A 72,089-nucleotide genomic window follows, 5' to 3' on the forward strand; every position below is an offset into this window, starting at 1 on the left:
TATTGCTCTTTAGAATTCCTATAATTTTAATTCAATTCAACATTTATTGAGCACCTATTATGTATAGTCACTGTGCTAAGTGGGAGGCAGCATGATATATTAAGCAATCAACCAAAAAGCATTTTGTTAAGTGTCAAGTATGGTATGAGGTGCTGAGAACACAAAAACAACTCCTGCTCTCAAGGAGCTTACATTCCATTTTGTTTATATATACACACACACACACACATATGTATATATGTATGTATACACACACACATACATATATACATATATAGTGTGTATATGTATATATACGCACACATATATACACATATATGTATATATACATATATACACATTAAAATATATACACACATCTATGTGTGTATGTACGTATATATACACACATCTGAGTAAATATAAATTAAAAACAGGATAAAAATAATGGAGAGAGAGTACTAGCTTTGGGGTATCAGAAAAGGCTTCTTTCAGAAGGTGGTATCTGAGCTAAATCTTGATGGAAGTGAGTGAGGCTGAGGTGGAAATGAATGCATTCTAGGTATGGCAAATGGTCAGTACAAAATTGTGGAGAAGGGAGTTGGAGTACCACATAGAGGAACAGAGAGAAGGATAACTGAGATAGACTGAAAAGTGAGAGAGCAACATACAGTGAGGCAGGAGAGATGGGTTCAGGCCAGGTTATGAAGGGCTCTAAAATCCAAATAAAAGAGTTTATATATTTTACAGGCAAGAGGGAGCCATCGGAGTTTTTTGAGTAGGACAGTAAAATGATCAAACCTGTGCTTTAGGAAAACCACTAGCAGCTGGGTGGAGGATGGATTAGACTAGAGGAGAGACAAGGAGAGCAACTGGTAAGCCTTTGCAATAGTTGGATGAAGGGTTATGAGGGCCTGAACTAAGGTGGCAGTTGTGTGACTAGAAAGAAATTGGATGCAAGAAATGTTATGGAAGTAGACGTAGCAAGTCTTAGCAAGTAACTGGATATGAAGGGTGAGGAAGAATGAAGAGTTGATAATGCTGGTATTATAGACCTGGGAGAGAGAAAGTTCAGTAGTGGGTGGGTTTGGGAAGAAATATAATGACTTTTGTTTGGAACACGCTGAATTCCATGTCTAGGGGACATCCATTTGTGTAAAATTGTGCAATAGGAAGGAAGCTTAGAGATCTTCTAATTCAGACCTTTCATTTTAGAGATGAGGAAACCATGGCCCCAAAAGCTTAAGTGACTGGTCCAAGACCACCCAAGTTGTAAATGGCAAAGATGGGTTAAAGATCCATTCAAATTCAGGTCCTCTGATTTCAGATTCAACACATGAGAAGCTCATTACCAGTAGGTGGGCCACAAGATAATGAATTATTTTACCATAGTAACCTATAAAACAAAGAAAAAAATTAATATGTCATTCAGTCCTATGTGTCCCCCTTCTGTTTTCGCATGTAAAATGTCAAAATAGAGAAAAGAATCAGTTTTGAGAACATCTATAAATACTAATTTAATTGCTGTTACTATAAATGTGAGATTAAATGAGTTTATATATATATATATTGCTTTGGAAACCTTAAAGTACTATATAAATGCTAGCTATTATTATTGTTATTGCTATCCTTACTCAATGACCATTGAGTTCACATAATATTGGAAAAACTGAAACATTAATATTAACATTCTTTCTGTAAGTGAAACCAGAAAATATCAGGAAGTTATAGCTAAATGGAAGGATGACTCACAGGTTTGCTTTGGAGAAAACAAAGGAATTGAAGGAATTGGTTCATTTGCACACAAAGAAACCTCATTTCATAGGACACTTTATCATCTCATCTTTCAGGGCTTTCAGAGCAAAAAGACTCCCACCAAAGTGACTGCAGATTATACATCGACATCTGTAGCAGAGGATACAAAAATAGAGAAAGTCTATGAGAAGTTAAATAAGATCTAAACAAAGTCAACAAATACCTTAGTACTCGGAGACTTCAATGCACAGATGGACATAGGGAAAGATGGTTGAAAAATATGTCAGGATTAATAAATGAAATAGGCCAAAGGCTTATTAGACTGTCACTCAGAAGCCTCACACCTATATATTATAAATATCGTCTTCAAGGAGAGAGGCAGATAGTTAAGGATATGATGAATACTGAGTATCAAAACAAATGAAATTGACTACATCTTTACAGACAGGAAATGACTAGTTGTTGATGTGGAACTTATTTCTTTTTTAAAAAATAAAATTTTATTTATATCTTTTGTTTTCACATTACTTAAAATCCCCCTATGTTCCTCCCCTTCACTCTCAGAGAGCTATCCCATATAATAAAAAATTTTTTAAACAAAAAAATCTAAAAATAAGTAAAACTAATTAATGTGTCCAAAAATTTGACAATAGATGCAATATCCTATGTCTATAGACTCCTACCTCTGCAAGAGTTAAGGGAAGTGTCTTCTCATACCTTTTCTTGGGGGGGGCAATCTTGTTCTTTGTAATTCTGTATCATTAATTATTGATTTATTTATATTTTTATATTGGCTTCATTTCTAAATCAGAAGTCTGTGTCCAATCAGATAATTGACTTGTTAGAAGGGATATTTGAGATATGCTAAACAATTACAACAGCTTCAAGCTGACCTTTCAAACAAATAATCTTTTTTAGATTTTTTTATTTTCAGTTTATAACACTCAGTTCCACAAGTTTTTGAGTTCCAAATTTTCTTCCCCTCCCTCCCCTCCCTTCTCCACTCCCCCCCAAGATGGCATGGAATCTGATATATGTTCTACATATACCTTCACATTAAACTTATTTACACAATAGTCAAGTTGTAAAGAAGAATTATGACCAAGGGAATGAATCATGAGAAAGAAGAAACAAAACCAAAAAAGAAGAGGAAAAAAAAAGAGAGAGCAAATAGTTTGCCTTAATCTGCATTCAGACTTTGTAATTCTTTCTCTGGATGGAGATAGCTCTTTCCATCATGACTCCTTTGGAGCTATCTTCGAACCTTGTATTGCTGAGACGAGACAAGTCTATCAAAGTTAGTCATCACAGAAGCGATATGTCTGTGGTTGTGTACAATGTTCTCCTGGTTCTGCTCCCTTTACTCAGCATCATATCATGTAGGTTTTTCCAGGCTGTTAGGAAGTCTGTATGTTCCCCATTTCTTATAGCACAATAGTATTTTTCAAACAAGTTATTGATGTCAAAAGATGAAAAGTAGAACAAGAAACAGACATCGAGATGAGCTGTAATCATTTCCTAAAGAAGTTTAACTGATATAAAAATAATTGTTATAATGAGGAGGCCATGAAAGTCTAGAAATGAGCACAGTCAGCAAACATTTCACCACCTTGCCAAGTAGAGACACAAAGGGTTCAGGGCAACACCATTTTAAAAATATAAACTCATTTACAAAACTTTTACAGAATAGGATGATGGAATATTACAAAAAAAGTTATCTCATAAAAATTCAAGAAACACTTGAGAACAATAAGCTTACTGAGAACTTGGTCTGGCACCTAGTTAAGCCAGATCCTCTTAAAAGAATACAAAGCCTTTGACCCAGTGATATCACCACTAGGTGATTCCAAAGAGGCCAAAGACAGAGCGAAAGGACCCGTATGTACAAAAACAATTATAGCAACATGTTTTGTCATAGCAAAGAACTGAAAATAAAGTTAGTGCCCATCAACTGAAAGATGGCTAAACCAAATTATGATTAAAAATGTAACGGGATATGATTATGCCGTAAGAAATGATGAATAGAATGGATTCAGAGGAACCTGAGAAGACTTGGATGAAGTGATACAGAGAGAAGTATACAGAACCAAAAGAACTCAAAATGTTGTAAAGAAAGAGAACTTTGAAAAACTTTAGAACTCTGATCAATACAGTGACCAATCATGACTCCAGGAAATTAATGGTGAATCATGTCTCTCACATCTTGGAAGAGTAATGATAGAGTAGGAATGCAGAGTGAGGCATACATTTTTAAGATAAGCCTATGAGTTGATTTATTTTTCCTGACTTTGTTATGGGAGAAGGATTCTATATAGGGGTAGGAGGAAGTTGGTTGACAGTCATAGAGATGAAAATAAGACAATAAAGAAAGAAATGCCAGTGAAACATTAAAACATATACAGAGAAGAGCAAAAAGCAATTTCAGAAGGCAATAAGGCCTAGTACGACGGTTTTGTTACTACTGTGTTAAATTTAATATGCAGTTTAAAAATGAAGTGCTAAAAGTATTTTACTTATATGATCTCTTTGGAGCCTCAGAACAACCTTGTGAGTTAGGTACTATCATTATTATAAACCATGTTACAGATGAGAATACTGAGGGTCAGAAAAGATAAATGACTTGCTCAAGGTAACATCAGAGATCTTTAAATCCAGGTCTCTCTGACTCTACATCTAGTATCCAAACCACTGCCTTTCCTCCAAGCATAATTTATGAGAGGAAGTAAAAGAGTCACACAGGACAAGAAGTGGATGGGTTTCAAACTACACTGTTGGAAGGAATACCTACAGATCCATTAAAAGTTGAAAGTAAAAAGGTAACAATATAAAGTAATAATTGAAGAGTTTTGCCTTCTCTAGCTACATCATCTATTATATAAGCGGTAGTTTTATCCTTTTCCTGTTATTCTTGCTCCCAACATAGCTTTAAAAGGTCCCTCTGTGTTAGTTGTTGTTTTGTCTTGCTTTGTATTTAGCATTCACGACAAGCCTCAGCTTGTTCTGTGCTTTTACATTCCGTTATTCTTACAGGACCCATCAATTCTTATGTATTCATTTTTGGGTATCTACCCCTGCCTCCATCTTTTGGATATGACTTTTAAAAATCTGAATTGATCATTGAGTTTCCTTTGCAGTCTCATCAATCTCTCTATTTCCCTTATCAAAATCATAGGATCATAGGATTTAGAACTAGAAAGCACCTTAGGAACTGCCTCCTCCAACTTCTTCCTTTACTGAAGCCCAGAGAGGGTGAATTGATTTGCCTAAGGTAATGCTGGTAGTTATCAGAGACCAGATTAAAACCCAGGTCCTCAAATTTAAAATCTAGTGTTCTGTCTTACATTATCCATCTACTTGGGGCTCGATTTAATCCACTCTGATTTATCCATGAAATAGAGCATTGGCATTTTAACAGCCTGATGAACACCAGTATATTGAGTCTCCCTACCCTCTCTCTTTTAGTTGTTGCTTCCTGAGGTCAGAGATTTTGTTGATTTGAGAGATTTTCATTGTGTTGTGCTGCCAAGCAGTAGTAGTTCAGTTGGATTTGTTATTTATAGAGCAGAATGATACCAACAAGAAATATTTACTGCCAAAATGTAACTGATTTGTGAGAGACTGAGGGTATTAGGTCAGTCTAGATTGTTTAGGGAAATGAGAAGGCTAGGATGTTTATCAAGCTGGGGAAAACAGTGGGTAGGCTCAGGGGCCTCATGGCAGAATATTAAAAGTTGGACCCATTACCTATTTCCATTTTATTCTGAATATAGCTTTTACATGTATAGTTATTTGCATGTTGTCTCTCTCCTTAGATTATGAACTCCTCCAGGACAAGAACGGTCTTTATCCTTTTTTTGTTTGTTTGTATCCCCAGTACTTAACACAGTACCTGGCATATAGCTGGCACTTAATAAACACTTATTGACTGACTGTGTTTGCAGAATTACATTCATGAGACTGTCTCAGTTTTGTATACACAATTGGTTTTTAAATAAAAAAATTGGTTTTTAATTTTTAAGAATTTTACAGAGATAGTACCTAGACAAAGAGGAGTGACAAGTTAGAGGGATTTTGTGCATAGTGGATTTTATTTTTGAATAAGTAAATCTGAAATCATACTATTTCAGTACTATCTCTTACTAGTTAGGCAAAGGTTTATTTCTTATGTCCTTTACCTAATATGTACTAGAAGACTACTCTTTCAAAGCAGGTGAATTCATAAGAAGTATATTAACTCAACTCTGACTAGAAATTGTCCTAGATTCTAACTAGAAAAATTTTTTTTCATTGTAGCTTGACCCAGAAATGGTATATAACTGTATGTGTGTCTTGGGCATCCTCATTAAATAAGTTTCTGAGGGGAACGAAACATCTTTTACATAATTTGTAATGAAGTAGTGATCTCATTTTAGCTTCTGCATGAGATTATTATTAATGTTAGAACTAAAGTAATGCGACCATAACACTAAAGCAACTGACATAGGTATAAATTGGGGAGATCCTATGCCTAAAAATCATAAACTTCTTTGCTCAGAAAATTCCTGTTTTGGAATCTTACCAACCAACAAACCATTTAAAAAAAAAAAACAGAGAGAATGTGCATATGCTAATTAAGCCACTCTCTGACTGTAGACATTGCAGATACTCTAACAACAAAAGCCATTTATAAGTGCAGTTAATGTTTGCCAAGATGTATTTCTACATTATCTCAGGTGACATGTACAACAACCCTGACACAAAATTAACGTGTGAAGAAACTGTAACTGAAAGAGGTTAAATGACGTGTCTCTGGTCACTCAACTAATAAGGATGAGTGATGGGATTTGAACCTAGATCTCCCCTGACTTTCAGCTTAGAACTCATTATTTATAACATCAAGAATACTGGTTAGGATGAGAATTATACATACTTTTTAATTGAAAATTTCTCAGGGATTTCTGGAACTACCTTTAGCTTTCAGTTTATATAACATTTAGTTTGATGGAAATAATTGATTTTTCCCCAATTCCAAATAAATTCTGTATAGAGATTCAGAGGTAGTCACATTTACATTATTAGTACTACCTCTTTAAACTTGGTTATTTAACACATGCTGTTCAACTTCTCCATTCAGGACGACTTTTTACATTTTAGAAATTATCTTTAATATGATATTCTTAAAGTTTTTTGTTTTCTAAGTGGATGAAACTTTGGGTAAAGATCTTACTTTTTCTAGGTTAATCCTGTTTAGCTAAACTCATCTAAGAGGAGTTTAACTTTATTTACAAGTCGTCTTTAAAAGTGTACTGACACTGATTGATGGTCTAATTATTTGAAACTTGAAAGCAAGATTTGTTAGGAATAAATTCCATTTATCCTTGGATAGTTAATTATATGTATAATTCCAGCCTATGTAATTTCACATACTTGATAAAGAATTTCAAGAATACAAGTACCTACTTCTCACTACTTCACCTATGTTCAGCTATGTTGTTGTTACTGTTTTTAAAGTGAAAATAGAAGGAGTTCTTTAGTGGGGGTAGGGCTGGGGAGAGGGTTCTCCATTGTTTTGTTTCACCTTCTGAAGGAGTTAGGTGAAGGAGATTGGGTGTAGGAATTTGGATGGGGAGAAGTGGTAGGAAGGAATAAAAGGGAATCATGAGATAACAGTATCTTACATTGGGAAGAGATTTTATAGCCTATTTTATCCAACATTCTGCCTAATATAAGAAGCAAGCTCTTTTACCCAATCTCTGACAGATAAATATCTTATTTGCACAAACATTTCCATAAATATTAGGACCTTACTCCTTCTTGAGGCAACCACTCCATTTTGAGGAGAGCTGTAATTACTTCAAAGTTTTTTCTTATGTTGACCCAAAACTAGCTCCCCTCTAAGTTCCACTCGTTGGTACTAAAGTTTTGCTCACTAGAGTAACACAGAATACAAATCTGCTCTTTCTTTAATAGTTCCTATATTGGAAGGCAATGATTGTGTTGGCTCTAAATCTTTCCTTCTCCACAATAACTAGCTTTGTTTCCCTCACACTTGCTTTTGTATATTGATTATATGTACAATTCTTAAAAAAAAAACTACCATACTATTTAAAATACAAATTAGAAGTTAATTGTTAATCAGTGTAGGAAAAATGGATTTTATGAAAAAATTTTAAAATATTGATCTTTGGTTTCACTACATTTCATTAGGTAAGCAATAGTCTTTTAATGAACCATTATAATACATATAAAAGCAATCATTTACTATAAGAATGAAACAAATCAAGATTAGTTCACATTTACAAAATATGTTCTACCTTTTTGAACAGTAGGTTTGGAAGTGAAAATAGTAGTGGTTAGCAGGTATGCAGCACTTTAAGGTTTGCAAAACTATTTACCTACATTATCTAATTCGATCCTTACCACAACTATTGGAAGTAGTTACCACCATTTTACCTATGAGGAAACTGAGACTGAGGGATGCTAAATAACATACTTAGGGTGGAAAAGCTAGTCAGAAGCTGAGGCAGAATTTGAATTCAGGTCTTTTTAATTCCAAGTCCAGTACTCTAAGAATTAGAAGAGCATTAGCAAAATTATAATAAGTTAAAATATTATGAACACAACATAAAAGGCAAGAGTATATTCAATTCAACAAGCACTTATTAATTGTCTACTGCATGCTAGGAAACTGAGGAAGGTCCCCAGCACTTTGAGTGTTCCCATAATGAATTTGTGGAAGTAGTGGGACAAGAGTTGCACAGCACAAATCAGTTATGGTGTGCACTGTTGGAGGGAACCGTACAAATAGATATGATAGTAGATCTATTTGATTATGTCCTAGGAACTGTTGTCAGCCTCTGGAGATACAAACAGGAAAATTAAATAGCTTTTGCCACCAAGAAGCTTACATTTTACTACAAAAGAGGAGTTATAGAGGGAGGGAGCCCCATCGTGTACGCCAGTGAGTAAATATAAAGTATATGTAAGATAATCTTACTAAGGTTTAATGGCTTGGGAAGGGGAGAAATGGGAAAGACTTCCTATAGAAGGCAGCTTCTGAGGTGTATCTTGGGGAAAGCTAGGAATTCCAAGAGGTGGAGGTGAGGAAGGAGAACATTCCAGGCATGGAGGCCAGGCCTAAGGTACAGAGAAAGATTTCGATGCCTAATTTGGGGAATAGTAACTAGGCCAATTTGGCTAGAAAGTATAGCACATAAAGGAAATGATGTGTAATAAGTCTGTAAAAGTAAACTGGACTCAGATTGTGAAGGATTTCAAATGCCAAGACGAGTTTGTAGATTATCCTAAAACCCAGTGAAGCTTCTTGAGAAGGGGTGTGTCATTGGCAGACTTTAGGAACAATACCAATTTGGCAGCTGTGTAGGGGTTAAATGACAGGTCCTGAAATACTATATAAATGTCAGCTATTATTATTGTTGCTACTGTACTTGCAGGGCTGGACTGGATTGAAGAAAAAATGGGATCCTTACTTCTGGTTTATGGCCTTTAATGGCTTTAATTTGCATATATGTAACCCATCTTAAAGTGATTTGTTTTTTCTTTTGCTATAGGTTTTCAAACAGGCAGCTTCAGAATGAAGGTCCTTAGGTTTTCTAGGTACCGGCTCTCTCTTAGTTTTCACTTACGTTGCTTGAACATTCTGTATTCCTAACATTAAATATTAGGCTTTGAAGATACTCTTATCTGCCCCCAAAGACAGCCCTCCTAGACTGTACAATTAAATCAGTCTTGTGCCCTGTTTCAACGTTTAGCATTAGTGGCACTGTGGCTGTTGCTCTATGACCAGTACACCTGCCTGTAGCCCTACCCTCTCACTCTACCCTGAGATATTCTTAGATATGACCGCATTCCCTAGGCAATGCACAAGTGTTTTATCACACCCAATATGACTCCATTTGTGGAGAAATAGGATACAGCTTCTCCCTACCCCCATCCTTGCAATGGTAAAACAGACTTTTAGACCTGTGTCTTCACCTTGGATGTCCCATTGGTTCTTCAAACTCAACAGTTCCAAATTATAGCTTTTCCTCTTTCCTCTTAAAACTGCTCTTCTGGCTTTAATACTCTACCCTCCACCCCCAATCTTCCCAGAGGAATCACTACCCAGAGTACCAAATCCAATCCTTCTTGTCAATGTTCCCTTCCTTCCTGTCTCTTTCCTTTCCTACCCAATCAGTGACACTAAATCTTGTTGATTCAACCTCTGTGTCTCTTGTGTTCCTTTGTTCCTTTCCAGTCTCATTATTGTGACACAAAAATAGGCCCTTACTGGCATCTACAATAGTTTATTACAACAAGTCTTACTATTTCCACTATTTCATCCTTCCTATCTGGTCATAGCCCTCCATTGGTTACAAATCACCACTGGCTCCCTATTACTGCTTCCTAAGCAAAACTGAAACTCCTCTTCATTCAGGGCCCTCCATTCTCTAGGGCCACCTTATTACCTTTCCAGTTTTGTGCCATATTAAGTCCTTTCTAGGGGGTCTATGCTGTAGTACAATCTGTCCCTCAAAAATGCCCTGTGCTTTTCTGCTCATATCTTTGTTCATGTTTCCTACAGACTAATCATTATTCTTCTCCCGCTTTATCTGTTGAAAACCCACTCATGTTTTAGCCACCTTTTAAATGGAGCCTTTTCTAATCTCCATAGAGATGATTTTCTCCTTGCCCTCAGAACTCATATAGTATGTGGTTTATACTTCTTCAGTACCCTTTTCATGTATTATTTTATGATAATCACGCTTAATATTTATCTTCTTTTAATATAGTCTCTTGGAACACAGCCTATGGAATGTTTGTCTCCTCTGATAGCCAGGACACTGTTCTGTATACAGTAGGTATGAAGTCAACCAAGAAGTACCTACTATGTACTAGGAACTGTGCTATAAGATACAAAGCCAAATATTTGCTTAATGTTTGTTTAACTCAATTTAACATTAACAGTTGCTCAATAAATGTTGATTTAGTGGTTAAATGAATGAATGGTACACACACACACACACACACACACACACACACGTGCATGCATTGTTTGAAGAAGTTTCCTTACTGGTAGTTCCTTACACATGGGCAGCTAGGTAGCAAAGTGCATAGAGTGCCCCTGGCCTGGAGTTAGCAACACTTACCTTCCTGGGTTCAAATCTGGCCTTAGATACTTATTAAGTGTGACCCTGGGCCAGTCACTTAAATCTGTTCAGTTTAATTCATCTGTAAAACATGCTGGAGAAGGAGATGGCAAATCATTCTAGTATCTTTGCCAGGAAAACTCCAAAAGGCATCACAAAGACCTGGACAGGACTGAAAATGACTAACCAACAACAACAGTTCCTTACATCACCAATTTCATATGTCTGTCCCCATAAAATATATGCATGTGTAGCTATAAACATACATATAAAAATGCAAGTGGAAGAGGCCTGGATTGAGGGTCAGATCTGGATTTATATCCTACTTCTGTTACTTATTACGACTTGTATAGCCTTGTATTAAGTCACAATATCTCTTTGGTCTCAGTTTCCTCTCTTTTAAAAGGAGGGAGTCAGACTAGAGGATCTTTAAGGTTGCTTCCAGCTCTTAACCCAATAATCTATAATTCTTTTATTAAAAATATATCTACTTTAAGGATTCTTGCATTGTGGTTCTCATATAAGAATTTGTTTGAATTATATAATATTCAGGGGTTGTGTAGTCAACAGAACTTGGAGCATTTTGCTTAATTATGTTTGCAGGCAGAGATTTGGAAGAAGTATAAAATGGTGGACCTAAGACATTCCATTCCTTTCAGCTGTCAGAGCATGCATATTTTTTTGGCATATAGGAAAAAAATTGGGCAAACTGAATGGCCATTGAGGATGCCCATGGAAGATAATGTGTCTCTGGAAACATGCTCTGTTCATCCCTCCAAGAGATAGTCTAAGCAGTACTATTAATAAAAACATGCTTTGAATGCACATAAAATATCATTTCCACAACAAATATGAATACCATGAATACAATAAAATGACAGAAACATGTAAATTTTCAAGATTACCTGAGAAATAATTTCTCTTAGAAATTCAGGTTTTGGGAGAAGATCAAAAGGCAGGATGGGGAAAGAGGACCTTTGAAGGTGAGCCTACTACGTTCATAGAGTTCCATCCTTAGACTCAACATAATCCTGTTATCTTTTTCCCCTCTCCTTCCTTCTAGCCATGGGGGGGAAGTTTCAGAAAGAAAATTAGAAACTGTGGACCTATTCAATTAGAACTTGGATTTAAAATCATGAGTTACATAAGTAATTAAATGTACAGAAAAAGCATAGTTTCAGGGAAATAAAACCTTCTGCTTGTTGGTAGTATTGTTTTGGATGCTATTTTGCCATGCTGATGAAATCTCTTTCATATCTTATTTAACATTTTTTTTCATTTATTATATCCTTCTCTTACCAAACCTTCACTTAACCAAATTCTATTTCCATGTTTATGTTTATTCTTCCATTTTGTTAAGCACCCTTCCTCATGTTTACTCTTTTTATCTGAAATGGTCAATATTAGCACAATATGATATCAATAAATGATATATAATTAGGGTTAAAATCCTAGACTTGGGGTCAGGAAGACCTGAGTTCAAATCATGCATCTGATACTCTCTGTGACACTGAACCTATCTGGGTCTCAGTATCCTTAACTATAAAATAAGGGAAGGCAGGGTTAGACTTGATGGTCACAAACTGTTTTTTCAATTGTAAATTGAAAATTGCTTTTGCAAATAAATATGCCTCTATTATATAGTACAGGTTTTATTATTAATTGATGGAATTTATAGGGTAAAGGAAACCACATAGAAGTAAATCTGTTAAGCCTCACATGTGTATACACAATAAGAATAATAATTCTGGAAATGTTAAAATTTGATTTAAAAAAAACTTTAAAATTTCCTAGAGTATGTCTTTCCTTTAATTTTTCTTTAGGACTAGTAAAATACAGAAATGTGCTATTAATCTCTGATAACCAGCTTAGATTGGTAAGATTGTACAAGATGGACAGCTGCTTCTCAAAGGTATTAGAAAGCATATCTGTGAAATGAAGAAATTTGTGCAGTACAGCGTAAATACTAATGGGCACTTTGACATGCAGCCATCTGCTATAATGTTGGGCAAACATCGCTTCACCAAGAAGGCAGAAATAATAGACACAGGAGGTGTTTTATAAAGATCAAGGGGGAAAAAGGCATTGACTTCAGTTTTCTAGGAGGAACCAGCTAGTACAGGGGTGTATTAGGAAACCCTCTGTGTGTCTACATCCCTTTAAGTAGAGGAGATGGAAAATTAAGACTTTCTCTACTTCTCGTGTTACTGTGCACCATGATGCTAGAGCACTTATTCCTACACTAGTCCTGGATTCCATCAATGTTAACCTGATTCAGGGCCAGTGAGCCTGTCTTGGCTCATATTATTCTTCTTTCTTCCTGTATGTATGTGTCTTCTCCCAAACTAGACTGTAATCTCTCTGAGAGAAGGTACAGTGTGTGTTCTATTTGCATGGTTCCCCATAGACCTTAGAACATAGTACCTTCTACGGGCTAAAAACCAGATTACAACTTCAATAAATATTTATTGAGCCTCAAAATTAACTTTTGTTTGACCATTCACAAAACTAGTTTTTCTCTTGTTCTGGAAAAAAACTGCGTTCAAATCGTAGTACTGTCACTTACTACTTACTACCTTTGTCACTTCTCTGAGCATCACTTTCCTTATATGTACAAGGAGGAAAGTACACTAGTGACCTCTGAGCTCTAACTATATAGTCCCATGGTCCTAAGACCCTTGCCAAGTTCACTTTAATGTACTGGCTGCTATAGGCCAGGGTGGGGGGGGTGGTTTTTATGACCTTTTTTATAGCCCCCTAGCCTAATCCTTGGGATAAGCCAGGAAGAGAATAAAAGAGGCAAAATAATTTTTTTTCTGCCTTTTTGCCTAATAAAGCTGCCCTGCTAAGATCCTCCTAGACTGAAAGAAATGAGTTAAGCTAATCTATTGAGCTTTGTTTTTTGAGCCAAGTCTTGATAGTAAAATATCCATGCTTTCTCAGTTTAACTATTTGTTTCTGATGTAGAAAGAAATGAATAGACCCACACTTCATTCCCAAAACATTGATTAGGGCTCAAGGGAGAAATATATAGGTAGAGATATGCATATGTATGCTTATGTATATATGTGTGTATATATGTATACATGTGTATAAAATAAATGTGTGTATTTGTGACTTGTAACTGATGGCTATCAATATAAAAAGAATGAGCTTATATTAAATTAGAATCCTGCCCAGATGGTATTAAAAGCTTGGTACCACTACAGTCATGAGGTTTATAGTAAACCAATAGTAATACCTGCCACATAGTGCACTCATGTGCGGACTACTCATTTTTCTCTTTTTCTGGCAAATTCTCAGCTGAGGATTTTTGCATGCCATGCCAGACTCCAGTTAAGTGAAGCAGCATGAAAAGAGGCAATAGAAAATAATCTAGATTTACAGTCAGAAGACCTGAGTTTGAATCCTGGCTATGTCATGAATTATCTGTGTGATCTTAGGCAAGGGACTTACCCACTATGGGCCTCACTTTATTTATATAATATTAGGGGGTTGGATTAGATGATCTCTCAAGTCCCTTTTTAGCTCTAAATCTATAATTGAAGGAGTAACTCTGTAATTCACTTGTGTCTGGAAATGCAGTCAGCTTTGGCACTATCAGCTTTCAAAGACAGGTACATTCAATGTAGGCTTGTGACCACTGGCTGAACAACTTTTCTGGGTTGTTGAGAAGCTGAGTCCTTAAAATTATCCTAGTGGCCCTGGCAACACACAATTGCTACTTTAAAAAAAATTGTGCTTTATTCCTTTGTTAATACAGTTCATGCCACATTTGTGAAATTTCCTTATTAGAGTAACAGTAAGTCAGTCAGTTAAAGGAACTGGTGAAAGTCCGTGGCCAACGAAAGGATGGAGGGTGGGTAGATCAGGAAAAGTCTAAGTGGGATTCTCCCATTGATCAAACTGAATATTTGAATGTTACAACCACAGTAGGATATATGATCAACACCCGCCATATTGAAAACTCCTGGTGTTTACCATTCTAATATAATACACATAAATATCTAACATCTGTCTTTACTATCTTAGGCCTTTAACATATTATTCTCTTGATTTCTATTGCAGCATACTTAAACATACTTAAACTTAGGGTTACCTAAGTGAGGATGGTGTAGTCAGAGAAGCTTACAGAGAAAATCTGGTTTCCTAGGTCTCTTGATGTTGCCTTCATAATATCTCTCACCTCCACCACCACTACAACCCCTATAGTTCAGGCCTATTGGTTACAATACAAACTTGTTAACTTTTTTTGAGACTCAATTTACTCATCTATAAAATGGAGATAGTAACACAACAATTTTTTGACATAAGTAACAATGTAAATAATCATTCCTATTACTATTCATATTTTCATAATATATTTGGACTTTTATTTGAACTCTGTGAAACAATCATATCTTTGAGACCTTGGAAGAAAAGAATGGATCCTTTAGACTATATTATACATTCAACTCTAGGCTTTCTAAACTTGTTAAGTAAAGAAATAATTTGCCCTTTATGTCCTTGGAGGGCATTGTTTTATAGTGAAAAGAGCGCCAAACTTGAAATCAGAAGAAATGAGATGACGTTCTGCCCACCCTTACTCTGCTGTGAGACCTCAGTTTACTTATCTGTAAATATAATAATAACTGTCCAACTCATATGGTTAACTCACATAAAATCACTTTCAGCTCTAACTCTTCAACATTATGAAATGATGATGAAATGAAATGCCAATTAAAAAAAGTCATCAAATTTGTCCTATAACCTACGGCCTAAACTGGAGGGGATGTAGCAGCTATGGGCAAGATGGGATGGATACGAGAGATAATGTGGAGGCAAAAAAAAAAGGAGATCCTGGGAACTAACTGAATATAGATAGAGTGAGGGAGCAAGGGTATTGGGAAGATGGTCCAGTGAAGAGTGAGAATCACAAGTAAAACCAGGGTCTAAAAATGGTGAACCATGTATAATGGATGTCATACTGCTTGCCTTCTCAAGGGATTAGGGAGGCAGAGGAGGGAGAGAATTTGAAACTCAAAATTTTAAAAAGATAAATGTTAAAAAAGTTTTTAAATGTAATTGAGAAATATTTAATGAAATAAATAAAAATATATTAAGAAATAAATAAAAACGGGTGATCACACATGTAACCAAAAGACTATCTCAGATTCTAATTCTGCCCAGTCACTTCCCCATTATAGTCAAGTGCCATGCTTTACCTGCATTCACCTGTAGGTTCATGTCTATTATTAATTTCTGCCTTATAAGTTCCTAGATTGGCCAGAATGTCAGTATTAGATTTTCTGATCCTGAATTTTTTGGCTGTGACTGGTTCTAGTTCCTTCCTCTTTACTAGATAATATATGGCCATTTGCACCCAGCCAAATGCCCTTTACTGCTTTCTACTGGACAAAAAAAAAATAATATAGAAATTGCATATTGGCAGTACAGGAAGGATTAATCACATGTATATAACTATCACCATTAGAAGCAGCATTTTTAAATATGAAAGAGAGGTTTCAATTAGTATTTGACAATCAATCCTATAGATGTCACCTAGATCCGACCCTATAATTTCACAGAAGAGAAGACTAAGGCCCAAAGGAGTTAAGAGATCAACCTATGATCTCTTATATAGAGACAGAATTTAAACACAGGTTGCTTTGCTATACATTCAGCTCTCTTTCCCTTGTACCACCTTGATGTATTGGGCTTGCTAATGCTTGTTAGTTTATCTTAAGTCAAAACACAAGAAAATCTTCCCTCCTTCTCATGTGACCAGCATCAATAATAAATGAATCATCAAAAATATGGTCACAAAGCGTAGGATACCTTAATGCCTCAGTCATTTTCTGATATTTGGACTTATGTAAGACACTGAAATAGTCATCCTCCCAGGCTAATGTTATACTTTAGCAGTTAATACTAGAATATTGCTAATTACAGAATACACGGGTAGTCATTGTTGCAGAAACACCTAAAACCTCACACAGCTAGATATGCCCAGAAAAATCATGTCCTATGTGTTTCTGAATGAGTACCTAGAATTTTCCACATAAGTCACAGGAGCACTGTAGTGCAGATTTGGAGAATTCCAAAAACAATGGTTGGATAGTAGTTAGCCTTTTTATCTTATAGAGTACATTATGAGGACTTTCTCAGTAAACAGTACATTTAAAAACTGGGTGCTTAAGTTCCTGATAAAAGAATATTGTTGAGTTTGCTTGTGGTATCATCCCATGATGTAAAGAACAACATGCTTATAAGATTATAGAATAATACACCTAGAGCTGGAAGCAACCTCAGAGGCCATTTTATGCTACCTCCTTGTTTAAAGGAGGAGGCCAAAGGGGCCCACAGAAGATAAGGTGATTTGCCCATGGCCACACAGGTGTTTGCCATGCATAAATTAGGATAATAGTAATAGTAATGATAATTATAGCTAGAGTATATATACACACACACACACACACACACACACACACACACACAGCCCTTTATATAATTTTACTTAATACTCACAACAGCACTGAGGTATGTGCTATTATCCTCATTTTTCAGAGGAGGTACCTGAAGTTCAGAAAAGCATGGAAGATGACAGTCTGTCAATATTTGCTCAAATCCAGTTCTGGTTTTACCTGTAGAAAACATATAATATGCTTCAGTTTCTTCGGAAAACTAGTATGTGCACAAAATTAGCAAGCACAAGGGTGCTTGCTACATATGTAAATACTGCAGGTAACTGATATGGTTGGGGCACAAGGTGCTCTGATGAACTTAATTTAAGCCCCTAAGACATCTCACTTTAATAAATTTCTTTTGAATGCACACAACTACTTCAATTGATCTATTAATTATGTATTTTAAAAAGAGCGTCAATTTACCCGACAAGATATCTTCAAATATTTTGAAGACGTTTATATGAAATATTTTCACACTTTGAAAGAGGCCTCATGTAAATAAAAAGTTAAAGTTTAAAAAAAATAACTTAATCTAAGCAAAATAAACCTAAAAAGAAAAATGAAACCTTCCCCTAAAATCTTTACAGGTAGAATGGTGGATTTTTTAGGTTACATGCCAAATGACAGATTTTTAAAATATATATATATATATATATATATATATATATATATATATATATTATATATATATGTATTATATATATATATATGTATGTATAAAAATGTTACAATCTAGAGGTTTTAAAAAATAAAATAACAGCAAACTGGAAAGCATTTTTTATAGTGAGTAGGGTTATTTATGGAGACAATAATACCGATACTGATCTGACACTGGATCTCTATCTTGTAGCTAGATGAATAAATCTAAGACTAAAGTTGAATCAGTTTTTTACCTTAGATGAAAATGTAGTTGAAGCAATGTGGTTGAAGTATAGATGAAGCACAAGTGAAAAGAAATCTTTGGAGGATTTACTAATGAGACCTAGATTTGGGAAACAGACAGGTAAGTGACAGATAAATCAGCTAAAAATCCTAGTATTTGGTAATTTATCTTCCTTGGTCCTTTTTAGGTTTTGTCATGATTTTTAATTAGTTATCAAAAATTTACTTCATCCAATCACATACATATTTCTATTGAGAATTTAAGAAGATAAGATTTTAAAATTCTAAGAGCACATTCCCTTCCTTATTTCAAATAAACACAAAATCTTTTTTTTAATTCTGTATATCATCTTGAGACACATTGAACTTTTTTATATCCATGTACCTCAGAGCTGAAAGATTTGTCAAACTTTTGTATATAGTTTCTGGTATTTGAGACCATTGGTAGTTTAACCTCTCTAAGCCCTCCAAAAGAAATTCTGAATATATTACATATTTACTCTAGTAGAGGTATATGACAGGAAATCAATAAATAAGGCCATTTTTCTTGTTTCGTTGATTTTATATGCTGAAAATATACGTTACTAACAAAGGACTTTTACCACTAAGGCTGAATATGTAATCTTCATAGTTTCTTTTATATAGGTGTATTTGGCTGTATGTATATATGTATATGTTTGAATGTTTCCAAAATAGAGTATGTTTTGAAGACAGGCATAAATTTACCTCTATTATTACTCTCTCGCATACAACACACATAGTTACCAAAATATATTTCAATCTATATCCTTATAGATACAAACCCCAATTAAGTTTTTAAAATTATATGATTACCCTTTACAGTATCATATAAAAGGCTTCCAAAATTTTCTATATTTTTAAGCAGTTAATATTCTAAACCTAAGTGATGTTTAAAATTTATTCCCACTTATCTATACGCACTTTTAAAAGACTATGAATAACTAATTATTGGCACCTATGCTAAAAATATAAAATTGGAAAAGTATGAGACATAACTAATTACTCCAGTAGATTAATGGAATAACTGTGCATAGCCGTTAAAATGACATATTTGCTTATAATATGACACTGAGATGTTTTAATTATCTCAGATATTGCCATCACTCCTAGGTTTTTACACCTATGATATGGATGTGGTTGCCGCTTCATTAATTTTTCGGAGTCTTATAATCAAGCTATAAAATAAAAGCATTTAGGGTTTTTTTCCCCCTATCTTTCAGAAATTCAACTCGGTTAAATCAGCAGAAGCCATCCATAAACAGTATGTGAAATAACCATAAGAATGGCACTCAGGACTTCTTTAGTTCTCAGTACACAAAGTGTGCATCTCCAGTGTCCCCATACATTCAGGTGAAATGTGAAAAAAATTTAGCTAATCAGGCAGCCAATCAATCTCAAAAATACAGATATTTGTAAGTATTTAGATGATGCACCAAAAGGTCTTATTTTTCACATGGATATTTGGAATTGTGTAGATAAAGTGGCAGAAAATAATGAATACTGTATTGTTTTAGATATTGTGCTAAAAACCACCTAGGGAAACTTATATGGTTACATTTTTGTTTTTCAGAAAACTATACCTTCAGATTCTCTGGTTATAGTTTATAGACTTGTTAGCAGATCAACATAATTTTCTGAATGCCAGAATTTGAACCACAAAATCTTTACCAATATGACTTATAAACTAGACTGTACTGTTGTCCTAGAAAGTGAGGGGGATGAGTTTCTAGTCAGTGGTGGCTTCAGGGAAAAAGAGAAAGAAATAATTACTAAGTCTTAAACTTAATGGTGTAAAAATTAACCCTTTGGAAACCTGGCAGCTCTTTATTGTTCCCATTTGTCTTGATGGTAATGTTTATAAATTTTTACTGAGAATTATGTTTGAGGGGAAGTGTGTGCAAAAACCATAAAATAAAATTCAAAATATTCATTTTGAAACTTTCTGGAATTTCCCACTAAGCAGTTGTATATGAACTACACAAGGCATTCTCCCAGGCTTGAATTTACTGTAAAAATTTTAAGATGGTACAATTTTAAAAATCTATTAAATTTTCATCAGATAATATGGTTGTTTCATAAATAGAATTCTGACCCAGATATCATTAGATTGCTAAAAATAGTCTCTTGAAATTATAAGTTTTATAGAAAGGTGCCCATCTTCACCAGTTAGAATACTATGAAATAAAATGACAGTAATGAGAAATACATTTTACTGACAACAAAGTATGATATTTTTATAACTCTAGATCTAAAAGATGTTTTTAATGCCTAATTTGATCTAAAAGTAAGAATAATGCTATCGGAGAATTAAAAACTCTTATGTGTTTCTTTTTGAAGTCACAAAAGTAACTGCAAATGTTCCGTCACATGTAAAAGTAGAAAAGGAAATTAAAAAACAGCGAATAATGACTAAAACTAACAGCAATAGAAATCATTATTGTATACTGATATATAAAATGTTGATATACTTAGATGAAATATATAAATATGTATAGGAAGCCATAAGAATCAGAACACAACTGTTTTAACTTCTATTACACAAATTCTTACTATTTTTTTCTTCTGAGAAACCTGTATGAACGTGGGGATTTTCCCATGATTTGGAACTTATGATGCTCATTTTTGTTCATAACCACAATATCTCTAATTTAAAGTACAAAGTGGTGTGTTGAGGGGAAAAGGAAGAGTTGACCCGTTGTGCTCCTGACCACCAAAAACCTTTTTTAAAATAAGTTTTTACTTTAGTTAATAACTTGGTTGCCTCTCTCTAGCTTCAGGAGTAGGTCTATCAAATCCAATCGCAGAGAATGTCAAAAGGCCTTTTATCTTGTTGGACATAAGCATTGATTGTGAGATGACACAGAGGTGAGGATGGAGCCAGTATCCTGTATTTCACAACTTATTCCTCAGTGAAGTCAACAAAGAAGTGGGAGGGAGATCATAAGAATGTGAGAAGAGAGTAAGGAGGTAATGAATGGTGTTATCAGGGTTTCTATTTTAAATTCTTGTACGTGTAGACCACATTTTAGGCATCTTCCAGCAACAAGCTTTTACCACTGGCATTTGGTGTAGAAAAGCAGGAATTGAGTGCTATCCCCACAGAAGGTTCTAAACATATATTTAGGTTAAACCACTGTAAAATTATTTATAGCAAAAATTATAAGCCCTGATTTTTTTAAAAAAAGATAAATTATACCTGGAAACAACATTAAAACAAGTGTTTGGGTGTGTAGGAAGGCGCATACTCTGGTCCTCACTTTGAGTCAGTTGTTATGGTGTGTACAAAGTTCTTTTTTGACTTTCACAATTCCTACTGGAGAGCTTGGAGTGTGGCAGTGTGTTCAGGGCCGTGTCCATTAGCCATTAAAAAAAAATGGTAGAAAGTGTGCTCTCGCCTTAAAATCTTAGTTCAGGTGTGTGGTCAGTAGAGGGATGAGTGAACTGGCTCAACGTCTCGCCTGTGAATGCCAAAGTCTCATTTTAAGTTTTCATTCCGCAAGAAAAAAATCCTTGGCAGTGAACAAACGTGGTAACTTTTAGGTATGGCACAATCACTCACTAAACTTTATCCTAAACCTTAGGGTTGCTTGAATCTGCCCTCCCTCCCAAGTGGTCCCGGAGACCACGGCCGAGATAGTTGAACTCGCGTGAGTGCTCAGCAGCAGTAACAATAAGCGGCCACGAGCGCTACAGGGACCCACTGGGACCAGGACAGGCTGTGTGCTTCCCTCCTCCGGACACGAGGTGCCTGAGTGTGCATGTGTGTGTGTGTGTGTGCAAAGCAAAGAGCCTGCGTGTGTGTGGCACGGCCGGCGACTGGTGTAACTCTGAGCGGGGACTTATTGTGGGACGCCAGGCTCGGGCTCGGGGCAGAGCTGAGCGCGTGGGGAGTCAGGAAAAGAGTGCGTGGAGCGCAAAAAGGTTTCCGCGCGCCGCTGCCCCGGCTAGAAAGAAGACCCACCGGGCGGCGTGGGCGGAGGCGGACGTTAGCGCGAGGAGGGGCGGGGTGTGCCTCCCGTGCAGGGGAGTTGGGAGTTGGGGGGCGGAGGTTTGGGTGGGTGGCGAAGGTAGCAGCTCACTCGGGCTTTCCCCGGGTTGGCTACGGGGCGAGATGAATTGCAAAGAGGGCGGAGACAGCCCGTGATTGGCGGGCGGGCGGGCAGCTCGGAAGTACTTTGTTTTTTATGCTAATGAGGGAGTGGGGCTTGTCCATATTTACGTTGAGGCGGGAGCCGCCGCCCTTCATTCACCCACATGGTCCCCTCGAGCGCCAGGCGTCTCCGTCGACTCTCCGGTCCGAGCTGAACCTTCGCGCCACTTCACCCTGCCGGAGCCGAGAGGAGGAGCACGAGCCGGAGGGAGCCCCGCGGGGAGGGGGGGTGGGGGGCATGGGCGCCCGCCTGCCTTCGCAGCGCAGCGGCGACTCCGGCCCCCCCACCCCAAACTCCCAATCTCCGGGACGGGGGTGGCCGCTCGCTGCTGCCGCCGCTGGGCCCGGAGCCGCCGCTTGTAGTAAGGCGGAGGTGGGGGGTGGGGCGGAGGGAAGGGGGGGGTGAGTGAGAGGCGGGGGCAAGGGAGAGCGTGGAGTGAAGATGGTGGCGGCAGCGGCTCCTCCTTACTGGTGAGTGTCTTTACTACGCGTTTCTTATTGACATGAAACCTGTTGTGTGAGGTTTTCCCTCCGTCCCGGCGGGAGGCGGCGCGGGGCGGGGAGAGGAGCGGAGGGGAGGAGAGGAGGGGGGTCCCGGACCGTGCTGCGCCGCGCGGGGAGGAGGGAGGCGGGCTTCCCCGGAGGAACGGCGGCGGCGGCAGCATGGTGGCGGTGGCGGGGCTGGGCGGGAGGGCGCAGCGTGGTGGGTTGGGGAAGGGGGTGCGTGCGGGGAGTAGGCACGCGGACAGGAAGGTTTGCGTGAGAGAGGGATTCTCCTGCCCGGCCGCACACGCGGTGCTTGCTTCGGAGCCGCAGTTGCTGCTTGGGGCTTGGCGCCGGGAGGTTTAGGGAGGCAGGCGCATGGCAGCCGGGACTCTTCCTCCACTCACTCACTTGCACGCGGGTCGGGCGGGCAGACGGGAGGGAGGGAGGAGGGGATGAGGGAGATTTGAAAAAGCGTGTGCGCCGCTCGCTCCTTGGGTGCTATAGGGAGTCGTGCTTCACCCCCCCACTCCCTCACCCACCCCCAGCCGCCCCGGACCGGAGCTTCACCCCACCCCCTCTTCCCCTCCCCCTCCCCGGACACAGCTAGGGAGGGCGGGCAGGAGCGCGGCGCACACAATGGCCCCACTTTGAGGGGAGGGGTGGGGGGGGCAGATTCTCCTTCCTTTTGCCCTCTGCCTTCCCCCCACCCTCTAGCTTGCGGGGGTGAGTGAATCAAGTGTGGGGGGGAGGTGCAGGGGGAAGGGGATCTCGGGCTGGGAAAGTTTTTTTCCTCTTGTAGGCTCGGGCCGCGAGGCGGTCGCGCGTGTGGGGGGTGGTGTAGTTAAAGCGCCTCCAGAACAAAGCAGCGGCGGCGGTAGCACATGGGGCAGCCCTCCAGGCCGCGCGAAGCGCCCGCGCGGCGGGGCCCGTCCCGAGCCGGTGAGGGTGTCGGGCCGGCCGCGGCGGGAGGGGGAGGCGCCAAGGCCCCCCAAACTTTGTGCGTGCCAGGGTGGGCGGGAGAGGCGCGCCGGGGCCAAGTGAGTAGAGCGTGGGGGTTGGGGGGCGGTGCATCCCGCAGGGGGCACCTCCGCCCGCCCCTTCCCGCCCTCCCGCCTTCCTGCTCCACACCTCCACATGCTTAGGCTTTTGTTAACGCCGCCGCGGCGGTGTTGGAGGCCATGGAGGGAGGGAGCCCATGCGCTGCCCTGCGAGCGGGAAGGAAGTCCTGTTCTTACTCCCCCTCCCCCGTCGGGCGGGAGGGCGCTCGCGCCTGGCCGCCGCCGCCGCGGTGGTCTTGGTTTTTCTCTGCTTAGTTATAAAGTGGGCAGCGCCGAAGGAGCAGGGACGCGGCGGCGGCGGTGGTGGTGGCCATGCCGCCATGTTAGTGCCGGGGCGGGCGGGCTGCGGGGGGGGGGGGGGGGACATGGCGGCGGCTGCGTGTTACTGCCGATTGTTCCTAGTTAGGCCTCGGGCCGCGTGTGAGCGGCACCAGCAGCCGCAGAGCCCCCGCCCCCCTCTCGGGTCGGGCTCTGGGGGAGGGGTGTGTCCACGAGGCCTGGGGATGGGGGGGGTGATACACACAAAGGAGGGGGCGGGAGAGTCGAGGGACCAGCATGCGTTCGTTCCCTTTACTTCCCTCCCCGCCCTGCCGCGCTCCCGGGGCTTTAGGCCTCTGCGTTCCCCGGAGCAGCCGCGTTGCCTCCCCTGGGGAAGGGGGGGGGGCGTTTAAGGGTGGGGGAGGGCGGGGGAGTCACGCTGTAGCCTGGGTCTGACCTCCCCTCGCCCCCTGGTGGTGGTGAAAGGGAACCGCGCTTCCCTTGTGAGACATGTGCTGCTCCAGCTCCATGAGGGTAGGGAGCTCATGTCGAGCTTTGGGTGTTTCCGCCTTTTTAATTTTTCAATCCCCAAACCAGAATCCTGGGTCGGGGGCGTTTGAGAAAAAGATGATTACTACCGTTGGCCATTACCTTTGTTACCCTCTCAATTCTTCCCCCTCCCCCCGCAAAAATCATCTGATATTCAGCAACTGCCACCACTTTGGGAAGCTTGGGCTACAAGCCACGAGGTCCGGGCTGGGGGAGGGGCGCCCACGAGTGTCTCTTAACTTATGCCTTCTTTACTTACCTCTGAAGGAAGAAGGTAGTTTGTTCATTTAATGCCAATAATTGGGAAGCTGCATGATCAGTGCCATTATTAAGTGCAGTAAATTAGTATTTTATGTCGATTATCCTTTTTTATATTTTGTTTATTTTAACAGCTTATTGTTACTCTAACTTTAGTCCAAATTTTTACCGTTCTAGTAAGTTAGAATATCAAGGCTGAAGCTAAATAAAGTGGCTAAGTATGGAATTGGGTTTTTAAAAAGTGTACTTTGGAAGCAAATAAGTACACAAGTGATAATTTTCAAACTTGTTTTTTCGTCTTAGTAAAGAAAATTTTCGTGGTTTTTTTTTCCCCCAGCAGCCACCCCTGGAAAAAGTTATCAAAGAACTTTTTGAGTTGTATGGAAAACTTGAGTCATTTTTAAGAGTTGGTAAGTATGTTTAAATTTAATTTAAATTGTTCTGTTTTATTTTTTGCTATTCCTATTTGTAGCTAAAAGTCTAAAATAGACTAAAAATTAAAATCTTGATTTTGTTTCTATGTGATGGTAGTTATTTTTAAGAATTTAGCTCTAATGTAAGAAATTCTTAATAAATCAGTAGAAATAAATGCTTAAAATCTTGGTTGTTAACCAATAGAAAGCTTAACCAATAGCAGTTAATTGGGTTCATTGGTACAATTGATAAGCTTGGTACATAAGAGGATACAGTGCTTTTTTTTTTTTTTAAGATTTTGTGAAAGATGCTTTTTATCCACAAACATTGAATACTAGTTGAATACATATCCATGCTTGTCTTAGCAATTAGGAATCTCAAAATTAAAACTTGTCATTTAGATTAGCTAGATTTCATTAAGTTAAAGAACTCCAGTTATCTTGTTAACCTATTTCTGTAAAAAAAAATTGTTTTGGGGTGTAATAGATATGCTGCAGGAACTAATAATTGAGGTTACTTTATTTTCTAAAATTCTGTTGATTTTGTGATTTTTTTTTTTTTTACTCAATGATAGTATCTTGATCTTAATTATGAATATGGTTTATTCTTTTGTAAGGACTTGTGGTACAGAGTGTATAATTTTTTTAAGGCCATAATTACCTGATTGTTACTGAGGTGAGGCAAATTAATAACATTTCTCTATGTAAGAAACGAATGCATGTTGTGCATGGAACTTTTTATAATGGTTCATCATGGTTGAGGTTTTTTCATGTGTGTTTTTTTTCCCCCGTCAAGCAGGTATGGAGAAAACTAAATCATGTTATAACTGAAGATAGTAACCGGTCAGAATAATGTCAAAGTGCTTACAGTGCAGGTAGTGATATGTAGAATCTACTGCAGTGAAGGCACTTGTAGCATTATAGTGACAGCCGCCTCTGGAACAGTAGGTGGGATTTAATGTTATATGTTGTGCTGGTGTCAAGTGCTTTTTGTTCTAAGGTGCATCTAGTGCAGATAGTGAAGTAGATTAGCATCTACTGCCCTAAGTGCTCCTTCTGGCATAAGAAGTTATGTTTTCATCCAGTAATTCAAGCCAAGCAAGTATATAGGTGTTCCAATAGCTTATTGTTTGCAGTCCTCTGTTAGTTTTGCATAGTTGCACTACAAGAAGAATGTAGTTGTGCAAATCTATGCAAAACTGATGGTGGCCTGCTATTTCCTTCATCAAGAGGTTTTGAATAATTTTTATTCTTTTTATTGCTGCAATGTAGAAGTCTGCCCAGTGTACTCGGAAGGACAGCTTTTGTAGCACTAAAGTGCTTATAGTGCAGGTAGTGTTTAGTTATCTACTGCATTATGAGCACTTGAAGTACTGCTAGCTGTAGAACTGCAACTTCGTCGCATCTACTCTTCAAACTTTTAATTGAGCACTGTTCTATGGTTAGTTTTGCAGGTTTGCATCCAGCTGTATGATATTCTGCTGTGCAAATCCATGCAAAACTGACTGTGGTGGTGGAAAGTCAGTAGAAAAAATGTGGAAAAGTCAAACCCCTTTCTACACAGGTTGGGATCAGTTGCAATGCTGTGTCTGTCTGTAGTATTGCACTTGTCCCGGCCTGTTGAGTTTGGTGGGGATTGTGGCCGAAAGATATTGAAATGAGTTGTTGAAGATAACGTTTTCCACAGTAAAATGATCTTAAAGTACTTCGAGCACAAACTACATTGAATATTCCTGTGGTAGTGGTTTCTAATTGGTTTTATTTTGTTAACGTACAACTTCAGCGTTGGTTGTATTCATGACTCAACAACTAAAGACATCTATAGTAGGCTTAAAGTTGAAAGTAAATTTATCAGGGTTAATTTGAATTCTTGGATGGTTACTTATATGCCTAGATTGTTTACTTACAATTAAATCTTCATGACTTTGAAGAGAAAGTACATAATAAAAAGTGTATAGTTGTAAGTCCCTGCCTTGGACAATAATCATCTAAATGTCAGTATCTGATTGTTACTAGATCAAATATAAATTACAGAAAGCACGTTAGAAAAATATATGATTTTGAAAAGATCCTATTCGAGTACTTAGTAGATAATCTTTGCAACATTAAGTAAATGTTTAATGCACCATTAGTTAACTTGCAAAATTTTCATTTAACTAGTTATCTACTAACAGTAACCAAAATTGATCAAAATATCACTCATGTGGAGTTGCTATATATGTTGATAAAGAAGTTAACATTCGTGTAGCTGGGTAATTGTGTTGTCTGAACAATGCATAGGGTTTGCACATACAAAATCTATTTTGTGATTGGCTTACTAAAATTTCCTATTAAAACAGGCCGTTTCATTGACTAATGTTGCTTTGCATCTGAATAAAATTTAATATGTCATGGGGTGGGTCAGTTGCTACTCATGCTTACTGCTTTGTTTCACAAATTAAACCTTCATTTTTCATATTGGTTTCAGATGAAATATCTGACTTGACATTGATTCTATAGTCTTAAAACAGCCCTAATTTGGGAATTGAAGGGGTTATAGTAGGTAAGTGTACACTCATTAAGGTAAGTTTGTGAGTCAAATAATTGATGGCTGATACCATCAGCTTTTTTACCCTGGTTTTAGGACTGAACGATGAAAAATATTGATTGAAACTTGGATTGTAGAATCCATTGAAAATACTTTTTCTGAGACCATGTTACAATGTTTAAATTCAAACACTTATTATCCAGTGATCTAAATTTACGTAGGATTAGTTCAGACTAGTAGTATCCAGGAAGAAAATTAAATGTTGGTGGGTTTGCTCTCATGCGAATACTAGCTTTTTATTTTTCCTCCTTTCCCTTTTCAGTGTCTAAAAGAATTTTGGCTTAGTGGTATGAAGGTGGACTGAAGTGTCTCCCCTTCCCATTAGTCATTATTTTGGTGTAGGGCTTACCATGTATGTTTAAAAGGGAAGGCAGTGTAGGAAGTTTATTCCCCATCTATTGATCATCAGTAAATCCTGTAGTAGTGACCTGTGTGGTAAGTAAATAAAAGGAATAAGCACAATTTCAAATAATTAAATATTTGTGTTTCTTGGGTGAGTCAAATCTTTCTAGTACGTAGTATGTGTGTTAATAAAAAGCCTTTAAAAATTGTTGGGGTGATGGAAGAGAGAGGACAGACTTGGAGTCCCTAGCTTAGCCAGGCCAAACCACCAATAAATAAGTGAATTAGATATTGGGCAGTTGTGAGTCAAGTAATGTTCATTCCACTGAGATTTTAAGAAGACAGATTAACCTAGTTTTGGTATATGTTGAATTTTAAGGTGATGATGTGAGACTCTTTAAAATCGTTGAAATTACTAGGGTGTTGTGAATATAGAACCAAAGGAGAAACTCCAATGGTGCTCACAATTGGGAAATTTGAAGACAAATTAGATAATTATGTCATTGGTGTATCAATCAACTTGAAAAACTCTTTTCCTTCCTCCAGAATATTTAAGTCTATTCTGGTGGGAGTGAGCAATCACAGTGATCATGATGATGGCAGGATTATTGCACTAGGGTTGAAGGTGAAATTTGCTATTTTTATTTCAGGTGCAATTTATGTAATAAGCTCAATGATAACCGGGGTGGGGGGGAGAGATTTGCCTCTTTTTCTATATTGACTACAAAGGTTAGGTGCAAAAACCGATTGAATCTACAAAATAAGAAGAATTGTTCTTTTATCATGATGTGATGTCACCTAGGTGACACCTTGGATAGAGTGCCTGGCTTGGAATCAGGAAGACTTCTCTTGGACACCTACTACCTGTGTGACCAGAGTCACTTAACACTGTTTGCCTCAGTTCTGCATCTGTAAAAATGATCTAGAGAAGGAAATGGCAAACTTTTCTAGCATCTTTGCCAAGAAAAACCCAAATGGGTCTTGAGTTAAATATGACTGAAAAGACTGAACAACAATACTATAAAGATTTGGACTAGGAATATACTTTAGTGGGATTTTAGTCGTCCTGCTAATTGCTTATATGATCCTCAGCTATTAAATGGGCTTTTGAGATTTGGATGATTTTTAAGGTGCCTTCCAGGTCTAAAGCTTTTCATGCCGAAAAAAATCACCTACATGATACCTGATTGAATGGATCAAATTGAATTTTAAAATGAATCCTTTGGATGTTAAGTACTTCACACTAGCGTTGGATCGTGGCAAGTTGGGTAGCTGAATAGGAAATTAGGTCAAAGCATTGGAGCCTTCATAACCAGACAGTGAAAATATTGTGTTTGTGTATTTTTAAATATATATTTTTTACTACATTGTTCCTGGTACTATATCAAGTTGTGAATTGCTTGTCTGGGATTTTCATTATTGGATACCTCAAGCAACAGCTTAGGTTGCCACATAACTTTCTGATACTTGAGATTTTCAGTAGTGTTTGCATTGTCAAATGTATGATTTTGAGAAATTAACAGGAGTGACAGATCAGCGTAAGTCATTTTCTTTTGTCTAATGCTGATTAGGCTATACCATGACTAATAGTTAAAGTTGACATTTAAGTGTTTTAAAATTTGCAAAGGACGTCACAGGATCTCCCCAGCTTTAATCAATCACATGCAGTGAATTTCCTCATGTAACCAGCCTAAAAGCTACAGCAGATCCCAAGCATCTGCAATTGTATTTTAAGGATGCCTTATTTTCAACCCCCATCATTCCAGTGGTTTTCACTGTTATATCCCTGTACAGATATACTCTTAACTACCCCAACCATTTTTATTCTCTGGCTAGACCAGATCTACTCCCTCTTTTTCATGAGCTTGTTACAACAATCCATAAGAAAAAAAAATGACAATAGCTAAGCCTCTTAAAGACATCAAGTGCAACTCATTTTGTTAACCAATTTTTAAAATATTTTTACCACTGAAACTGCTGTTCAGACTTCTTAGTTCATTCACCTGTACTTTGTAACTTATCCAACTCTTGGCAGGTTTGATGCTCTTAATGTCTTACTTGCATAAGCTTATCTTTCTGAGATACATTGACCCCCTAGTATATATGAAATAGGAATAAAAAAGTCAAAACTTCATGGTAGTATTGATTTTTATTCTCATACTAAACAATTTGTGAGGTTCAACTTTGAGACAATTAAAATTACCTGAAATTAAAGTGCTGTTAGGCAAAAATCATTGATAATCATTGGTGGAAACATGTTAATTATAATCTTAGCGTATGTACATTTCAATAATAATTGTTTTCTTTTAATATGCACAGTTTTGTAACCACATCTGTAAATTATTCTGGTGCCTTAATCTTTAATATTAGAAACTACTTCAATGAAGAGAAGGCTGTGTTTATTACGTGGTGCGATTCATGGTGACATAAGGAACTTGTTGCTCCATTGGTTAAGAGGATTTTTTTGGTTTCCTATATCCATGATAGGTCAAACCAGAACTGTCCCTCTCCCCACTGAAGAATATTATGTAGTGGAATTTTGGGGTGGGAAAGAAAACCTGGCTTTGAGTCCTGTATTTGCTTCCTGCTAACAATGTAATCTTATTCAAGTCATTTAACCTTTGTGAACCTATTTCTTCCTCACCTGAAAAATGAGTATTTTTTATTAGTACTGACAGGAGGTGAATGGTAATTAACTTTATGAGGGATAGTAGTTATCCATTTAAAAATAACTTTGGAGTGTTTTGCTTGTTAGGTCAATTTTTGTATTGGACATTCATATATGTTACCTTAAATACCTTGTTAGTCTTTCATTGGAATGTTTAGAAACTAAAAACCTCAGATAAAGATATACAGAAGAGTTGGAAAAGTTTTGGCAATTGAATAAAAAAGTCCAAAAAAATACATCCTTGGTATGGAGGTTCTGATCATCCACAGATCTTTGAAACTTGCCTATAAAAATGACTTTTCCAGGTGAAGTGAACCAGGTCTTAGGTTTTGATATAATCTGAAGTACTCAAATTTGATTATGAATGTGCTCAATTTGAAGTTGTAGTTAGGACTAAGTTGGGATAAAGACAATGGGTTGTCGTCCCCCTCCATGCACATACCCCGTTACTAATTATTGATGATAGACATAGCTGTTGCAGTTAGGAGAAACTGGGTTCAAATTAACAAATTGTTAGGTATATACATTGGGTTAGAATCATACTCTCCCTTTAATGTAATATGTCATTGGTTCTCACTAGGTAAGACCTCTATAATAAACCAGGAAAATTTTAATACCAAAATGGAGTCGGAAATTTATAAGTTGCTTTTGTTTTCCAGGACTACTTGTTCAACCCCTCTTCTATCCAATTCTATAATAACGAAGATTAACTTCAGGTTGCTTTCAGTGATTTAAAATCAACTACTCAGGTGTAAGTACGTAAAATTTTACCACATGCAGTCTGATGGTTCACATCGTATATAGTATACTACCATTCTTAAAATCAAATGTTGAAATTTGTATTTAATTTTTACCTTGTTGGATGTTTGCCTCTTGCATAGCCTCGAGTCAGTGAAGTACACTTCTAGATTGGAACTTTCTGATAACTGAAGAATTTGTTATTAAACATTTTGAATGTTATGGTAATATAACCCTAGGAAATACATGAAAACCCCTTTTATAGTTCTCCTTAAATCAATTTGGAAAGAAGTTTATCATTAAGATTTAAAAAAGGCCCTTTTCTCATAGCTATTTATATATATCAGGGAACCCACAAAATAATTCATAGATTTTCTAATAACTAAAAGATGCAATATCTGCCAAGTTGGATAATGTTTTAATTTGATAAGTGTTAAATGCTAAGAAAATTTTAAATGGAATTTTGTGTAGTCTTTAGCACTCAGCAAAATTAATAGGCTTGAGTACAAGAAGTAAGGTCTGTTGGGAAGTAACTTGCCCTCTAGGACCCTTTATTTGTTTATATAAAATTCTATTGAACCTAAATGACAAGGTTCCTATCAGCTGTATCATTCTCATTCCTGTCACCCATTTCTATTCCCTCCTTTGTTGACATTGAGAATCTTTGCAAATATAGTAATTCTGTCTTTAATAAAATTGGAAGTGACTCCAAATAACCAACCTATAAATGTCTTACGCAGGGAATATTGAGTTAGGGCAGTTTGGATGAAACAGATGTTGGATTTAACAATGTCGGTTGAACCGCTGTGTGAAAGATAAAGGAGGGGAAAGTTTGAAGGCAGGGAGGTTGATTCATTAAGAGTCTACTGCAGTAATCGGGAGGTGAGGGGAGAAGTGATTTGGCGGTAAAATTGACAAGATTTGGCGAGATTGTTGAATCAAGTGGTCACGTTTTAATTCTGGGTGAGCAAAAGAATAGTGATTCCCTGAAGTAATAGCCTACTAGACCATAATGAGTTAGTTGCATTGCTAACCCTGTGCCTGTGCTTCATTTCCACTCCCATAACATCAAAGAAGTTAATTAGGTCCCGTGAACAACAAAATACAGCAGCATTTCTTGTTGGAAAAGAAGGTGAAGTGGTACATAAAGGTAAAGAGGGCTGTTATGTTATGATTATTACTGAGAAGGTTTGTGCAACAATGAAACTAAAAGATAGCGAAGGGAGTAGGTAGTTTTGTTGAACTTTAAACCGCATGAGGGAAAGGATACACTGCGAAATGTGATTTTTTTTTTCCAAAATATTTAACTTTAAATGTCTTACACTTATTTTTTTAAATGTCTTGCACATTTTTTTTGTAAAGGCTCACCCAGTCTGACAACTGATTTTTTTTATAGCCATTCTTTCTCATTTAATCTTTTTCTTAGCTACCTCAAATGCCTTAGATGTCATCTGTGATGTGCCAAGTCAATGTAAATGGCTTTATGGTGATTTACTCTCCAGAAAATAAATGCCAAACTTCTCTATGGACCAAAATTCCTCTTTGGGGTAAAACCTTATTCATATACCAAGGGAGAGAGCATAGATATTTTCAGTAGATGACCATAGTAACTAGAGGCTTTTTTTCCATCTAGTATACTAGTTAAATCTACTAAGTGTGAATACATTGACTAAATTTTTTGGACAGTTCATTGGTTTTGGGACCCTAAAATGAAATCTTAAGAGATGAGCAAAATTTATGTCTAAACTAGTTTTCTTAACAAGTCCTTGAGGAAATGGGGCTGTAATGTCTCTTTCTAGTATCTAACCTACTAACTTGGCAAGGATTTAATGTGTGCAAGAATTAACAAGAGATCAGAAAAAAGTGTTAATGCAAGTAGTGCCCTTGGAATGCCACCAGTAAATTGGGTGGACCCAAGAATAGATTTTCAGCAAGAATTACATATAAGGCATTGTTGAGTTGTGATTCTACTATATTGTGTTACTGAGATTCCCACTCTGATCTCAGTTTTCTAATTCTGAAGTGACATTGAAGTGACTCCTGTTTTCCCTCTTTACACATTTTCATATACTTCAATACTCTGATTGTATCTTGTTGCCGTTGGGGGCGGTGTAAGTGTTCTCCCCACCTTTTATTTTCCTTTGTTATCTTAGAAGCTAAATTGTCTACATCTAACACGTGACATCAAGGTTCTAAAAATTTCCTCATTCCTCTGCACCCTGTTAGAATGTAAACAAGTTCATTCTTGCCTTCTGATTGATCTGGAACCCTCCAACAAGTTGGATGGAGGCCCCCCTGAGTAGAATTGGAAGAATATGCACAAAAGCTTCTCATAAAAAAGTAGAACTTTCTGTTCAAAATAGTGCTAAAATTAAAAAGGAGAAGAGCTAGATTTCTGCAATTTTCCCAATAAAGGCCTCAATTCCTGTCCCTGCGTGTAGAAACACACATGTGTGTCTGTATGGCTGGTTCAAGTTCGTAAGTAAAAGCCATTCCTTAATTGATAAACCAATTCCCTGATGGATAAAACCAAATTATCAGTAGTGATCATTCAAAGGCTATTGAAATGTTTTGGACTTCATATGCTTGGTTCTTTTAAGTTCTCCAGTTACACTGTTGTTTCAAAACTTTGTGGCTCTATCCTCCCTTAATATTTATTGAGTGTAAGGCATTATAATAGGTACTAGTGATACAAAGATGAAAAATTGTCTCTGAATTGCTGAGCTGCTGGTGACCTTATTTTTAACCCAGAAATACCACTGAGGTCTGTCTCTTCCCTTAGAATCTAGATCTGCTGAGAGCACATTAGGGCAGTGAGAACAATGATTTGCTCACATCACTTGGATAATCAAGAAGTTGGCAGTTAGAATCCTTTGAGTGAGAGGGAGGACCAGGATTCCTTATTCATCTTCGCAGCCACTTCAGACGAGCTCTAGGCCTTAGCCGGCTACCCTGGTGCTATGCCTTAGACAAGGGGTGGGGAACCTGTGGCCTCTCTCCGCATGTAGGAAATTTGTTCTTTGAAGTTTGGATTCAAAGAGTCACACTCAAGGACCCAGAGGGCTACCTGTGGCCTGCAGGTTGCAGGTTTCATACGCCTGTCTTAGATCCTTGGGTGTTGCCCTGCCTATGGTATGTTACCCTGGGCCTTGTAACATACCCCCTACCTGAATTCTATTACACAACAGCTGAACTTGTGTAGATATTGTTTCCCCAACTGTCTGCATTGCGTAGTGCAGTGGTTGGCATCTACTAGCAATTCATTTGTGCAAGGTAGAATATAGTGAGGTGGTCTACTGTTCACATGTATTAAAAGTTGATAAAACATCTGAGATTCTCATGAGCCTCTGAACAACCCTGTGAGGAAGATGCTTTTCCCACTTCGAAGTTGGAGAAATGGTGTGAGAACTTTCAGCTGAGAGGTACTGGGAACAACTTTAATGGAAGAGGTAGCACCTGAGTTGAATCTTAAATGAAGAGATTTCAACTAGTGGTGATGTGGCATGGTGGGGATTTTATTTTTCAGGTAATGGGGAGTTAGTGAAGTTTTCTACTGGAAATTATATGGTCAGTCTGGATTAGGAAAATTCGGTGGCATTGAAGAGAAGCTGAAGCCGGGTTAGGTAATTGGAAGGCAGTTGGCAAAGTCCCAGCAACAGCGAGCACTGTCTAGAAACTAGAGTGGTGGCTATGTAAGTAGATTATGCAAAAATGATTGATGTCTTTTCAACTCACTGGATTGAGGGGGACAGGAATGAGTTAAAAATAAGGGTGACAGGTTTAGGTTTTGAAGCGTAGTGACAGGAAGTCTACTGTCCAAGCATATACAATTTGAGGTGCCAAAAAACCAGAAATCACCTGCATGGAGTTCATAGTTACAGCTATGTGATTATTAGTCTAAAGAAAAAGGATGGAAGCTTCAGAGGTACTACCAATTTAGTTTAAGGCAGGGAATGAAAGCAAACCAGTGGAAATTCAGAAGTGTTGAGCTAGGAGAGACCAGTATTGCTGAAGCCAAGGGAAGGAAGGTGGTGAAGGCAAGTGTGTTCAGCACTGTGACATTGTGCAGAAGTGTCTGGCTGAGGAGAGGAAAATACATTGTGTCTAGTAATTAAGAGATTATTGGAATAATAAAAGAAAATCAAAACTCTTCACTTCTATCCAGAGGAGTAGCAAAAATGACAAGATAGAAATAATACTGGAAGAGTGGTGGTATCACGATAGGTGTAGTAGTACATGTATACTTGTAGAGCTGTAATTCAGTAAAGCCATTTTGGAAAACTGTTTGGAATTAGTTCAGTGATCACATCCATACACTTTAGAGAGATCGTACTATTAGACATTTGTAGGCATATATACTAAGGAGGTAATTGATTTGGAGGGAAAAAAGGTTGACGTATTAAGCAGAACTTTGTGGTAGCAAAGAACTGGGAACAAAGATCTTCAACGACTGGAATGTCTTAAGTCATGTGGATGTTACTATGCTGTTAAAAAAAATGGCACGAATACAAAGAAGCTTGGAAAGACTTAAATGGTCTGAAGTACAGTAAAGCTGGATCAAGAAAGCAAATTGGCAATGACTGATATTTGTGGGAAGAACAAAATGCTACAAAATTATTGCAAATAGATGCTGCAGAATTATGAACAACAAGCCTAGACCCAAAGAGATGAGAGGGTACTTCGTCCTACTTCTAGAGAGGGCCACGTGTGTGCAACATTGGGGATATTTTTTTCAATGTATTGATGTTTTTGCCGATAGTTTTTTGTTCCTTTTTAAAAATACTGTTATGTGGGATGGCTCAGAAGGGTGGAAGGGATATGGGAGAAATTTAAGTCACTGTTCATGACCCCAGTTGGAATTTTTTTGGCAAGGATACTGGAGTGGTTTGGTATATCCTTCTCCAGCTCATTTTACAGATGAACTGAGGCTAAGTGACTTGTCCTGTGTCATACAGCTAATAAATGTCTTAAGCTGGATTTGATGTCTTTCTAACTTTGGCCTGGCACTGTGCCTTTCCATTACGGCATCTACCTGCTGCCGTATGTGGCAAGAGCAAGAGAATAATGGCTAGTGTCTCATTGGCATCTTTGCAATGTCAGGAGAAATCAAGGAAGGTCCCCAGCACACTAAGAGAATTCATGGAGTACAATTGATGGGTCACACAGGATGGCAGTGGTCTGCTAACTGAAGAGATTATCCAAATCAATGCAGTCACATTTGAGCGTTTTTTGCCTTGGACGTCCCTAATTAACTTAACTAAATTTCTATAGGAGAGATTATTTGTATAATAGCAGCTATACAGTATATAATGCTATAGACAGGTATTTCAAAGTGCTTCCTAAATGTTGAATTAATGCCCTAGATCCCAACAATAGCCCATCCCCATTTTCCCTGTTGGCAGAAAATGACCCAGCTGACATCTGAAAACGATAAACAGAAGAAGTTAAAAACATACTTGGTGCATTTTATCTTGCCCTCCCAGCATCCTCCCAAACCCACCCAGTTCTCTTAATGAGCTTCCATCACTGCCACTCCAATGAAATTTCCTTTTTCCAAGATGTCGCTTATATTTTTAAGACAAATTTTATTGACATCTTGTTGTCTTGAGGCAATCCTACATAAATACTAAGCCGTCTAACCAGAAATGATTTAGAAATCACCAAGTCAATTAAAACTCAAGTTAAAATACAATGTTGAACTAGTAGAATGTATGCTATTTGAAAGCCGGGAGTAGTGAGGTTTTATTTTTCCTGTTTCCAGTACCTACCACTGCTTTGAAATCAGGTACCTAAAAGTGTTGAAAGTACTTAGGAAAGCTCAAGAAATGGAGCTGTGTGGAAAGGGGTTGGTTTTAGTGGTGGTAATGAATTTCAAGTCAAAAATCTTGATGCTCTGTGTCACTGGGAACAACCAAGTCACTTGACATTACAGTTCCTTTAGACAACTGATTTGCTGATAGTGCTGCCAGGCACTCTAACACTATGTAGAAGAGTTGCACATCTCTGTTGTTGGAAGGAGCTTTCACACTGTTAAAATCAAATAGAAATGAGGGCCCACCCACTGTGTGTTGTGTGTTCACATAGGAATTCACGTTAGTGCTATTTGATTATGATTTTTATATTGATAAATATTTCTCAATTCCATTTTAACCTGGTTCCATGTTTGAAAACTACTTTATACCAAAGAAATCATGATTACCAATTTTCACGCCCCACCCAATCTTTCAATCAGTTTTCTTCAAGCAATGCTTTTCTATATTTTGCTTTTTAACATCTTTCTGAAAATTTGTAGCAGTTCAATTTTACCTCAAAGTCACAATGGAAACAATGTTTTAACAGTAAGCAGTGGAAGTAAACAGTAAAATGAACGAGTCATTAAAACCCACTCTATTAATGGTATTCACAAATACTGTTAGTAAAGTCTGCTGATGGCCTTGTATGAATACTTTAGCTTCAAAAAGAATCACTCTTAGTAAGTTGAAATTTCGTTTTTAACTTCCACATGCAGAATACTTTGGGCAAAACAAAATTTTTTCTACAGAAAATTAGCTGCTTAAGTTAAAAAGACCATGTCTATCTAATGTGACATTTAAAGGCATTCCTTGCATCGTATAAGATAGCTAACAATATAAAAAGCCTCATTTAATAGGAGAAATGTTAGTACCATATACTAGCTATTGAAATGGTGAAAATAGTGCTTGGTAAAATGATTAAAAAGCTTGGAATGGTTCTTCTTAAAAGAGAACAGCAGGCATGTTGTAGACAACTTGGGCTCAGTCAAGAAACTAATTTCTGTTCATTGTGAGTGGTGATTGGCATGTAGTAGATGCTTAATAACTATTGACTGATTGTATTGCCCGTATTTGATGCAGCTTACGTAATTAATGATTAGTTGATTACAAAAGTATGGCTTTACTTTGTTACTTTGCAAATCTAATTACAGTGTTACATCAAGTGACATTTTTAATTTAAATTTTTTATGACAGTGATTTGACATGGAATCGTATTGTGCTCTGTACTATTGAAATACAGGTCCATAAGCATTAGTTAAGAATGTAGAACCCTACTCTGTTCGGGTCTGGGTTGAAAAAGAAACAACACGTATATCTGGAGAGGTGTAGAAGTCTTACGGATGAGAGTACCAAGGATGGAGAAGGGACTTCCAGAAGGTTGTGTAAATTAAGATTTAGGAGGGTGGGATGGGGGAGAGGATAAGGGAGAAACTCTTGGGAGGGGTGGGTAGAATAAGGAATAGGGTTGGGGGAAAGAATGAGGTAATGGTAAAAAGAGGCAGAGGAGGACAGTACTGAGTAAAAATAAGATGATGGGAAATTCACAAATCGTAATTACAACTTTGAACACGAAAGGAATGAATTCGCCCATAAAATCGAAATGCATAGAATGGATTAAAAAACAGATTCCAAAAATAGGTTGTTTACAAGAAACAATTAAGAATGAGAGACAGTTAAAATGAAGGATTGGAGTAGAATTTATTACGCTTTACGTGGTTCAAAACTGGCAGGGGTATCAATTATGGCTCAAAGTTCTGAATTAAAGTAGATTTGATCAAAAGAGAAACTGGGTAATTACGTTTTGATGAATGGTACCATAGAACCTGAAGCAATATCAGTACTGAACCTGTATGTACCAAAGAGAAGTTAAATGAATTACAGGTGGAGATGGATGAATAGTAGTACTCCAATAGTGGGGGACTTGAATCTTTCCCTTTCAGAACTAGGTAAATCTAACAATAAATGAGAAAGAAGTCAAGAAAGTGAACAGAATTTTAGAAAAAGCTTGATATGAGATCTCTGGAGAGAAATAAATAGGAACAGGAATACACCTTTTTCAGTGGTTCATTGTAGCTTTACAAGGATTGACTATACATTAGGACATAATTTAAAAGCAGAAAAGTAAAAAAATACTAAAAGTATTTTCAAGTCGTAATACAATAAAAATTATATATTTAATGAGGGACCGCAGAAACATTAAAAACTGGAGATTAAACAGCTTAATCTTAAAATGGGTTAAAAAAATCAATTTCATTAAAGAGAATGACAATGAGGATATATCAAAACCTATAGGTTACAGCAAAAACAGTGATCAAGAAAATTTATATCTTAATGCTTACATCAGTAGAAAGGAGAAAGCAAACCAATGAAATGGGATATCTAATTTTAAAAACTAGAAAAAGAACAAACTAAAAATCTCCAATTAAATGCTAAATTGGAAATCTTAAAGATTAATGAAATAAGGTGTAAAAAACTTGTTCAATTAAACAATTTAAATGAAATCGAATGCATTGTAATATGTGCAAGTGGACCATGTACGAAATAAGTTGCCTAGATTAGCAGAAGAGGAAATAGAATATATAAATCTATTTTAGAAAAAGAAATTGAGTAAGCCATAAATTAAATTCCTGAGGAAAAAAATGCCCGGACCACACAAAAGTAAATTCTGTTGAACATTTGAAGATCAACTAATTTCAGTATTACCTCAATTATTTGGATTAACAGGCAAAGAAGGGAGCCTACCAAACTTGCCCTTTTATGGAATAAATAGGATTCCTAAATGAGGAGTGGTAAAAAGAGGAAATAATACACCAATTTTGTTAACGAATACGGATGCAAAAAATCTTATAAAAAATACTACTTAAAAGATTACAGTAACATTTAAAGATTACATATGATGAGCAAGTAAGATTTATACCAGGAATGTAGGGATGGTTTGACATAAAACATAATTGACTTAATAAAAAAATCATGTTTATACCAATAGATGAAGAAAAAACTTTTGATAAAAAAGTACAGCATTCATCTATGTCTTTGCTAAATGATATGGTATACCTGGAAAATCCAAAAATAACTAAAATGTTAGTTGGGACAATTTTAGCAAAGTAGCAGAATAAAGTAAAAATATAAATCATCAAAATTGGTGTATTTTCTCTTTTTACTATTCCTCATTTAGGAATCCTATTTATTCCGTCATAAATTGCTAGAGAAGATAGTAAGAAATACCCCATTTAAAATAACTACGGTGTAAGAAAACCATGAGTACACTTGCCAAAACAAACCAGAAGTATATAAACAGAATTAATAAAAAAACACTGCAAATCAAATGGAAATAATGTAGAAATATTTGTTTATGGGTAGATGGCCAATATAATGACATTTTTACCTAATTTTTACTTGTTTTCAAAGGTGTCCCAATTGAGTTACCAAAAATTCTTTCACTGGAAACAAATTCAAGAATATTGAAGGAACTAATGAAAGGGAAAAAAAAGGAGGTTTAGCAGTACCAGAACTTACTGTATTATCTAAACTATCTGATACTAGGTAAGAAATAAATAGATTAATGGTACAGAGTAGACATCCAACTTGAAGCCATAAATAAAATAATCATGGGTTTGACAAGTCTAAAGACTTAAGATTTGGGGATAAGAATACATTTTTGATAAAAACTGTTGGGGAAACTAGAAAGCAAATAGGGTAGAAATTAGGGATAGACTGATATCTTGCACCGTATCTACCAAGATGAGGTTAAAATGGATATATAACTTAGATTGCAAGAAGATTGGAAGAACATGGAACATACCTGTCGTGTTATCAATGAACAATTTATATAATCATACGAGAAAATGCTTTGTAAATTATTGATTAGAGAAATACAAATTGAAAGAACCTTGAGATAGCATTTTATACCTATCAGAATGACTAAAATGTTTGGAGGGGAAAGCAACAAATGTTGGAGAGGAAGTGAAAAGATTGGGATGCTAATTCATTTTTGGTAGAATTGTGAACTGATCCAACCATTTTGGACAATAAGTGGAATTATGCCCAAAGAGAACTGCCTGTGCCCTTTGATCCAAAAATACCATGACAAGGTCTATTTCCAAAGATGATTGGGGGGGGGGACCTATATATTCTAAGACATTTATAGCAGTTCCTTTGTGGTGGCAAAGAATTAGAAATTTCAGGAATGTCATTTGGGGAATGGCTGAACAAGTGGTATGTGGTTGTGCTATAAGAAATGATGATCTCATTGATTTTAAATATAAGAGAAATAGACTTGAATGAAATAACAAAGAGTGAAATGAGCAGCATCGAGAGAACATTGTATACAGTGACGACAACATTGTTTTAAGAACAACTTTGAGTAAGTCATTTTCAATATTATAAATACCTAAACCATGAAGGACATATGAAGGAAAATCCCATCCATATCCAGAGAAAAAACTGATGAATAGAATTATGTATAAAATGAATTTACATATATGTATGTATATACACATGTATGTATGTGTACGTGTACACACGTCTAATGGTAGCTAGAGGGGGAAGGGGGTCTAGGAGGGACTGAAAAAAAAATTTCATGATTATCATATTTAAAAGGGAGAGCAAGTTTTACATAACAGATTTGCAGTTTCATGTACAATCATCTTGTGGTTTTATTGAGGGTGGAAGGCAGGGCAGTTGGAGTTAAGTGACTTGCCCAAGGTCACACAGCTATTGTGTGTCAGGTGTCTGAAGCTAGATTTGAACTCAGGTCCTCCTGACTCCAGCGCTGGTGCTGTACTTACTGGGCCACCTAGCTGCCCCGCAATCATCTTTTGATATTATACTATGTTATGGAAATGCTTGTTTTATGCCATAAACTTAAAAAATGTAACACCGCACCATGCAATTTGGACACAACACTTTTCACAGATAAATTCCTTATTAAGAAATTGGTAACAAGCTATGTTACATTTTTTTTCTAGTTTTTAGAATTAAAGGGATGTTCTATGTGACAATATAGAAACAGACCAGAGGGTACTTATTTCTACGTTATGGTAAATTATTCTGGATTTCTTGTAACAAAATACTTAGAAGAACTTTTGAACTTAAAGCCATTTATGTAAGTGGTACTAATGATGAAGCAAATTCATTAGGTAATATTTGTCCTTGAAAATTATTTAGTAGATGCTTTAATACTCCAGATAAATGCAAAATTCTCATTTAAGCTCTGACTCAGAAAGAGGAGTTAACTGCATTTATTTTTTTTAAAAAAAACAAAACTTACAGTAATGGATAATAAACTTATAAATAACATACATAGATATAAAAATAATAGATACAGTTTAACTAACTTTAAAAAAATTACTATCCCAGCCAATGAAATAGAAACCCTTATTTATTAATTACTTGGCTAGTCTACAGGTTTAAATTCTTTTATTTTGAAGACAAATATTTCTAAATTTGAGTAAGAAAATTATTTCCAGTGTGCAAATATGAAAGATTTGGTCTTATCCCATCTGAACAAAACCAGTACTAGACCTGCCTAGTGATAGAACATTGTAATAACCTTTAGTACTGATTGGAAATCTATATTTTGACAAAGGGCAAATAATTCAAGTTTATTAAACAAAATTTTTTTACAAAACATGCATGGTTTTCTGCCATAGTTGTTACAAAAACAAAGTAGCCATCTCAGTATTTGGTAGTCTTCTCTTTAGGAAAAAATTGTATTCAACAATGGTTAAATATTTTATTATTTTTTTTTCATAAAACCAACTCCTAGTTTTGTTTCTTAATTTAATGGTTTTCTTATATTTAATTTTATTAACTACATGTTTAACTTTAGGATTTCCAATTTGGTGTTTATTTGGAGATTTTAAATTTTTTTTTCTGGTTTTTTGTTTTCCTCTGATTACTGCTTTGCCTTGCATCCCACAAGGTTGCTGATGTTGTCTCATTATTGTCCTCTTTAATAAAATTAGTCTTTGTCCAACTTGTTCTTTAACTCACTCATTCTTAGATTATTTAGTCTCCAAGTGATTTTTAATCTGTTTTCCCATAGCCCTTTATTAAATGTAATTTTTATTGCATCATGATTTGAAAAGAATTCATTTAATATTTACTTTTCTGTATTTAAATATAAAATTTTTATGGCCTAATATACAGCCAGTTGTTGTAAAGGTGCCATGTACCACTGAGAAAAAGTATATTTCTTTTTATTCCCAGTCAGTTATCCAGGCATCTGTCATATCTATCTTATCTAAGGTCCTATTAATCTCCTTGACTTTATTAAAGTTTTTGGTTAGATTTTTATCTAGTTCTGAGAGGGGAAGGTTAAAGTCTTCCACTATTATAATTTTACAATTTCCCCCTGTAATTCATTTCCTTTGAAAAGGTGAATGCTGTAGTATTTGGCACATATGTGTTTAGTATTAGTATTACTTTGATATCTATGGTACCTTTTAACATAATGTTGTTTCCCTGCTCGTTTCTTTTAATTGAATCTGTGTTAGCTTTTATTTTGTCTGAGATCATGACTGCTATCCCTGCTTTTTTTATATCAGCTGAAGCATAATAAATTCTACTCTAGCACTTTATCTTCACTCTTTTGTCTTTTATTTTTAATGTATTTCTTATAAATGACATGCCTGGTTTTTGATCCATTCTGCTATCCATTTCTGTTTTGTGGGTGAGTTCATCCCATTCACATTTAAAGTTATAATTACTAGTTGCGTATTTCACTCCATACTATTTGTCCTCATTGTTTATCCTTCCCTCTCTCTCTTCCCTTGCCTCTTTCTCCCCTCTCTCCATCTCCCGTTTCTCCCTCTCCTTCCCTCCTGAGAAATCTAATTTATTTCTGACCACTGCCTACCTAATCTGCACGTCTTTCTAAAAGTCCCTTATCCTATCCCCTTGCCCTCCTATTTCTTTGTAAGTTGAGACTTTTATACGCTACTAAATGTATATGCTATTCCCTCTTTAATAGGTCTGATGAGAATAGGGTTCCTAAACTACCTTCCTTCCACCCTATCCTTCTTTCCATTGTTACGGTTCTTCTGTTCACGCTTTTTTGGTATTAGATAATTTGCTCCTTTTTACTTCTCTCTACCTAGTTTCGTTTTTTCAGATCATCCCACCATAAGTGAGTGAACCCCAAGCTGTCTGCGTATATGCTTTTGAATTATCCTAGTAATGGTAGCATTCTGAATAGTTACAAATATTTTCCCATATAAGAAGTAAACAGTTTAACCGTATTAAGTTCCTTATAGTCTTTTGTGTTTACCTTCTTATATTTCTCCTAATTCTTGTAAGTCAAATTTTTTTGTTTAATTCTTGTCTTTTCTTAAAAATAACTGAAAGCAGGAAGATGTAGATCATAAATTAGTAGTAGATCAGAAAACTTTGAACTCTCCAAATTTCCTCCACAAAAAAAGATGGAACATCACGTCAGAGCAGCAAAAATAAACACGGGGTAAAGCAGTTGTTCACCTAAGACACCTGAGAGGATCCCAGGAAAGACCTGACAAGAGGTTCTGCCTGAGTGAAATACAAACACCTCCAGGCCAACTCGGAGGAATCAACATGCTGTGGGGGCACCTGGGGTTGCCAGACAGCCTCAGTCTTAGAAACTTTCATCTTGGGGATAGTGTGGGGGTCTAACAGCTGAGTAGGAGAAGATTGAAGGACCTCTCACTGCCAAGGAATTCTAAGCACAGATGGGCTGACCAGACGTGTGCTGGACTGGACTGGGCTGCGCTGCTGGGGGAGAAGGAGCTATCTCACACACGTAGTGAGTGCAGTAGCAGAGGGGCTGAGATCCTACTGGCTGTGGCCACTTGCAGTGGAGTGGAGCCCCTGGTTTTCAGTTCCAGGGTAGAAAGGTTAGCTGTAGTTGACAGTATTTAAAAAAAAAAAGTATACCTGCCAAAACAGACACAGGAACTGCATGAATATAAACGGAAAACACCTTTTATACAAAAATCTAAACAATTGAGATATTTTCATGGGCAGCTAAAGCTAATATATTTTTAGAAATTGGCAATTTTACCTAGCTAATCTGTGTAATGCCATCCCAATTAAATTACTAAAAGATTACCTTAGAGAAAATAACAGGAGTCATTTGAAAGAGCAGAGAGTAAGGAACTTTAAGGAAACCAGGGGAAAAAGATGTGAAGGAACTGGATTCAGTAGTATCAGACCTTAAACCAAATTATAAAATGAGAGCAGTGTTGAAGTGTGAAATGGATAATTAAAGACTATTTTGACTTAATTTTTGTACATACAGCCTATTTGGCTGAGAATAGAGGGAATATAGAAAGTTGGAGGGTGGGGTGGGGACACTTGGACAATCTCTCAGATGAAATATGATTGGGTCAGAATATTGTGCAGGAAATTATGAGCTGGTAGAATTAGAAAAATATGGAAAGATTTGAACTTAGGAAGTAAGATTCTATCCCCCTTGAGAGAAACAGATGAGAAGTGGAAATAAGCATAATATGATCTCATGTATATGTGTATTAATGTATATATGTTTATGGTGATTTTTGTGTGTGTCTATATGTATATAGACACACAGTTGTATCCTGGGGTGTGGCAGGAAGGGAGGAAAAATGAAGTAAGTGTCCAGCAGTGAACAAAAGAAAACATACAAGGAAGCAAAGAAAAGATGGACACCTTTGAAAATAATGTTTAGTCATATAGGTTTTCTTGAAATTTATTGCTTTGTATTAAATCCTCCCATGTTCTGCTGCATACATGGCAATTTTTTTCCTTTTCTTATTTTGTGTATTAAGCTTTAAAAAAAACTACCTGAAAGTCCATTAGTTAATTAAATAATCTGTTTTGTCCCTTGCAGGGTACACTTAGCTTTGCTGGGAAGGTCATTCTTCATGGCAAAACCAGCTCATTTGTTCTTTGGAATATTATATTCTGTGCTTTTTGTTCTTTTAATGTAAAAACTGCAAAATCTTGTGTTATCCTGACTGTAGCTGCACAATATTTAAATTGTTTCTAGTTGCTTGTAATATTTTCTCCTTGACTTGAGAGATTTGAAATTTAGCTTAAAGGTTTCTCATGTTGGTGGTAAATCAATGGATTTTTCTTCAATTTGTATTTCCCTCTCCAGTTCTAGAACTTAAGGATAATTTTCCTTGACAACTTTTTGAATTACAGTGACTAGACTTTTTTTTTAATCAACTTTCAGATGGTCCACCAATTCTTATGACATCTCTTCTTGATCTCTTTTCCAGATCAGTTGTTTTTCTAAGAGACATTTCATGTTCTCCAATTTTTTCTATTGATGTTCTTTTATTTCTGGATGTCTTATGAAGTCATTAGCTTACCCTTTCCTAGTTCTGGAGTTATTTTCTTCAGTAAGGTTTTGGAGATTTTTTTCCAATTAGTTAACTTTATTTTCATAATTTTCCTTTTTTTTTTTAAACTTCTTAGTTTACAACGTTCGGTTCCACAAGTTTTTGGGTTCCAAATTTTCTCCCCCTCTCTCCTCCCCACTCCTTGCCAAGATGGCATATGATCCAATGTAGGTTCTACATACACCTTTACGTTGAACTTATTTACATAATAGTCCAGTTGTAAAGAAGAATTATAACCAATGGAATGAATCATGAGAAAGAAGAAAAGAATCAAAAAAGAAGGGGAAAAAAGCCAATAATTTGCCTCAATCTGCATTCAGACTGCATAATTCCATAATTTTGGTTTTTTTTTTGTTACTCATTTCTTCTCCTATTTTTCCTCTACTTCTCTTATTTGTTTTTTAAAGTTCTTTGTAAGCTCTTCCCCAAAACACTCTTTGGGCTTGTGACTGTTTTGCAATTTACAAGGAGCTGTTTTGTCATCTTTGAGTTTGAACCCTGATCTTCTCTATTACCATAGTAGCTATCTATGCTTGGATTTTTTTTCCATAGTTTTTACTCATTTTCAAAAATGGTCTTTTTCTTGGTTGTTATGTTAGAGTTGGGTTGTTGCTCCCAGGGTGTTGGGAATAATGTCTCAGGCTTCAGAGTTTTTTTGTGCTATTTTCTGAGGTCTGTCTGGGGGGACCTTTGATCTCTTGGTTCCTCCAATGTTCTATGACCCAGTGTCGGGTATAGTCACTACTCTTCCAGCCTTGGTCTACAAGTGACCTCCTGAGTCACAACCAGGGCCCCCAGCAGTGCTGCCACCACCATCATCAGGTGGCTGCAAGCAATAGCTTTTTTTTTTTTTTTTTTGTACTTTGGAACCCAAACCAGGGATTCTGCTCTCCTGCAAGTGACTACAACCAGAAGGGCCCTTCCCCTCTGTAACTGCATTCACTGGTGTGTGCTTGTTTCTGCTGACTCCTCCACAGCCACAGCCATACCCTGGGATTCCATATGGTCAGTGCACCTGGGCTCCACTTACTGCTCCACCAGAAGGCCCCCACAGTTTTCTTCTTATCAGCTGTCCAACCCCAACATTGTCAGTAGAGTGAGAACTCCTGAAGCTAAGGCTGCCTACAACACAGCTCCCCCAGGGCTTGATGTCTATTGACTTACTGGTATTTGCACTTCGATCAGGCCAGATGTCCACCCTGGGAAGTCAGATCTTTTTAAATGTTCTCACAGGATGTCTGCTTTACCTGCTCTGTGATTTACGTTGAGGCATTGTCGTAAGTTATTTGTGGGGAATTTGGGAGAGCTAGGTAGTTTCATTCCTTATTCCACAATCTTCCCATCATTTAGTAGTTGAGAACATTACAAGTAACTATATTGACTCCGCATTTTGAGACTCTTGGCAACAAAATATAAAATCAGCCGTGAGAAAAATATCGATGATAGTTTTTACAAGTTTAAATACGAAAATTTAAGATTAATAAATGTGTATTATGTATTATAACTAATATTAATCTTAAATATTTACATTATAAAATTATAATTCATAATTTTATATGAATAAGTACAAGCTTAAATTACTTGTATAGGTTGTTTTATGAAGAGTCGGGAGTTACAGTTTTTTTTAATAAAGTGGAGTTTTGATACAGAAAGTTGGGCAATCATTGATTTAAAGTACCTGCTGAGGAGATAAAGGATCTTTTTATAGTGAAAACAGGCACCCCCTCAGTTGATATGTTTTATAAAATTTGGGCATTTTTACACATCTAAAATGTAAATATAAATATTTATTAATGGTGTTTTAGAATTAACGATTTGACAAATAACTGCTAGTTTGAGTGGCCCAACCACTTGGAAGCCACATTTGTTCTCCACAATCAATCTGTCTGCTTCTGGTGCATGAGGTATTTAATAAAAGCTAACACTTCTATCATTTGAAGATTTGTACAGTGCTTTATATCCATTATCTCCCTTGATCCTCATCATTCCTATGAAGTAGGTACGTATTGGGGCCATCTCCAGCCATCCTGATCTGTATCTTGCCACTGGACCCAGATGGCTCCAGAGGAGAAAGTGAAGCAGGTGACCTTGCACGGCCCTCCTTCATTTAAATCCAATTCATTTGCAAGTGATGGCATCATCTTCCTGTGTCAAGGTCCTCTTTATTCTCAAATGACGAAGATGACGACAAGGTACCTGTAGGTGTTACCTTCATTTTAGAGACGAAGAACTGAGGCTTGGGAGAAGCAACTTGTCCACAGAACTAACAAGTATCAAAGGCAAGATTGCTTGGATGCTCTTGACTCTTAAATCAAGCACTTCCCACTGTACCACACTGTCTCTTGTAACATGGTAACATACTACAACCTTCTTTTATCTATCAAAACCTTTGCATTTTTACCTTTTTGATGTTTTTGTGGTCTATAATTTGCAGCAATGTTACATCACCAAAAAAACTCGTGTTAGAGGTGGATTTTTGCAGCATCAAGTGGTTTGGCATTGTTCAAAGCACTGAACAGCTTCCAAAGCCCAGTGCAACCTGATGTTTTCCCACTTCATTCTATGCAGAGTTTGTGCGTTGTCTATCTGCAATATCTCCTCAAGATGTGTGCACATTTGAGACACAGGAGCATAATTTTAGGTTCTTTATTCCTTTTTGAGGTTGGTCAAAGCTATAGGAAAAGAGGGTTGGGAGGAACTACTGAAGAGTCATCAGTGGAGCTATTGGGTAGGGGAGGTTTGTGTCATTTCACTGGACTTCAGTACATAATATGATCATAAAAATGTGGCAGCTAACAATTCACATCTGAGTTACATTTTTGCTGTGGATCTTTGAGCTTTTCAATTACCTTGGAATGGAATAGGACCTACAGCTGCAGCCCACTATTTCTAGTAATCATTCCAACTTCCTTTTGGATTTCAGGCCCTTCAGTCATATTGCAAAGGGAGTCATGCCTGAAGTTTCTGACAGCACCGTAAGCAAAATGTATTAGATCCCATGCATACTTGATAGCTTAATGAAGGCTGTGTGTGTCTGATCATTAGTAATTTAAGAGTAGGGCATTTATTTCCTATTCCTGGGATAATACTATTTGTATTCAGAAGTACCTAATAGGGTAAGGAATAAAGATTATAAGATGTCAAGTTAGGGAAGAGCTGGGGCCATGTACCTTTTAATAGGTATCCCTAATTAATGTTTCAGTAGATTGTAACTCCATCTCTCTAAATGTGAGAGAGAGTTGAACTTAGATTAGGAGACAGGTTCGGATTCTGAGTCTGCTACTCAACTAGCTATGACCCCATGTAAATGCCCTAAGCTCACTGAGCTTTAGTTTACTTATGAACCGAGGATAACATATAACTCCCTAGGGTTTTGAGGATCCAATGAGAATGTATCAGGCTTGAAGTGATATATAAAGTAAGCAGTATTTTGGATAAGGGGGTGGTAAACATAGAACCAATTCTGTTTAAGGAAATGACACCATGAATTCTTGTCTTTAAAATAAATTGGCAATAACAGCTGCCTGTTTGAAATTTTATAAGGGTTTACAAAAAGGGAAAGACTACTAATGGGAGAAGATGGTGATACTTTTCTCTTGGATTAAAAAAGACTCTCGTACTTTAAAAGAGTCATTTGAGGCTATTAGGATAGCATGGGTGGCAAAGCATGGAAAGAATTAATTTGTTAATAATAAGGAATATTAAATGAAGGAAAATTTGATTTTGAAAGTTGGTATAAAATATTTTTAATACCTGAAAAATCTTGAATATAGAATCTTTCAGAAACCTATTAAGACATGGGTGTTTAATACAGCCACACTTAAACAGATCTGTGATTTTATTGGTATGTGCACTTCTTCCAGATACCATAATGCACTCATACTGTTGCATCCTTGCAACTCTTGTCCATGTCCTGGAAATCTGACACAGTGGGGTTCACCTGTACTCTGAAAGCTTTTCTCTTGTTATTTTAACATTACATGGATATCAACATAGTACATAGACTGTCCATCTATTATCCCTCAATACATTACTGGCATAGTTTATTTTCTGGTTGTATATCTCTTTGATGATTTCTTTCATACCATTTCCTTTATATATCTTTCTATTGACCTTTGGGACCGTTCTAATTTTTTTTTTAAATATGGCCCATAGGCTTATCAAAGATTTTGAGCTTGAAGGAACCTTAGAGAAAATCTAGTACAGCCGTCTCCTTTGACAGATAAAGACACCGAGGCCCAGAGAGGTGAAGTAACTTTCCCAGGGTCATATGATTTGTAAGTGGTAGAACTAGGATTCCAGACCAGGTACTCTGCATCAGAATTCAACATATTCTTCATGCTACCTCCAAGGAAGTTATAGGCTTAGCCTCCACTGGCAGATAATTGTATGTGTGGCAAATAAAAAACAGATTGTGGTGTTCCATGATGGCTGTCGTATAACATCACTGTTAGAATCAGTATAGTGTATTATTATGGCCACTATGAAAAAATGAATAGTCTGCTATTTTAACAGCATAACCTTTAAAGCAAAACTTGGAAATCGATGTAACTTGTTTCAAAGATTTTTTTTTTTGGTCAAATAGGTGTTTTGGGGCCATAACTATTAGCTGTTTGGCTTTAAGAGATTAAAATAAAAATACATCAAAATCTGAAATATGCCAAATAGGTGAGGAGGGCTACATCCAGGCACTAACAACTGGAGGGCAGAGGTGTGAAAAGTGGAGGAAAACTCATGTAGAAGATGTACTTGGGCTGCACTTTGAAGCTTGCTGTGGATTCCAAGAAGTATACATTGTGAAGGGTAGCATTCCAGGCAAGGAGGAAAACCTTGGTCAAAGGCACCAAGGCAGAAAATAGAAAGGCATGTATAGCAATAGTTTGGCAGGAACGTAGTATATGTGAGGTGGAAAAAGTTGAAATCAAGCTATAAAGAACTTGGAATCAAGTTGCAAAGGGCTATAAATGTTATGCAAAAGTGTATTTTATTCTAGAGGTAATAGCCACTGAAGCTTTTTAAGCAGTGGAGTGACATGGTCAGATCTGTGCTGGAGTAATAAAAATCCCTGGTTAAATTTATTGAAATGTTCATCCTAAGATATGGGTTCAAATTCTCTATTAAAGTGATCAAGGAAATCAGCCTATCATTTTCAAAGAAAGGCATGATGAAATTTTACTGATGAAATTAAACTGATATAATTACATTTGTACTGATTAAATCTTACATCTTCTAATTCCGCTGACTTGCTTTTCCTCATACCCTGTTTTTTCAAAGGGAACTTTGTCATTGAGGCCACGACACAGTCCTGGCATTCTGGAAATGCTGTATTGTTAACAGATTTGACAGACTCAACTCTGGAGAATAGTCTCATTGGCATTAACCAAGGGTCTGAGAGATTATGACATCCAGACACATTTCACTGCTTCAATATATTCTATTCCTTTGGATGGCTACAACACAGCATTGGTGACTTTTCTCAGTTTGTGACTCCTGTTTTCAGCCCTTCTGTGATGAAATCTCAGAAACTTAAATTTATATTTGTTTCAATATGCTTAATTATTCACATAAAATTTCTTTAGATTCAATTAATATTCTAGACACATGCTGTTGGCCCAAGCTATCCAAACTTGTTAAATTGTATAGTTAAACATTACCTACATGTACACTTCTGTCCCCACTTACATCCTCTAAAGAATTCACTTTATATGTAATCCTGCTTATTACAAGTGTTTAAATATAGGAAAATAAATTTGTTAATTCTTGAACCATGCCTACATTCATAAATCATGGTGGCAAAATTCAGGAGAAGAAAATGAATCTTTAACTTCAGATCTTTCTACACTTAGACTTACATTTGATTACCTTTCCTACTTTTCAAGCATTAGTTTTTAATGTAATATAGACCCAGTCACAGGTACTAATACACACCTGAATAGCAAAGGGAAGAAAAATAGACCAACATACGTATGATTTCCAAAACAGACAAGATCATACTTGAGCAGGCATCTAGTAAACACACAAAAACTTTAGGAAGTTTTGAAAGTAAATATAAACAATATATAGTTGCATCCATTTTAAAAGGAAGTGAATTGCCATCTAAAGAATTGTACTAAAAGTAGTCATGGTGAAAAATAAACACATTTTGACAAAGTATTTCTAATCAGGCACTCACTTAAGACAACTTTAATAAAGTTTTTAAAAAGTCTACACATTCTTACAAATGAAGTTTTTTGTTTTGTTGATAGGAAGAACAATAGGAAAATATATTGTATCCCACTTCTAGACGTCATAATCCAAGGAGATAAACACTACAATTAAAACACACGCAGTATATGCTAAGATATTTACAACGTTGAAGACAGTGCAACAAATAAAACTATTGAAAGAGTTTTTCCAACAAAAAGGATGTTTAATGAAATGTTTACAACAAAGCCTACAGTGTAGGATTTAATCAAACTGAATAGAGTACTGTATAAAATCTCAGTACACAACTGTTTTGTATAAAGTCCTCCTATGTCCCTAATCCATGCGGTGAAGAGAGGAGGCAGGGAAAAATAGAATAAATGATTTGTTGTGGTCCTGTAAAACAGGCTAAAGGGGGGCGAAAAGCAGCACACATCTTTTCGTACTTACTGGTAAAAAACCACTCATTAAAAACATGGCTGATGATGGGAATTATATATTGGGAAAATTACATTTTTTTTTTGCATTCTATACAAAAGATTGGTCGAAGGCTTATATTAAAAGCAATGAAAGAAAATTAGTAAATTTATGCTTATACCTTAATCTTAGAGAATGATGGTTATGTTAAGTAAATTCTTATCATTTGGTTAGTTTGTTACTCTTTAAAAATGGCATGAGCTGGGTTCCCTGATGTGAAACAAGAGAAATTAAAACACTTTTTTCAATGGGCAATTTAACCAGCCTGTAATATGAGAACATCTGAGCTAAACAAACAGGTGTTAGAATTTATTAAAGCAGATTATAGCCACGTGGTATACATGGTATAGTAGAAAAGAGCCCAGACTTTGGAGTCAGAAAATGAGTTAAAATCCCAGATCCAGATCTTAGGTAGTATCTATGTGACAGAGGAAGATTACCTCTCTGGGCCTCAGTTTTCTCATTTTTGAAATGAGGGGATACAATTACATCTCTAAGGTGCTTTTCAGCTGTAATTCCTATAATCCTTATATATGAATTGCTGATTGTTAACATCTGATTCAAATAGCCTAATTTTAATCAACCTTATAGTTCCTTGTGTACAATGAAATAAAAATATTTTAGAACTATGAGACCTTCATGACTGATTTTGACCAACCCAGCCTCATTTATAGAGTTAGGAGGTTAAGTGATTTGTGATCAAAAGATTTAGCGATTCTTTAATCCAATTGAATTTGCAGTTAAGAAAACTAAAGATTGAAGGGGTTAAATTAGTTTCTCAAGATCATAAAGCTAGTTAATCCTTAGCTGTAGCTGCTGCTTTGGCCTCCTTGCAATGTTCTGGATCTTTTGGATACTAAACAGAAAAAAGAAATTCCCATATTAGTAATGTTGAGATGATCTCTGAGTATTTAACATAACCAAGAAAGAAAGTGTATGTGTTTCTATGGGGAGATAGGGGTACAGTAGGAACATTCACATGGACACATACATACCAGTCCATGAAGGCATCTGACTACATGTACTTATGTTCAGCAAGTGGAAATCAGTCCCTAGATATGGGAGGCAGAAAGGAAGGTTAGAACTTAGTAAGACCCTAAAAGTGGCAAGAAAAAGCTGTTGTAAAGGAAGGGAAGAGGGGGCAGGTGAAAGGGAATGCGTGAATCTTGCTCTCACTGGATTTAGCATATGGAGGGAATAACATACATCCTCAACTGGGTATCTTACTCTACAGGGAAGTAGGGGGGAAGGGGATAATAAAAGGGAGGGCAGATTGGAGGAGGAGGTAGTCAAAAGCAAACACTTTTGAAAAGGTACCGGGTTGAAGGAGAAAATTGAATAAAGGGGGATAGGATAGGATGGAGGGAAATAGAGTTAGTCCTTCACAACATGACTATTATGGAAGTTTTTTGCATAACGATACCTGTGTGGCCTATGTTGAATTGCCTTTTCAGGGAGGGTGGGGAGGGAAGAAGGGAGAGAATTTGAAACTCAAAGTTCTAAGAACAAATGTTTAAAAAAAATTGGTTTTTACATGCAACTGGGAAATAAGATATACAGGCAGTGGGGTGTAGAAATCTATCTTGCCCCACAAGAAAGTAAAGGGGAAGGGGATGGGGCAGGGCAAGTGGGGTGACAGAAGCGAGGGAAGACTGGGGAAAGGGGCAATCAGAATACATGCCATTTTGAAGGGTGGGAGGGTAGAGATGGGGAGAAAATTTGTAACTCAAAATCTTGTGGAAATGAAAGTTAAAAACTAAAAATAAATTTTAAAAAAAGCTTAAAAAATAAAAATAAAGCTATAGTAAAGCAGGGGGAAGGGAACGAACTTCGACAATGTTTTTCTTTCCCTGATGACAATAAGATAAGTTGTTGTGGCCCCTCTAAGGCTACTTTCTCACTTGGTATACACAACTTTGCATTTAGTTCCCAGGGAGATCTCAGGGTCTAAGGTACTCTGTAGATCTGCCCTTCTAAAACTAGAATACTCAAGACTTAACCAGAGTACACACCTGTTTAGCTAGTAGACATAATTAGCTCAAAACAAAGGTATGGTTTGAACAACAGCTATATAACATTTGAGTCTAGGCCATAAGCTTGAGGTACACTCCCACGAATAGAGTCAGCAGTGCCTAGCACATACCAGCGGGTTAATAAATATTTATTGGCTGATGGAATAGTGGGCACAGGGTAAACTAGTAATGAGACAGTCTTTGGAAATACATGGCCAAGGCAGCTCTTGCTCCCAGTAGTACAGTGCCTTAATGTCCTTTTCTCTCTCTGTGATACTCTGAAGATACAGCATTCTCTGCCCTACTCCAGGCCCAGAATCTGTAAGTGGGAGCTGGGCTCCCTGGGTCTTTACCTTTCTAGCACTTGACTCCTGACTGTTAGGGCTAATTCTCTTCTTCTGTGGCTCTCTTCTCTGCTTCCAAATATCCCACTCCTTTGAGCACTCCATGGCACAACAGCCTTTCTCCATTCCCTCTTTCTGATTGATGCAGTTTCCTCTAAGCAACTGCAATAAAGTACAGTGGCTTAAGGGGGTAGGCAAGAAGAAAGAAGAGAAAAATCTTCTCTCCCAATTGCTACTCTCTGTCAATGAGGGAGTCACTCTCTATAAACCTGCTTTCACTCTTGACTGAGCCTGGAAGCTTAGCTTTTTAAAGACTACTAAGGGGTGTTGTTAATCTTTTCCAACCAATGGCAAGCTGTTCCAATTCCATCAGAGAAACTTCTTCACACTTTGAAAAGAGGTAAGTAAGTGGGGCTTAACCAGTGCATATTTCATTGCTTCTGTTACCTGACCTTACTTTCTAGGATTAGATCAATTGGGGTACTGTAGGTATACCGGGCTTGGAGTCAGAAAATATCAGGCAATCATTAGATGGGTCACCCTAGTGTAATACCAATCATGGCCATCACATTTGAGGACTGCTGCTGTGAATAATTTCAATGGTCTAATCGTGTAGTATAATGAACTCTCTATTCAGCAATAAACGAAAGCGTTGTCAATAAAGCAAAGCATAGCATTCATAACATCCTTAAGCAAAACATGTAATCTATTACATATATATACACACATCATAACACTCAGTATGTCATGTGGCACATAGCATGTATCATTGCATTCAAAATACTTGTTTACATAATCAGGGAGTTCCAGGCTAGAGTTTTCCCTAGCACTACACATACCTAAGTGGTAGCAGAAAATACTACACCATCCATCCCTAGGTCTCAGTAAGAATGGCACACTACACAGTGTATACCATTGCATCCCCAAATCAGGTGGTCCCAGGCTCGGGTCTTCCCTAGCATAACACATCCCAAAGAGGTAGTGGAAAATGCCACACCATCTACCCCTAGGTCACAATAAGAACGATCTTAATACCAAGCATCCAAGTAAAGTCCTCTTTCATCTTGAATCAAGGTTGACTTCCAAGTCCCATGGCTCTTCCTCTGGGCTGAACACTCCCTGTGCTCACCTAGATTCACACGTAGGCAGCTCTCCACTCCAGGCCTCAGTTCATGGGTTCTGCTCCACTCCAAGCTCTTTCTGTTCCTGCCCAATAGCAGGCTCCAGGGATTCCTGCCCACAGCTTCTACTTCTGGGAAAACAAAGCCTAACAGTGCAATAACATACACTACCAGCACCACCATCTCAATTCACTTCCAAAGTCCAGAGGCTCTGTAATAACAGCTCAGTTCACTGCAAATCACTTAACCTGCCATAGTTTGAAGATCAAGTTGGGATTATATTTGTAAAGTGCCAGGCACAGTGCCTAGTAGATGCTTAAAAAATGCATGTTCCTTTTCCATCCCTGCCTCCTTCCTCTCACTGCACAAGGAAGTTTGGCAAAAGGCCTTTGAGTACTGTTCTTTGTGATAACAGTCAGATTCAGAATGCAGGAGAGTCAAATTCATGTGGCGGGGGTTGAGATTTCAAGTCCTATCTAGAAGCTAATCCAGGAATGTATTCCTATACCTTCTACTTTCTATTCCACTTAAGTAAATGTACTTTAACATATATAAAGAAGCTGGAGTCATACTGAGGATAGGGAAGAGAGTGGGATGGGTACAAATTGAGACAAGTTAATAAAAGCTAATAACTTATGGTAGAAGTTATACCATATAAGAGAAACTTAGAGGGAAACTACTGAAAAGGAATGGCAGGGGGTGGGGGGTGGGGTGAGTCTTGGGAATATATACATAAGTGGAGCCCAAAAAGGGCTCAAGACTGACTATTGCTAGTCACTGCTGTAGCCATAATGGCTTTTGTTTTCTTTGAATGGCTCAGCTTGCCTCATTGAGCCTCTGGACACTGTGGCTTGCTCTTCCGGGGCAGGAGGCCCGGGGAGCATGCCGGGAAGCAGACAGCTTCCTGTGTGAGGAGTCATGGGGCTGGCTGAGGGGAGGTGTTAGCTCCAGAACCTGGTCTACCCTAGGGGGAGGAGCCAACTCAGGAACCAATCGGCCCTGGTCATTTGGGCGGAGCTTGATGATGTCAAAAACCCTATAAGAGGGGAGAGGACAGCTTGAAGATTCTTTCTCTCCCTTTTCCGGTTGGAGCCAGAGGCAGTTACAGAGGCAGTTACGACAGTTACGTCAGTTACAGCCACAGCCACAGACACAGCTGAAGCAGGAGCTGCCAGTAGCAGAGCTAACCTACGGGAGAAAGCTGAACAAAGACTTCAGGCCATTACAGCGACAGTTACAGCGACAGTTGGAGCCAGAGGCAGTTACAGAGGCAGTTACGACAGTTACGTCAGTTACAGTTACAGCCACAGCTGAAGCAGGAGCTACCAGTAGCAGAGCTGACCTACGGGAGGAAGCTGAACAAAGACTTCAGTCCAGTGGGTAATCTTATTACCATAGAGGGGGAAACATGATTTTGCTTTACGCAATCATGCTTCTCTGTAGCCTCCTGGTTACTCTTTCGAGGCGTACTTATTGGGCCTGGAAGCTTTTGATCAACATATCAAAATGGGGTTGCTGGTTCATGGGTTGGTTACTGTGGAGCCTAAATAAAGGTTTTGATTCTTCTGCCTTCTACTTTGAGAGTTTCTTATATCCGGCGGTTCCGAACCTTTCAGACATGTTTATGATCCTCTTTGAGATTATAAACTCGGCCCTCCTGATACATTTGGCGACCAGGATGGGATCGCTAGGTATAAGATCTCTATTTAGAAGCAGAACAATTCCAGAGGAAGAGATGAATATCCCAGGATGGGAGGATCCATTTTATTCCTCCCTAGCAAAAGAATTGGCTAAAAAAGCTGGACCCTGTGAAAACTGGGAACCAAGGCTACGGAGAGGAGATCCTAGGGATTTGGAAAAGTGTTTACGAGAAGTTGGGATTCAGTCAGGGGCATCACTATCTAGGCAAAGCTGGATAGTGTTATCAGCCTACCGGCTAGTATACGAAAGATTGAGATTAAGTGAAAGACATGGGGGCACTCCTACCCCACAGGAAGAAGAGGAATCTCAGATAGCAGGAGACCAAACTGACTCAAATGAGAACTTTTCTATTAATGTGGCTAAGAGCAACAGGAGACCAAAAAAGCCCAGAGTGCATTTCAACCCAGCCCAGAAAGAGCCTGACTGCCTGCTTCGTCCTAGCCATGGTGGCAGAGGAAGTGAGTGGGGAGAGAATGAGACAATGTTAGGGGCTGAGGCACAAAACACTACTGGGGTTCAGGATGTGCCTCACACAGAGAATAGGAGATGGTTAAATGATCAGACAAGGGCTCGACCCATACAAAGGAGGAAGACAGAAACCCGAGGTGAAGATTCAGTTACAAGGGAAATTCAGGAAGATTTCTCACCGCAAGAGGTCACAGATATTTTGAGTAGATTCAGCCAAAGAATAGGAGAACCATTGATATCTTGGATGGTAAGACTCAGTGATCAAGGGGCCAGTGGAATATCAGTAGATGGGACAGACTGCATGAGATTCATAGGTATCAGCCATGATCCTCTAGTTCAACAAGCTTTTAGGGAACATCATCAGCAAGGAGATGGTGATAGCAGGACTACTCTGTTGGCATTAGCCGCTGTGGGATGCAATAAGAGATATGCTACTGATTCTATGTGGCCCACTGAGCACAGACCCTGGTATTCACTTAGAGATTGTATCATGAGACTAAAGGAGGAGGTAATGAAGACTGCCATTATGATGGGAACTGCAGACAAATATTACAATGATTCAATGGAACTGCCTCATAGGAATTTAATAATTAGGACAGCTCCCCCTGCTTATAAACAACTAATTTTGAATTTATTACTTGGAGAAGTAGGGAGCCGTCTTACAACAGTGATAAATAAGATTTTACAGTTACATGACTTAGGTGACTGGGGAAGGGATAGATCTCCTCGAGAGAGAAGGGTGAATAACCAGCAAACTTGGCGCCAAAGGAGAGTAACAAGGAAAGAAATGTTTACTGCTTTATTGAGAGCAGGGGTAGGTTTTGAAATGATAGATGGAATTCCAACCAATGAATTATATAGAATGTACAGAGATAAAGGCCTTGATAACACGAGAAATAGGGAAATAAGAACTGCTCCTGCAAGCCTACAAGCCACTCAGACTGAAGGTGACCTTGTGTGATCAACGGATGAAAACTTGTACATTTGGGGAAAGGCTGGGAGGACAATCTTAGTCTATATCTAGGGTGGGATCCTCTTGGCTTCCTCATTATGTTCCTTTTGAAAAGAAACATTTCCCACCTGAGTTTGGCTCTGATGTTGGATCTTTGTATAACTGAAATCTCAACCAAACTTGAGATGATTTTATTTGAAGAATTATAGTCCATACTTGTCTATTCTTTTTGTCCTTTGTTTTGGCTAACCTTGTTGCTAGTTTTGTTTCCTTCAGGCTTAAGCACCCTGCACTTTCCGGTGACTGCCTAAGCATGTAGCATTCTTGGAATTCCTGCCAGCTCGTTAAAGAAATGACCTCTGGAATGGGACTTTTTGGGGGCAGGGCCATCTCTACATCCAATTTCAGCATGAAGAAGCTATGGAAAATGAGACCTTCACCCCTCACCCCAAGATTTTGAGCCCCAATCGTTCAAGGGGGGTGGAAATGATGATAGTGTTCTGTTTACTTATTTTGTGTTATCCTTGCTGTGTTGTTTTATTGTTATGATATTATTGATCCTATGTAATGGATACAAGGATTTAGGGGTGGACATTTGAATTATTAATAATTATTTTGGGGATGATTGATTGAAGAGATTATTTTGCTGGGATCTAGGGGTGGATCGCATTTGAATCGTTAACCAATGTTTGGGAATGTTACTGAATGATATGTTTTGCTTTATAATGAATGATATGTTTTAGTTTCCTTTGTAATTGGATCACAATGTATGTTCTAGGATACATAGCTGATTAGATTATGTATCCTATAACAAGGGGTGGAGTGTAGCCATAATGGCTTTTGTTTTCTTTGAATGGCTCAGCTTGCCTCATTGAGCCTCTGGACACTGTGGCTTGCTCTTCCGGGGCAGGAGGCCCGGGGAGCATGCCGGGAAGCAGACAGCTTCCTGTGTGAGGAGTCATGGGGCTGGCTGAGGGGAGGTGTTAGCTCCAGAACCTGGTCTACCCTAGGGGGAGGAGCCAACTCAGGAACCAATCGGCCCTGGTCATTTGGGCGGAGCTTGATGATGTCAAAAACCCTATAAGAGGGGAGAGGACAGCTTGAAGATTCTTTCTCTCCCTTTTCCGGTTGGAGCCAGAGGCAGTTACAGAGGCAGTTACGACAGTTACGTCAGTTACAGCCACAGCCACAGACACAGCTGAAGCAGGAGCTGCCAGTAGCAGAGCTAACCTACGGGAGAAAGCTGAACAAAGACTTCAGGCCATTACAGCGACAGTTACAGCGACAGTTGGAGCCAGAGGCAGTTACAGAGGCAGTTACGACAGTTACGTCAGTTACAGTTACAGCCACAGCTGAAGCAGGAGCTACCAGTAGCAGAGCTGACCTACGGGAGGAAGCTGAACAAAGACTTCAGTCCAGTGGGTAATCTTATTACCATAGAGGGGGAAACATGATTTTGCTTTACGCAATCATGCTTCTCTGTAGCCTCCTGGTTACTCTTTCGAGGCGTACTTATTGGGCCTGGAAGCTTTTGATCAACATATCAAAATGGGGTTGCTGGTTCATGGGTTGGTTACTGTGGAGCCTAAATAAAGGTTTTGATTCTTCTGCCTTCTACTTTGAGAGTTTCTTATATCCGGCGGTTCCGAACCTTTCAGACATGTTTATGATCCTCTTTGAGATTATAAACTCGGCCCTCCTGATACAACTGCCTGCATGTATGTCCAGAGATCAGGATTTATTCTCAATCTCACCTGACGACATGCCAAATAGGTGTTCCAGCTATACCCCCGAAAGTAATCAGAAAGCATTGTCCATGTGTTTGTGGCAAAGGTGAGTCTAGAACCTGTTTTATCTTGACTCCTAGTCTTCATTCATTGTGGTGCAGTGGAAAGATCACTGAATTTAAAGTCATTGGACTTGAGTTTGAATACAAATTCTACCACTTAATACCTGTGTGAACTTTGGACAGTCGCTAACAGGTTAAAATGACTTTCCCAGGGTCAGTGAGGTCAGTGTTGGAATTACAATGTTAAACTTGAAATATATATATTTTAATTCCAGAAAAACAGAAATTTACAATTTCTTATAGTCTTCTTGTTCTTTGTGTATGTTGAAATGTTTGTGTTTGTTGTGACTGTAAAGTTTATAATTAAAAAAAAATGTTCGTGTCTAAAAAAAAAAAAGAAAAACTAATGATCCTAATACTTAGGAAAGGTTGAGAACAGTTCTAGGATATAAAAATATGAGCTGAAGAGCCTGAGGAATGATAGTGGTTATATACAAATTAAATGATGAAATAAATGTGTAATGAAAATTGGGGCATTAAATATTTTAAAGACAATAAGGAATGTCTAAGATACAAATTGACTTGATACATACTATTCCTAATCAAAGGCAGCTGGGTACGCAGTTGATAGAGTACTAGATTTAGTCAGAAAGACCTAAGCTCAAATGTGGCCTCAGACATATACACTAGCTATGTGACCCTGGTCAAGTCACTTAACCTCACTGTCTGCTTCAGTTTTCTCATCTATCAAGTGGGGTTCATAAAAGTGTACAGCTACCAGGGTTGTAAGGATAAAATGAGATAATATTTATAAAGTACTTTGCAAACTTTAAAGCAATACGTGCTACCTATATGTAATCAATAATTTTTGATAGTTAAAAATTCTAGCTCATCCTTAAAAAAGATAAAACCTAATAAAACCTAAATTTAATATAAATATTATTCTTACATAATTACAATGTGGTACAGCAATATACTGTTTATATCTTAAAAATACTAATAATATAGACAACATTAAAACAAACTTTTCTTTTTTTAAAAAAGCTTTGTTTAATGTAAGCATTGTTACATATAGGAAGTAATTAGTGCAGGGATGAAATCACCCAGCGCAAGCTATCAAAGATAGCTCTTTCCCTAACTCTTCCCTAAGCATCATAACTTCGGTCAGCTTATTTGTCTATTATGATTAAGGTCTTCATATGCTTGTTTCAAACATTTATTGTAAACAATATGAATTTTTAGAATGTTATATGGATTTTATCGCTTAGTAGACAACCTGCTAGAGATGCACATCTGCTTCCTTGTTGGGCTCCCCATGGCTTTTTCTTCATTTTCCAGCAGCTACACTGCTTTTGGATTTTTCTGGAACTCTCCACCTCACTTTCCTTCCCCAGGAAACCCATCTTTAGGAAGTCTCATTATGTTGCAAGATTGAATCTGCCTGATACTCTCATATCATCAGTACCTTCTGCCCCTCTTATTGGGTTCTATGATTGGTAGGCAGGGCCATGGGCTCCAGGGCTTCCTTTTAAATAGGGGGCTCAACATAGTTTTTGTCCTCATTTCCCACCAGCACATTGCTATTGGATTTCTCTGGAACTCTCTACTATATCCCTATGCTGTATGCCTTCTTACCTTGTACCTCCTTCCCCTTCCCACACTTTTCAGCTTGCTTTTGAGTGTTGTCTTACCTTATTAGATTATAAGCTCCTTGAGAGCAGGTAGTGTTGTTTTTATTTGTATTTGTATCCCCAGCTCTTATAGTACAGTGGCTGGCACATAAGAGGCATTTAATTTTTTTTTTTCTGACTGGCTAGTGGTATGTTAATGGGAATGGGAAGATCTTTTCCATGCAGTAATAAGCCTGCATGACCTGCTTTGAGCCAGCATCACATGGAAGCCTGAGTCGCATGAGCCTGGGTCACACGTAGGCTGTGGGGGGAGGAGCTTGCCCGGTGGGCAGGAAAACGTGAAGCAGAAAGTGTGAGTATGGTAGATCTGGGGGAGAGAGAGAGAGAGAGGGAAAGGGAGATGGGAGAGGGGAGAGGAGAGAGAGAGCAGCTAGCATGGGTGAGAGGGGTATTTTGCCTAAGGGAGCTTGTTTGTGGGAGGGCCTGAGGGAGGGAAGGCTTGGGGATGGTGGCGCCCCCTGCATTGCTAATGTGCATAGTCTTCTTCATTACTATCATGGATTTGGCTTTTTGGCATTTCAATAAATGTCTTGGTTTCGTCTTTAATGAAGAGTCTGTTATATCTTGCAGTTCAATCCTGGGAACACACCGGCATGTTCGTAGCAGCTGCTATGGGTATCACATTGCTGGACTGGTCTTGAGAAAACAGGTACAGTCTGTTCCTGAGAATTTCATAAAGATTTTCTGGTTTATCAAAACCTGCTGGAATTTTTGCTTCAATGACATAGCTTCAAAAACTCAGGGTTATCACCAAGCCCTGGATAAGGCATCAAAATAAGATATGAATTGCCTGGTCATGATAACCCAAGAAACGAAGAAAAATGTATGTTATTTCTTAATTCTGTGCAGTTCCACTTCTCCACGTTAGATTTTGAGGTCCTGGAGGGCAGAGACTGTCTTTTCCCTCCTTTTGTATCCCCAGTGCTTAGAACAGTGCTTGGCATGTAGTAGGTACTTAATAAATGTTTATGGACTGACTGACTTCTCTAGGAATGGTGGAGTGGCAGAAAAGGTCAATGAAGGTGTTATAAATTCCATAGTTTTTAACCTGACTCAAAGTATAAATTGAATTCAATTAATTAGGGCAGAAAGTTGGCACAGTGGATAGAGTGTCAGGTCTGGAGTCAGGAAAACTCATCTTCCCGAGTTCAAATCAGGCCTTAGATATTTAATGATTACGTGACCTTGAGCAAGTCACTTAGCCCCATTTGCCACAGCTTCTTCATCTGGAAAATGAGCTAGAAAAGGAAACGGTAAACAACTCTAGTATCTTTGCCAAGAAAACCCCAAATTGGGATCAAGAAGAGTCAGACAGAACTGAAAATGACTGAACAACAACAAAAGTATTAATTTCACTTTTGGTGCTCTTTGCTATGAGATCTTTGTCCAGTGACCCATTCCTGTGATTAAGGGAATTAAGTCACCTCAGTACTGATCTTTGTATTGTATGAATGAAACCAGTAGATATAAAGAAGATGCAACTAAATGAAGGATGTTATAGATTCTACTTGATGAAGCAAATAAAGGACTTGGTTTCAGCATGTACTCAAAAGAAGAAACATTTCCTGGAATACTTCATCCTCTTCTTAAGCAAAGCTCATGATGAACACAATTAAAAAGACCATCAGTAATAGTCGCAGCTCATGATGCATTGTCTTACAGCAGATGGAGATATGAGAGGTTTTATGAACAATATGACAAGATCCTCCAAATCGAGTCAGTATATATACATATATATATATGTGTGTGTGTATATATATATATATATATAGTACCCTATGAATTAAACATGAAAGGAGGAATAAGAAAGGATGATAAGAAATGCTGGAAAATATAGTTCAAGATCAAGAAATGAAAGTGTAAAAGGCTAGAAGACTACTAAGACGTCTTGTCCTTGTATAGCAGGCCTGTACAACCTTTGGCCCATGGGCTACTTGCAACATACCAAAGTTTTTGGGCAGCCTTTGAAAAATGTAGAGGAAAACATCCTGTATATGTAGAGGAAATCTTTTGGTGTGCCACAAGAGGCTGATGGGCTGTAAGCAGCCCATGGGCTGCAGGTTGTGCAGGCCTGTTGTATAGCATGAATACTTTCTTCAAGAATAGAGTTGATTCTCCAATTGATAAATGGTCAAAGGATATGAACAGGCAGTTTTCAGATGAAAAAGCTATCTCTACGCATATGAAGAAGTACTCCAAATCACTTTTGACTAGAGAAGTGCAAATTAAAACAACTCTTGAGGTACCACCCCTCACTCCTATTAGATTGGCTAATATGACAAAAAAGGAAAATGACAAATGTTGGAGAGGATGTGGGAAAATTGGGACACTAATGCACTGTTGGTGGAGTTGTAAACTGATCCAACCATTCTGGAGAGCAATTTGGAACTATGCCCAAAGGGCAATCAAACTATGCCATACCCTTTGATCCAGCAATACCACTACTAGATCTATATCCCAAAGAGAACATAAAAAAGGGGAAAAGACCTAAGTGTACAAAAATATTTATAGCAGCCATTTTTGTGGTGGCAAAAACTTGGAAATTGAGGGAATACCTATGAATTGGGGAATGGCTGAATAAGCTGTGGTATATGAATGTAGTGGAATACTGTTGTGCAATAAAAAATGATGAGCAGGCAGATTTAGAAAAACCTGGAAAGACTTACAAGAACTGATACAAAGTGAAATGAGCAGAACCAGTAAAACATTGTACACAGTATTAGCAGCACTGTGTGATGATCAACTGTGAATGACTTAGCTCTTCTCAGTAACACAATCATCCAAGATAAGTACTAAGGACCCATGATGGAACTGCTATTCACATCCAGATAAAGAACTAATGGACTCTAAATGCAGATCAAAACACTTTTTTCACTTTATTCTTTTTTGTGGATTTTCCCCTTTGATCTGTTTCTTTCACAATTGTAATTAATATGGAAATATATCTTACATGATAGTATATATATATATACATATATATGTATAACTATATCAAATTGCCTACCATTTTAGGAAGAAGGAAGGGGAGGGAGGGAGAAAAATTTTGAACTCAAAATCTTGTAAAAATGAATGCTAAAAATGTAATTGAAAAAATAGCATGATATAAAAAAGAATAGAGCTCTAAGATGCTATTGGGTAAAAAAGAAATTGGTTAACAATGTAGAGGTCATTTCAGAATAAACTGGCAGATCATCAATTAGTTAAAACAAAGGTGAAAATCAAAATCACAATATTAGAAAGAATAAAGATGAGAAGGTACTGAGAACAATTATGGCATCTTCAACCTGACTTATTTAAACAGATTATTGAAACTGATTAAAGGAAAATGGATAAAAGATGGACTTACTTGCTATGTCTTAGGAAAATTTAACCAATGTATGAGTCATCACAATGAGGAAGCCCTTCTGGTCTCTTCCCCCCAAAACCACTCCATTCAGCAAACACGACCTCTCCTGACCAAGTAGAGAGACGCGGCAACAAAAGTAATATGAGTTTAAAATACAAGCCCTTTTGCAAAACATTATGAAGACAATTGAGACATAATTAGCAATTTCTGCACCCATGGCAACTGCAGGTCGGGTTGGCTTAGCCAGAATGGGGTTATTGGAGAGTGGAGGGAAGTACCTGCGTGAGATTCCATCAAGTTTCTTTGCTGCTAAAGGATTGGCTACTACTGGGGAGAGAAGAGACAATGATGCAGCAGAAGAAGTATTCCCTAGGATACTAGAAGTTTTCTGTGCTTTTGAAAGGTAGAACTGCTGGGGATGTGAAGTGGAATAGAGGGAAATATGACTGTGCTGCCTATTGCTGTCAGGGGTACCTGGGATACTGAAAGGTTTCTATGGTGTTAAGTGCCAGGGAATGCTAAAGGTTGGGGAAGAGCAGCATGAGCACAAATTCCCAACTCAGGAAATAAACTTGAAGAGATAAGGACATCAAGAAAACATACAATCAACAAACATTTATTAAGCATCTCCTATATGCTAGTCTTGGGCAACGAGGTAGCATAGTGGGTAGAACACAGGGGCTGGAGTCAGACCTGAGTTCAAATCCAGCCTCAGACGCTTACTAGCTGTGTGACCCTGGGCAAGTCACTTAACCTTGTCTGCCTCAGTTTTCTCCTCTGAAAAGTGAGCTAGAAAAGGAAATAGCAAACCACTACAATATCTTTGCCAAGAAAACCCCAAGTGGGGTTATGAAGATATGGACATGACTGAAACAACTCACCACCACTGCCACCACCAATATGCTGGGTACTGTGCTAAGTGCTAGGGATACAGAAAAATGGATAAAAGACAATCCTCACTCTCAAAGAGTTCATAGTCTGAAGGTGGAGATGTCAAGCAAACTGTGTACAAGCTATATAGAGGATAAATTGGAAATAATAGAGTGAAGGCACCGGAATTAAAAGATAATAGGAAAAGCTTCCTGAAGAAGGTAGGATTTTAGCTAGAACTTGAAATAATCCAGAGAAGCCAGGAGGCAAAGATGAGGAGGGAGAGCATTCTAGGCATAGGATATAGCTTGTGAAATGAGTGGAGTAGGGGAGGGTGTAAGTTGTTGGTTGATTGTTATCCTTCATGCTTGAAGAGGACCAACCTCTACCATAGGTCAGGCACAAATTGCCCATGTGTACGTTTGGAGTGGAGATGTCTCTAAATTTTCACATCTCATGTTTCTTTTGAGCTACTACTTCAATTCTGCTTCGCTCATAGAGCACAGCACTTTCTTTGATGTGGGCACACCATGCTGGGTAGTCCTGTGCCAGTGTCTCCCACGTTTCATAATTGATTCCAAAGTTCTTCAGAGAGACCTTGGGAGTTTCCTTATATTGCTTCTTCTGACCTCCATGTGGACACTTGTCTTGTGTGAGTTCTCTAAAATAGTCTTTTAGGAAAACGAACATTTGGCATTCAAACAACGTGGCCAGCCCATCAGAACTGCACTCTTTGCAGTAGAGTTTGAATGCCTGGCAAGTTGGCTTGAAAAAGGACTTAAGTGACCTTATCTTTCCAGGTGATCTTCAGAATCTTTCTAAACACTTCAAATGGAAGCGATTCAGTTTTCTGGCACAGCACTGGTAAACTGTCCAGGTTTCCCAGGCATACAACACTGAGGTCAGCACAGTGGTTCTGTAGACCTTCAGTTTTGTGGGTGGGATAATACCTCTTCTCTCCCACAGTTTCATTCAGAGCCTCCCAACATTGAGCTAGTTCTGGCAATGCATGCATCAACCTCATCATCTATGTATATGTCCCTGGAAAGTATACTGTCAAGGTAAATGAATTTATCCAGAGCATTCAAAATCTCTCCATTTGCTGCAATCAATGGTTTCAACATATGGATGGTGTGGTGCTAGCTGGTGGAGAACCTCTGTTTTCATGGTAGTAATTGTCAGGCCAGAATTAACAAGAGTGGCAGAGAATTGGTCAATACTTTGTTGCATCTCTACCTCATTGAGCACACAATCGTCTGTGAACAAAAAGTCACAGAAAGTTGCACACCAACTTTCACCCCACTTTAGTCTTGGTTTGTAGCCTTTTCAAGTCAAATAATTTACTGTCAGTAAGGTAGTTGATCTTGATGTTGTCTTCTTTCTTGTTGAAGGCATCCAAACAACATAGCTGTAAACATTATGCTAAAAAGCATGGGAACGAGCACACAGCCTTGCTTCACTCCACTGGTGACTGGGAAACCATGAGAGCATCATCCATTATCCAGAACCCATGCAAGCATACTATTGTGGTACTGGTGTACAATACTGATGAACTTTTCCAGGCAACCAAATTTTGCCATGATCTTCCACAAGCCCTTGCAACTGAGGGTATCAAAGGATTTGGTGAGATCAATGAACATACACAGACCTCTGTTCTGCTCCTAGCATTTCTCCTGGAGTTGTTGGGCAGCAAATACCATATTGACCATTCCTTGGCCCTTTCTGAAGCCACACTCATTCTTGGATGAATGATCATCTTCCAGGTGAAGGATCAGCCTATTAAGGAGTACTCTGTCAAGAATCTTGCTGGCCATAACTAAGAGAGAGACCCCCTCCCACCATGATTGTCACAGGACAACCTATTTCCTTTTCCTGGGGGAATAACCTCTTGCTATGTAACCTGGATAACTACAGTCAGCTTTTGTACAAGCAGTGGATTCCCTGCCTTGTAAATCTCAGCTGGAATAGAATCAGTACCAGCTGCTTTGCCACACAAGAGGAGCCTAATGGCAACCAAAACCTCTTCTTCAGTTTGAAGTCTGGCTAGAGAGGGATTGACTTCAACCTGAGCTACATGGTCAATGGTTTCAGCATTGTCGATTATAGTCTGTTGAGAACAGCATAGAAATGTTGAGCCCATCTCTCCAGGATCACATCCTTATCACTAATCAATGTGGCTCCATCAGCACTGAGTAATTGAAATGTACTATACACCTTTGGCCCATAAATATCTCTCCGGGCCTCATAAAAGCATTTTGGATTGTTATTATCAGTGTAAAACTGAATTTCATCTGCCTTCTTACTGAGCTAAGAATCTTGCATATCTCTAAGCCTTGTTTGCACTTCACTTTTGATAGAGATAATATTGCTCTCATAGGAGATGGACAAACTGTCCCGCTAGTTAAAACCTGTGGATTTTTTTTTCATTTCTCTATCATTTTCATCAAACCAGTCTTGATGTTTATGAGTGTTATGGTCCAAATGAGTAAATGAGGCTCTAAACAACCAAATCTCTGAATTCTGCTTCATTGTTGCCAATCATGTGTTGACTCAGCTTTCTCTCCAAGTTAGCAACACACTGTTCACTGGAGGAGAAGTGCTATAATCAGTTGACATTAAGTCTTCTGGTAGTCATCTTGTCTTGGGTTTTTGTTGAATGAGAATATTTAACTTGGAAAGCATAAGTCTATGATCAATTCCGCTCTTTGTGCCACATACCACCTTTGTCACCCTCAAATGCTGTGTCTCTTCTCCTTACAATGGCATAGTCTATTAAATGCCAATGCTTGCTTCGACAGTGCATCCACAAAATTTTATTATGCTTAGATAAATGGAAGCCAGTGTTGCTGATGAGAAAGTCATGAGATGCACAAGTCTTTATAGTAAGCGACTTGCTGCTGTTGCTTTCAATAATCTGTGCCTACTCTGGTGTTAAAGTCACCCAGAATTACAAGTTTGTCCTCTTTTGACACATTAACGACCGTCTCCGGATATTCATAAAATTTTTCTTTGACCTCATCAGGGACATGGTGGGAGCATACACACTGATGATGGCAGCATGGCGCTTTCCTGCAAGTGGCAGTTGCATTGTTATGAGTCTGTCATTCACTCCTTTTGGGAGTTGTACAAGCTTGTTGACTAGATTAGTTTTGATTGTGAAACCTACATCAGCTCCAAAGACGTGTAACAGATGAAATTAGTTCATTTGTACAAGCCTTTATATTTAAGGTGATGCCACATTTTTTGTAACTTGGTAACACTATTAAGAAAAAAGGTTGAAATTTTTCTTAATGGTTCAGTTTTGTTTTAATACAGTTTTTGTGTTCATGAGTAATTATTGTAAAAGTAATCTATAAAAGTTGTTATTTATATTATCGTTACATTAAATGGAAATACGAATCTTAAAATTATTAGAATTAACCATATTAATTTGTTTCATTACATAAATTTGGCCCTAATGTTACAACCCAAAAAAGCTCTACCATTTTAAGAACTGATCAACAGAGCTAGAACTTTCTTGTAAAAATAAAATTTCAACAGGTTAATCTTTAAGACTTTTAAAATATTTAATTGTTTAAACTAAATTTAATCATCATTACTTATTTTATACAACTATAGATAGTATATTTAGGTTCTCAAAGTGGGCAATACCATCCCCTGAGGGCACTGGAATGATCCAGAGAGGTGGTAGTAGCCTCAGGTGCAATTTGGGGGCATTGAATAAAAATAAGGGTTAACCTAACCTAACCCCAGGAGGGTGCTGAGTAGTTTTTTTTTTAAAATGGGGCAGTAGGCCAAATAAGTTTGGGAACCTTGTTGATATTTATTTATATAAACGGAAAAATCTCAAAATTTGGTCCTAATATAGCTAACTTGGAAAAAATCACACAGATGTGTTTACTTGTTAAATGATGATGGTGATGATGATTTCAACAACAACATTTGTATGGCACCTAGTACACACCAGGCACTGTGGTAAGTGCTTTATATATATTATCTCATTTGATTCTCATAACAACTTTGGGAGGTAGATGCCATTCTTATCCCCATTTTACAGATGAAAAAACAGGCAAACAGGTTAAGTGACTTGTCCAAGGATGCACATTTAGTTAAGCATATGAGGCTATATTTGAACTCAGGTCTTCCTGATTCCAGGCCCTCTCTATCTACTACAGCTATCTATCTAGCTGTAGATCATGATGTTTTTATGTCATAGGAAATGATATCATATGAGGAAAGTATATAATAATAACGCATGAGTAAGAG

Source organism: Trichosurus vulpecula, chromosome 4 (genome assembly GCF_011100635.1).
Source record: "Trichosurus vulpecula isolate mTriVul1 chromosome 4, mTriVul1.pri, whole genome shotgun sequence".
Classification (NCBI taxonomy): domain Eukaryota; kingdom Metazoa; phylum Chordata; class Mammalia; order Diprotodontia; family Phalangeridae; genus Trichosurus; species Trichosurus vulpecula.